At 40.6% G+C, this 72089-nt stretch overlaps 1 protein-coding gene and 3 pseudogenes across 1 annotated transcript; 1 reads left to right on the plus strand and 3 right to left on the minus strand.

Moving 5' to 3' along the window:
* Positions 1 to 10154: 10154 nt before the first annotated feature.
* Positions 10155 to 21599, minus strand: LOC118261475 (ubiquitin carboxyl-terminal hydrolase 42-like; annotated as a pseudogene).
* Positions 21600 to 43668: 22069 nt separating this feature from the next.
* On the minus strand, positions 43669 to 47397 carry LOC126913120 (ubiquitin carboxyl-terminal hydrolase 42-like; annotated as a pseudogene).
* Positions 47398 to 47412: 15 nt separating this feature from the next.
* Positions 47413 to 56002, minus strand: LOC118261474 (ubiquitin carboxyl-terminal hydrolase 42-like). Its single transcript, XM_050716821.1, is given in 12 exon segments — positions 47413 to 48309; positions 48775 to 48875; positions 49069 to 49209; positions 49570 to 49681; positions 50922 to 51004; positions 51537 to 51607; positions 52451 to 52518; positions 52723 to 52825; positions 52987 to 53097; positions 54222 to 54324; positions 54327 to 54424; positions 55933 to 56002. Coding segments are annotated over 12 exon segments (1212 nt in total). The 3' UTR covers positions 47413 to 48158.
* A 10592-nt stretch (positions 56003 to 66594) lies between these two features.
* Positions 66595 to 72089, plus strand: part of LOC126913724 (ubiquitin carboxyl-terminal hydrolase 42-like) — an 11701-nt pseudogene continuing 6206 nt past the window's right edge.

A 72089-nucleotide genomic window follows, 5' to 3' on the forward strand; every position in this document is an offset into this window, starting at 1 on the left:
TCACATGATCCTATTCGTAATTAAACCATATTATCCACTGAGAGACCAAGATTATGACAAGAACAGCACAGAGTTCAGCATGAGGCCAATCAGGAGCTCAAGTCTGTATTTATTTTTCTGTAAGGAGATGTACCAAGCTGGCTTTTTCATATTAAAAATTGTTTCATCAGCACATTTCTCTAGATTCTTAAGCCTATACTAGCAGGGGAAAAAAAACAACAAAAACAAGTAGAACAATAGCAGGGCTCCTCAGTTTACAGCATGAGGTCGCTTTTTCCAGGTGAAAAGCGGAGCCATAAGTGGCGGTACACTAAAGCCCTGGCACGTTGAGGTCCAAGAGGAGAGATGTTTGGCCCTCCTTTTCACTCCTGGGAACCACATACCTCAAAACCCACACACTATGGGAAATATCTCAGAGAAATCTTGGGAAAGGAGAGCATGAAGAGCATGTTTGTAAATTTATTTCTCCCTGGGCTTCTTCTGCTTCTCCAAGAAATACTTGCTTGAATATATCTTTGGCAGCAGTACTTATGCTGTTTTGCACCTACCACATTTAAAACTCCTACAAAGAACTGAAAAGTTAGACTGAAAAGCATCTCTTTCCGTTCTACTTTGCAAAGTTGCATGTTTTCCTCACTGCAAAACAACAGGGGAATGGAAGCTAGAAAAGGAAATGCTGAATGTAAAACAAAACAAAACAAACAACCTCAGCCCTGCAGGACAAAAGCCGATAACTGAGACTAAGTCCTTTCTAACATGCTGATTAGGTTTCAAGATGATACCGCTTTAAATAAGCGTAATTGTGTGTCCATAGGCAGAAGCTGAATAAGGACAGGATGAACTTCTATACTTAATTGTTTGTTACTGTCTTACTGGAGCACACAGGGACCTGTTACGTTTAGGGAAACCGCTAACCTAATGGAGGCTTTAAACCATAAGCTAGTTTGTTATACCTAAACTGACTGAGAGAACAAAGCATGAAGTGTTTTCAGATTTCTAGTACACCTTGATTGCTATCCATTAAACTTAAGACAGGTTAAACAAAGCACAGGAAATAAGAAAATTCCTAGTCCCACAACTGGCAAATTGCGTGCAGAGGTTGCAATTAGAACTTTTTCCCTTTACATTTTTAATTTTAAATTGATTTAAAATCCAGTCTATACACACTTTCCGTTCCTGAGAAAACAATACACAAACCTGAAAAATGCATTTAACCGAGAAATGAAGACATCCTTGTCCGATTGGAAGACTATGGTGACAGCTCTTGGGCTCAGCGATTTTCAGATAAGCTCCAGTCTTCAACTTCCAGACACCAGTAACAGCTCCTTTCTTCGGATTGAAAGGGAAAATGTTTCAACAACACATTGAAAACATACTTAAGGGACAAGAAACAAAATCAAGACTGCAGTGAGAAGGAAAACAGAAAAACAATACTGGGAAAAAAAAAAAAAAGAGAAAAGACCTTGATATTTATATTGACCAACAAGATAAGCCTTACACATTTTTAAGTTTGACAATTGATTGATGCGTTACCAGATATTAAGTACTATTCAAGAGCAAATATTAACACTAGTAAGAAGAAATCCGATCCACCACCCCTTACTCAAAATACACCAATTTCTAATTTGGAGGTAACGTCTCTCTGACAAGGAAGTAGAAAAGCTGTAAATACCGATATACTTTCCTCTCCCGATGTTCCATATACATACCGATGCTGTTCCTACACCTACACTCTGAGCATAAAGTTATGTTGACATGAGTATCGGGTGTTATTTCTCTCTCTCTTTGCCTTGAGAGACTCTCCTCCTGTCCACTGAAAAGTAAACTCAAGATTCCAGATCAGTTAAGACAGTTGCTATCCCCCCATTCAGAGCTCTGCAGCAGCACAGTTCAGATTTTTTCAGCAGTCTCTTTACAAAACGTTATCACTTATGACCTGCTTCTCAGTAGGTACACATTTGGCCTCGGTTAAGCAGAGAGTCAATCACAGCTTAAGATTTTATACAAGATCCCATTTTCGAGTTTGGGATTATTTCAGAAAATCTGTTTTCCCTAGTGTTCTGGTTTAGCCCAGCTGGCAGCTAAACACCACAGAGCCGTTCGCTCACCCTCCCCCCTCCCTCTCTGGGATGGGGGAGAGAAACGGGAAAGTGAAGCCTGTGAGTTGAGATAACGACAGTTTATTAAGACAGAAAAATAATAACAATAATAATAATAATAATAATAGTATTAATAATAATAATGTGTACGAAATAAGGGATGCACAATGCAATTGCTCACCACCCGTTGACCGATGCCCAGCCTATCCCCGAGCAGCCGGCCCCCCCACCCCGGCTAGCCACCCCTATATATTGTTCAGCATGACGTCAAATGGTATGGAATACCCCTTTGGCCAGTTTGGGTCAGCTGTCCTGGGTCTGTCCCCTCCCAGCTCCTGCTGCATCCCTAGCCTGCTCGCTAGCAGGACAGAGCGAGAAGCTGAAAAGTCCTTGGCTTGGTGTAAGCACTGCTCTACAACAATTAAAACATCAGCATGTTATCAGCGCTCTTCTCATCCTAATCCAAAACATAGCACCCTGCCAGCTACTAGGAAGAAAATTAACTCTGTCCTAACTGAAACCAGGATGGTTCACAAGTATTTCCTGCTGTTTCCTGAAGTGACAACATTCCCAGGTTTGCTTTCATCCTTCAGAGGTTCATACCCTTCCCCCATTGCATCTAGTTTGAAGCCCTTCTGATAAGCCCAGCCAGCTTGCTCCCCAGAACACTCTTGCCCCACCTGGTCAGGTGTACCCCATCTGCTGTCAACATCCCAGAGAGAGCACTCGGGTGTCCAGTGAGACCCCCCTCCTGCATGCTGGGGCTGCTCCGTCAACTCCAGTGAGGTTATGAGAAATTGGCGGTGAGGCAAAGAGCTATCTGCTGGATCCTTTATTGACCTTTATTACACAGGGGCCCTAGCTTCTCATGTAAAGGAAGTCTCTGGCTTAGAACAAAAAAAGATAGATTGTGAAGAAGGAGGAACACTAATAACATTTTGTTATGAATATTAATACAAAGAAAGATGAAACAAGAAAGCAAAGAAACAAACAAACAAAAAATGAATATGGACAAAGATAGCCTTGGGAGTCATATGAGGCAGTAGGACACCTTATTGATGCTGAAATACTGTACATCTCATGAGCCTCCTCAGGGCATCCCTGATCTCCTTGTTCCTCATGCTGTAGATGAGGGGGTTCACTGCTGGAGGCACCACCGAGTACAGAACTGCCTGCACCAGGTCTAGGGATGGGGAGGAGATGGAGGGGGGCTTCAGACAGGCAAACATGGCAGTGCCGATAAAGACAGAGGTGATGGCCAGGTGAGGAAGGCATGTCGAAAAGGCTTTGTGCCGTCCCTGCTGCGAAGGGATCCTCAGCACAGTCCTGAAAATCTGCACGTAGGACAGAGAAATGAAGACAAAACAAACACAAAAGAGAACAGCACTAAGCACAAGAAGTCCAAATTCCCTTTGGTAGGAGATGGAGCGTGAGAGCTTGAGGATCTGTGGAACTTCACAGAAGAACTGGTCTATAGTATTGCCTTGGCAGAGTGGCAGTGAAAGCGTATCGGCAGTGTGCAGCACAGAATAAAGAAAGCCACTGCCCCAGGCAGCTGCTGCCATGGTGGCACAGGCTCTGCTGCCCAGGAGGGTCCCGTAGTGCAGCGGCTTGCAGGTGGCGATGTAGCGGTCATAGGCCATGACAGTGAGAAGAGAAATCTCTGATGCAAGGAAGAAGACTAGCAGAAAGATCTGTGCAGCACATCCTGTGTAGGAAATAGCCCTGGTGTCCCAGAGGAAATTGGTCAAGGCTTTGGGGAGAGTAGTAGAAAGGGAGCCCAGGTCAAGGAGGGTGAGGTTGAGGAGGAAGAAGTACATGGGTGTGTGGAGGCGGTGGTCGCAGGCTACGGCTGTGATGATGAGGCCGTTGCCCAGGAGGGATCTTTCTGTGTTTCCTTTCTATTTCACTTTCACTACCTTCTGCACGAGTATATTGTCCTTTTCTGTTTCCTTCTTTTGCCTTTTTCTGGCGACAGTTCTCCAAATGAGCTGACACAGGTGGAAGTGCATGTCTCTCACACGAATGTTTTCCAGAATGTTGCTGAGGTACTGAGCAATGATGTGTCTGCTCACATCAAGTTGTCTGCTCACATCAAGCTGTCAAGTCACATGACGTGTTGCATGTTAAATAACTCAAGTAAAACTCAAGTAAAAACCCTGCTTTTAACTTTGCTGTATTTATATTCTATATGCATTTTACATGCTATATATTTTACAGTGCGGCAAGTGCTTTTTAGCTTTAAAAAACAAAGATCAAACATTAGACATCTCTGAACAACACGGTTTGTATAAACCAGACAGATTACTCAGACCAACTGTATTTAATACAGGTTCCCCACTCATCTCCTGATGCAGGACCAGTAAGTCAGAAGTGCGTCACAGTTTGATAGCATTTAATAATAAAAATAAAAATCACAGTATGAATTTGTTTGTAACTAGAAACTTTAGAGGGACAAAACAGACAACCGAGACTTAAGACAAGTGGCGCTGTATAAAACAATGTAATAAAAACGTATGGAAGTGTATACAAATAGTCTGAGCGATACATTCAGAACTGCATATTCTGATCATTATTCCACAGCATTGAAAACCAGAACGTTCTTCCGATCTTGAGCAGAATTAAAATGTGAGGTAAATTAGTTCCTAGTGTCGGGCGTCACAAAAAAGATGAAGCTCTTGCAAAACTCCTGTTACGTGGGAGCTTGTGAAGTCTTAAATAAGTCTTGAAATTTGGGTATACAGACTGTCATTTGCAACTTTTATAATTGTGTGGTTTCCTGGTTCTTGCACCAGAAGTCTAACTGGGATTAACATTACATGAATAACACACAGTCAACCTGAGTCTGTAATTAAGCAGCATTCGAGATGTTCTATTCCAGGACATTGTTTTCTGTGAGATATTTACTCGGTAATGTACAATGTTCAGCAGTTGTAGAAAGTTGCCACCCTTTTGGATTAGAAGCACATTTTAAAAAAAAGTTCTTTCATGGTAAAAGTCTGTACAGACATTTGAAGCACCACTGATGATTGGGTTTTGTTTTGATGGTAATTTTACGGTATTGATAAATTTTAAGTTTTGATAGTTCTGATAATGTTGCGTCGTCGGTTGTGATAAAGGTAAAAGGTGGTCAGTTTTGACTGTAAAAGTTGGTTTTGACAGTAAGAAGACATTGGGTTTGATGGTAAGAAGTGGTAAGAAGTTGTTGGGTTTGAAGTTGTTGGGTTTGACAGTAAGAAGTTGTTGCGTTTCGATGGTAAAAAGGTCGTCGGTTTTGACGGTAGGTTTAGTCTGAGTATTGAAGGCTTCCACCAGTAAGCTCTGCATCTGAAAGACAAAGGGAAGAAATGTCATTCCCTGTTGTGATACTCAACATGGAACTGTCTGGCTCGGTGGTTTTCTTTCTAAAGAGAGAAGTCACAACCCTGCACACGGCTTGATCTGCTCTCTGACTACTGGGCTGAACGGTCTGGAGAAGGCGGCTTCCAAAGCCCTCCCATTAAACTGACTGCATTTCAGTTCTATGCTAAAACTGGTCAACTGTACAGAATATTAGGACAAAGCTACCTGCTTCTGATAGCAAATGGTAGACCTTAGGTAAGTTACATTCATTTGAAGGTTTGACTGGACGGCATCCTTGTTTTACTAGTGATCTTGTGGTCAAGCTGACCAAATCCTGGCCACAGAACAGAAGCGTTCAGAAACTTGCTAGAGAGAGCACTTAGGAATGCAGGAATTTAACTGCTTTAATGCTGCTCTTTCTCTCACGTAGCTGGAATTGCCTTAAATCACAAATTATCACTAGCTATCCTTGCTAATTTATTCAAAGTAACATGAGTCCAGGTGAAAAGGCACACTCTAACAAGTCCTCAGTTGTTCCTAGTCTGTTCCTAGCTTACTTGAGAGGTTCAATACAGTTAAAAATAAATACATAAATAAATAAATAACCTGCTGAAGTGGCCTTTTTTCAGATTAGATTCCACCATTCACAAAATCCTTCTTAAGGGACACTTCTTCTTTTCTTTGAAAGACTGACCTTCCCCAAAATGAAACTAATTGGTATCTTTAGGCTTGATGAAATACTTGAATTCCTCAATGTAACAAAATCGCTTTGCACAGCCCTCCTATCCTGCTTATGTTGCAAGCAGCGTATCTAAGTGGGGTACTGTTGGGGTACATCTCTTTCACTTATATAGCCCAGTGATCCCAATGCCCCGGACTTGTGTAATGTATGCAAGACATTTACTTTCTTCCTATACTTTTGACTGGTTTAGAAAAAACGAGTTCACCATCTGCTGGCCAGAGAATTCACTGAAGCCCAAAGAGCATTAGAGCAGATGCATTTTCTTCTGTGCTGTGCTGATTTATCAGCTAGAAGAGACACAGTTTAGTACAATCAGGATTCTTTTGACATTAGTAGCATAAAAAGTCTATTTTTGCAACACTGGTATTTGAAAGACTTCCGTTCAGTCCCTAAGTTTGTTCTTGATAATGGGACAGATTGTATTAATGTTTGCAAGAATGTGTGAACAACCAGCCTCCCCTCCATGTCGCATTTTAAGATTGAAACTTGTGGTCGTCCCTGTCTCAAAACACAAACATGCTTTGCAACAATCGCACTCCCTCTTTAGCTTGAAGGAACTTGTCAGTGCCACAACCTACTGACTATGGCAATTTACTTCATCATCCAAACCGCGCAGAATTTTTGAAAACCTCTTCCAAGATTTCACTTCTCCAAACATTATGTAAAAGGCATTCAGCTGTAAAGCAAGAAGATGAAGTCCTTTGTTTCCTGTGCCAGAATGACATTTTCAACACTGAACAGGATTGTCACGGACTGTTAACTGGTTGTTAAGTTGGGGCTACGTATAAAATGTAGAAAATGTTTAAAAATAAAACTTGCCTTTGGATAGGGAACTGTCTTCTTTGAGGATTACTTCAGTTATCTGTAAGAGGAAAACAGATGATTGGGGGGGTTGTTTGTTTTTAAGAACGGGTGCGGTCTTGCCAGTAATTTAGCTGGTATTTTTCAAAGGGACCTCTTAGAAACTTTACAGCTCTGTTGAATCACCATGTCTCTAACCCTACAATTAAATAATGCTAAAAGATGCAGCAATTTATCGCACTGCAAGTGCTTATTAAAATATCTGAGTAACTGGGACACAGTAACTTCATCACAGATATATATATATTTAATACTACACACTTCTGCTCAGAAAGAAAATCACGGAAAATGTAAAATTTCATTTTAGATGTTGAATTTGTTGCAGTGTGAGATCTTCTTCATCACATGATTCTATTCGTAATTAAACCATATTATCTACTGAGAGACCAAGATTATGACAAGAACAGCACAGAGTTCAGCATGAGGCCAATCAGGAGCTCAAGTCTGTATTTATTTTTCTGTAAGGAGATGTACCAAGCTGGCTTTTTCATATTAAAAATTGTTTCATCAGCACATTTCTCTAGATTCTTAAGCCTATACTAGCAGGGGAAAAAAAACAACAGAAACAAGTAGAACAATAGCAGGGCTCCTCAGTTTACAGCATGAGGTCGCTTTTTCCAGGTGAAAAGAGGAGCCATAAGTGGCGGTACACTAAAGCCCTGGCACGTTGAGGATCCAAGAGGAGAGATGTTTGGCCCTCCTTTTCACTCCTGGGAACCACATACCTCAAAACCCACACACTATGGGAAATATCTCAGAGAAATCTTGGGAAAGGAGAGCATGAAGAGCATGTTTGTAAATTTATTTCTCCCTGGGCTTCTTCTGCTTCTCCAAGAAATACTTGCTTGAATATATCTTTGGCAGCAGTACTTATGCTGTTTTGCACCTACCACATTTAAAACTCCTACAAAGAACTGAAAAGTTAGACTGAAAAGCATCTCTTTCCGTTCTACTTTGTAAAGTTGCATGTTTTCCTCATGCAAAACAACAGGGGAATGGAAGCTAGAAAAGGAAATGCTGAATGTAAAACAAAACAAAACAAACCTCAGCCCTGCAGGACAAAAGCCGATAACTGAGACTAAGTCCTTTCTAACATGCTGATTAGGTTTCAAGATGATACCGCTTTAAATAAGCGTAATTGTGTGTCCATAGGCAGAAGCTGAATAAGGACAGGATGAACTTCTATACTTAATTGTTTGTTACTGTCTTACTGGAGCACACAGGGACTTGTTACGTTTAGGGAAACCGCTAACCTAATGGAGGCTTTAAACCATAAGCTAGTTTGTTATACCTAAACGACTGAGAGAACAAAGCATAAAGTGTTTCAGATTTCTAGTACACCTTGATTGCTATCCATTAAACTTAAGACAGGTTAAACAAAGCACAGGAAATAAGAAAATTCCTAGTCCCACAACTGGCAAATTGTGTGCACACTTTCCGTTCCTGAGAAAACAATACACAAACCTGAAAAATGCATTTAACCGAGAAATGAAGACATCCTTGTCCGATTGGAAGACTATGGTGACAGCTCTTGGGCTCAGCGATTTTCAGATAAGCTCCAGTCTTCAACTTCCAGACACCAGTAACAGCTCCTTTCTTCGGATTGAAAGGGAAAATGTTTCAACAACACATTGAAAACATACTTAAGGGACAAGAAACAAAATCAAGACTGCAGTGAGAAGGAAAACAGAAAAACAATACTGGGAAAAAAAAAAAAGAGAAAAGACCTTGATATTTATATTGACCTATGGGATAAGCCTATACATTTTTAAGCTTATTTATGACTGAGCCGGGCACTCTGTGCTTTTCTGAGTGGATGTTTGACTAACAACTTGGTTTGCCAAACCATCTTATAGCAAATGTTCAATTGTTTCTCACAAACGTAGAAACTTCTTACATATTGATCAGCACAGAGAGCGCCTGAACTCAATAGGCTTTCCTGTGCACGGGTTAGGCTTAAGGGAGCTCATTTCAGACACGAGTCCACATCGACAGCTTTCACAGTTCAAGAGCTGTGCAAGACGCTGTTTAGGGAGCCAGCACAGGCTGCTAACATTAATTACCACAGAGCCAGCTCACATTCCCTGAGACTCAATCTAACTTTGTTTCACAGTGAACGCTAGGACCTTCAGGGAACCTGCTGCTGCCTTCCACTCCAAATCATTCTCCATAGCTCCTTGCTTCAGCTCACCACTACTTACTGGGCATGTCTTTTCACTTCTGCCAATATGAATATTTCAGCATGCAGCTACACACCTAGGAAGCTTGGTAAGCCATGGTGCAGACAATGCTACGAGAAAAGTCCAATATCAGCTAATAGCCACTCTTCTCAGATTTCCAAAACAGATGTAACATTTTCAAGTTTGGGATTCTTTCAGTGCACCAGTTGTTTAAACAAAATGAAGCAACAACAACAACAACAACAACCAAGCTGCGTCTCCTTATTTCTAAAGGAAGTTAAAGGATAACTTATGCTCTAAGTCATGCAATACATAAAACTAATAGCTAGGATTAAGACATAATTAGTAATAATCTTACTCGCTACATTTATAGCAATTCTCTCCATCCAGCTCTTCAGGTTTCACAAATAGTTCTAGAGCTCTGGTAACAGATGAAACCGCCTAGAGGAGCGAGAAAGAAGAGCGTAAAGTCACTGTAAATTCAAAATTCCAGAGACGCACTGGTACTTTATAAGAGAATCTGACTAATACATACTTAAGCGATCTACTATGAGCGCTGTGAAGAAGGAGGCAGAAAGAGCATGCTCAGCATTTACCTCACCTGGAAGTCATTTTACGTTGAAGCCAATCATTTTCCAGTAACGTAGACAGGCATCTATAGTGTGCTTTGTCATCAATACTGGGAACAAATCCCGCAGTCTAACAATTAGATGTATATTGAGGTAGAACAACCAAGAAGTATGACAGTATCATAATTTGTGCAGACGTAAAATTCTTTCAGCTTAAACCCAATGCAGATTTGGAGACTCTTTACATGGCTTCCATCAGCGCATTTCTCTATATTCTTAAACCTATAACAGTAGGGAAAAAAAGAAAAAGGCAAAAAAAAATCCACAAACTGTAGAAAAATAGCAGGATTTTTACATATTCTATATTTTTACATCTTACATATTTTACATATCCCTCCACATGCTGTTCTGAATAATAGCCAAAATATTCATAACCACTGTATCTGTTCTCCCCACATAGCTGAAAAAACAACATTTGAAACATATTCTTCAAAACATACTTTAATATCCAGCAGACCTTTCAGTCATCAAGCATTTAAAGACTGTTTTAAATAATCTCTGCATTAACCTAAAAGGAATCCCAGAAACATGCTGCAGCCGCTTACCTTTAATATACTCGCTGGATGCGATGGAGCTGCATTTCTTGCTTTCACCTGCACTGGAAGGCTTCCCTTCTTTGTAAGGCTGTTTACTGCCCTCACTTCTGCATTGCTCTCATAAAGAGCCATCTGGAGGATGGGATTCTTCCTTCTTCTCCCGGGTTTTCTTCTGGAAACGAGGATCTAAGTATTCCAAGAAGCCTTTCACTTTCCTGATGTTTCTCCTTTTTCTTCTTTTTGTTACGCTTGCGATTGGCATTGTCAAAGTGGAGCGCAGAGAAATACAAATCATAAAGTCTGAAAGAAACGTGCGAGTTAAAAAGAGAAAAAAAGATGTGGCACTTGCTGCACATATGAAACTTATTTATTTTACCACAGGGGATGATTTGCCGCATGTCAGCTATTTTGTGAGCTTTGTCTTTTCTGTTCAGCCTTGAGAAAAGAAGACTGAGAGGGGATCTTATCAATGTTTATAAACACCTTAAGTGTGGGAGAGAAAGGTATTGTTTGCAGCATGTCAGCTATTTTGTGGTACTTTGTGCACATGTAACTTCCTTCAGATGCAGCAAACTTAAGCCCTCAGATTGAAGGACCATAGGTCCTGCTTGGTACACAGATCATTAACAATGGCTAGCTCGGGAATATGTGCAAGTAACAAAAAAAATGTTTTAACCTAATCCAGAATGGTGTGCAGATGTGATTCAAACTACGTGGTCCAAAGCTAGTGCTCTGACACAATTCAGCAATATCTTTCCTATCTTCACTGATCGACCTAATGATCCCCAGTCGTGATCCCCAGCCAGATTATGCTATCTAAATAACTTAGAAACTATGAAAAAAAAAAAAAAAACAAAACATGAGAAGCACCCAGAAAAGAATTAGGAAAAAAAATGCTGATTATGCTGGAATCCCTGCTTACTTGGAATCCTTCTCTCCGTGTTTATCTTTAGACTTCTTTTTCTTCTAGAACTTCTTATACTTTTTCATGTTTTCACCACCTAAAAGCTCCTTTTCTATCTTTCTGTGTTTCCTTTCTATTTCACTTCCACTACCTTCTGCACGAGTATATTGTCTTTTTCTGTTTCCTTCTTTTGCCTTTTTCTGGCGACAGTTCTCCAAATGAGCTGACACAGGTGGAAGTGCATGTCTCTCACACGAATGTTTTCCAGAAGTGTTGCTGAGGTACTGAGCAACGATGTGAGTCTGCTCTGGGTGTGCTAAAGTCATGTACATCTTCCTCTCTCAAGAGGGAACCGTGAGGCCATCTGCTTTTGTGATGATAACGCTTATGTGACCTGCTGGAGGAAGTTTGAGTCAATTTGTCAAAGCCTTTATCACCATCACAGAACTTTCTCTCTCTACTGTCTCCTGCTGCATGAGGTGAATAGTAATCCTTGTAATATCGACGTTTTTCCCATCTCCGTGGTTCATCTTGATAGTATCTTTCTCTGCTCCAACTTCCTTCCCCTTTGCAATGGTCATATCTATTGCTATCTTGTTCTGATCTTCCTCTGCTTCGAGATCTGTACTTTGAATATTTTACTGGTCTTCTGCCATTATCAGGGCTGTTTCTTTCACTGTGGAAAGATCTGTACCTGCTTCCCTCACAATACTCCTGCTTGTGACGCTTTTGCTTAACAACTTCCACACTCCGAGAGCACCTTCTCTTGCTGGAATGGACATCTGTTCGCTTCTGTTTGACTGTCCTTCTCTTCAGTAGGAGAATGTTCCCTCTTTCTTTGGCAATGCTCTTTGTCAGTTTTTTTGGTTTCATCCTTTGTATCTTGGCATCTATCTGTAATAGCTAAGGAGGAAAGGTTTTTAGAACTACATTCAGTGTCAGACTTTAGAGAGGAAGTTTGCCGCAATTTCTCACCAGTCTCAGAAGACTCTTTGATGTAGAAAACATTTTCTTTTGAAATCAGTTCATGTTCTTTTGATCTTCTTGGTTTCTCCTTGTCTCCACGGTCATCACATTGGTACTGTTCAAGGTATTCATCATTCTCAGTAGATTTCGGAGGTCCCGGGACACTGCACAAAATGAAAACACGTTCCTGTCTCCCTCCACCTGCTGCTCTGAGAACAAAGGGGTGGGGGCGACGGGGGAACAGCCAATGTTTCTCCAGACAATGGAGAAAAATGGAAAAACATCCTATGAAGAAACAGAAGTTCTCCGTCAGGCACCAACCTGCATCAGAGTGATATGCACAGTGCTGATCATTAGTTCTGTTCGTAACACTGGACATACAGGACGGAATTCTACTGATTTAAATCCTTCCATTAAATAGTATTAGTAGACAGATAAAACCGCAATGAACTTCCATAAAATCTTGTCTTAATCAGACTGTGCTCATTTTACCTTATTTCCTCTGACAAGCTGTTCAACTGGCTGGCTGTGAGGGATTCCATGATGACTTCTCCAGGGACTGGAGGCATAGCTCCAGGTATCTGCAATTAAAACGCACAAGTCAGCAGACAGAAAAAATACTATTTGTAGTAGTACTGAGGACTAGTCTTGTCAGAATTTCTACATTAAATGCTAAGCAAGACTGCTTTCGGTTGTATGTTTTAAGCAATCCATTTGCTTTAGAAAAGAACATCTCAGAAGGTTTAACAGGTTCAACTCGGCAAGTGGAATCATCAAGTTTCAGTCCGTTTTCTTTAGATTCATTAACTAAATTAATAGCACCATTCAGGGAATCAGTTTTTGGCAGCTCATGCTGGGATCTTCCTTCATCAGCATTCTGACAGGAAGGATGGGAATTCTGCAATGTACGGACTACCTTTCCAACCAAAATTCCATTAGAGGACATTGCATTGCAATTCCTTTTAAATAAGCCCTTTGACTCCTCCTCAGATTTTCCTGAAGATTCTGCACCGTAAGGGACTGTGTTATCAGAGCTGAGTTTAGGATTTCCATTCCCTGTTGGCTCCACAAAAATTTCAGCAGAAACTCTTTTTTTTTTTTTTTTTTGTATTTGCTTCATTTGCTTTACCGAATTTGTAATTGTGGATGAAGGAAGAGCCTTGTAGAGATCTACATCCTCCACAGCACTGATAAGAAAGTCAGGCTGTGACACAGTCTGACGAGCAGGCAATTTATTGTGAATCCTGATGGTGATCTTCTGTTTTTTTGACGTATCAGTAATTGAAGGCCTGGTAATCGTCTGTTTTTGAACACAGGCCATTGGTGGTGCTGAAGATGGCCTTTTTAGGGTGACACCAGTGGTATTTGCATCCTCTTTTATGGATCCATTTCCATTTAAACGACTTGAATTCTGGATTTAAAAAGAAGAAATTGCAAGATGGATTAATGCAAACACTGCATTTAACATTTTTAAACATGAAATTCTCCTACTAAGTATTTCTACAAATGCTCTTAACACCTAAAAAGAAAAAAACACTGCCCTTTAAAGAGAAATGCAAGTCCAATAAGTGTATTTAATTCCTGCTTTTGGTTTACTGCAGATTGGTATCAAATTAACATCATTTTTGAAAACCATCCAAACAACATTACCTAAAGCTATTCCCAAATATATTTAGTTTCCCCTTGAAACATATCCCGAAAAGCCTGCAATAATTGTTCTGGTGCTCAGGAATAAGACAATTTGGTTTCCTTGTCTCAGCCAAAGTGACGTCGATAGGAAAAACAAGTCCTCTTTTAAACGATTCGAGGATTAGTCCACTCTACTTAAATTGTCAAAGAGCGTAGCTCTCTGTGCTTTACAAAGCTGTCTAGGAGGTCTAAAGTGATGGAGTCGCATGGCTGCGCAATTTAGCAGTAACCACTGTTTGAATGACTCTGGCTGTAGCATGAGGGCTGTGAAGAAAGCTGCAGCGTGGGAAGGAAAACAAAACTAAGATGCCGAAAACCAAACAAAAAACCCCACACCAAACCCCAAACCCACTATCCGTTTGGTGCCATTATCTGCCCTCCCGCTTCCCTAAATTACCTTAATCATATGAGGAGGAAGTCGGGGTCCCATAAATCCAGCCTGCTTACTCTTAGCCCCCCGCTGACCAGGGGGGAATGAACAGGGATAAGATGGTGCTGGTAAGTAAAAAGCACGTTCTCCGAGTGTCAAATCATAGCGCCTTCAGAAAAGAGCAGTGATCTTAGTTTAGTTTTTCTTTCAGCCTACTCCTGGATTAAATCCCATCCTGTAATTTTATAGGAACAGTTCATACGCTATGGAAGCCTTCTCTACAGAAGACTTAGCCAAGACTACAAACTGAAAAGTAGGTAACAGTCTTCCTACTATGACTATCACTTTCAGAGCAATAATTCATTCTTACGCCACAGATGACCTTCATTTCTCTCCTTGTCTAAATTAGCCAGCTACAGATAACACATATAGAGCAATTTACACAATTTTGCTGCAGTTTAAGGCCAAGCAACAAAAGATAACAAATGACACAGAGAATTTCAGGTTAGACAGAACTGAATTAGATAAATAATAATCTTTTCCTGGGACAGAAAGGAAAAACACTTGCAAAAAAGAAAAATATCAATAACAGGAGAGTAAATCTCTTCTGAACACATTTTAATAGTTGTTATTACCTGATATAAAAAAGTAAGTAAGCTTGCTGACCAAGAACTCTTTTAATGTCAGTACGGACTACTTTTGCATCATTCATTTGGTACCAAAGTCCATTACCAGCCTGCAAATGAAGACAACGATATCTTTAGATGAATTGCATGTTTTCCAGTCAAATCACAGATAGGAACAAAATACACACGTGTCAAATAAACATATAAGGAAATCTTTTTCCCTAGAAACAGTACTACTAGTAACACTTTAACTGGTTTGCCAGCACAACCTTTACCCTGTTAGAAATGATGTTGACTTCTACCTTTATGGAGCATACATAGTGTCCTGAGCGACAGTTGACACCATGATGCACCAGCACCGCATATAAGGTGTAGAGGAGTGGTTCTCCACTTGATTGAGACATGTAGGCTCGAAGGTCCAAATACTCAGGATATTTAACCTCCTAAAGAGAGACCAAGAAGATAGAAAAATTATCCCAGAGTACTTCCTGGACTAGCCAGAGAAAAACACTTCCAAAAAACACAGACTGGAATTATGTGAATGTATTTCTTGATTCACTAAACAGAAGTCTTCCCATAAACAACGTTTAATACTAGAAGTTGCAGAGAACTGTTTTCTGATGAATTAGCCTTGTCAGAGGAAAGTGTATGCTTCTTGTCAAGCAGGAACTTTACCGATATTAAGAGAAAGAATAAGCCATAGTCGTTAGTCTACAATTATTGTCTGAAAATATTAACAACTTTCAGCTTTGGGGGATGTCCCATTACATGATGATAAAGTTGCATTACAGCGGTAAATATACCTTGTTGATCTTTCCACCTGTGAAATCTGCAAATCTTTTCAGTGATATTGTGAGAACGTTGGAAGAACGGTGTATGGTAAATCTCTTGGATGCAGGAACCATCTTTTTACACCTTAAAAACAAACAGAGACAAGTGTTTGAAAGCATCTTCTTTGTCGCCCCCAAAACAAACTCGTTTTAATGTCTCACGCATGCTTATGCTATTTGAATGATATTTACTTGCATAATATGTTTGTTTTTTTCTTTTCATAAACCCATGCACTGCATGTCACGTTTGTTAATACAGAGGAGAAGGTAAGTTTTCCCAACAACTCAGAGCATAGCGGGAACAGGAATCTCTCACGAAAGCGTTATTACCAGGTTGTAAGGCAAGGTACCATTTCTTGGTATACAAAAGTGGCTATTTGAACTCAAATCCTGGATACATTCTTTCAGCTTTCAAGGGAAATACAAATACGGAAAGTGGAACAAGAGAGCCTTGGTCCCCAGGTCTAGAAACTGCAAATAATCTCCAAAACAGATCGTCTATCAACATCAAAAAGACAACAGAAGCACACAGTCATTCTACAGGAGGGAGACATTTAACAGTAGTAAGTCTTCATGTACTGAGGTTGTCTGGAAAGATGCTGAAACCATCTGCCATCCTTTGAAACAAAAGAGTTAAAATTAAGTTTGATATATTGCCCGCTCAAAGGTAGGACCTACAGTGTAAGCAGTAAAATTTAACCACTAGCCCAGAGAACAACTGGAACTGGTCGGTTTACATCAAGAAAAGTACTGCTGAGAGCTAATAAATAGAAAGAATGAAAGTATCTCTTTTTCAATTCTGATGTCAAAATACAAGCCAGGGAATTCCAAACCCCTAGGGAATGCCTATGAACAAGAAAGACTTCCCCCTCAAAAGAAACAAAAATCCAAGTGTTTTATAAAATTCCACAAAACTTGTAAGTAGATCCAGAGTTTAGAGGCAGTCCTCTTTATTGGAAGAATTTGTGGTAGAAAAATAAAAGAAAATGTCAATTCCATAAAACTTAAAGAAATAAGAGTTATAAAATATATAAAAAAATATTAAAAATGAGTTATATATAAGACTAATAAAAGTTTATCAGCAATGGAAAAAGTACTGTACATGTGCAAGGCCTTTCCTTTTAAACTCACAAAAAGACGGAAAAGTCTGGCTTTATGTGTGACTGAACCGATCACACCTCAAAGAGCACATTAACGAAGGACCATGCAATTCAGATGTGAGGGGTGCTATTACAGTTCTTTCTCTTCCTCACACATCAGTTATGAGAATCCTCAATACACTGCATGTTGCTTTCTAGGATCCGCAGGCTAAGACGAACCTGGGATTAAATTGCTTTAATAACCTATTGGACGCTCTTGATTCAACACCCTAATTTCCGTAGTTTCCAACAACAAGAAGTGGATACTGCATTTTTCATTTAGAGGGGTCAGGCAGGAATCCTACAGAACTGAGCCGGGCACTCTGTGCTTTTCTGAGTGGATGTTTGACTAACAACTTGGTTTGCCAAACCATCTTATACAAATGTTCAATTGTTTCTCACATACGTAGAAACATCTTACATATTGATCAGCACAGAGAGCGCCTGAACTCAATAGGCTTTCCCTGTGCACGGGTTAGGCTTAAGGGAGCTCATTTCAGACACGAGTCCACATCGACAGCTTTCACAGTTCAAGAGCTGTGCAAGACGCTGTTTAGGGAGCCAGCACAGGCTGCTAACATTAATTACCACAGAGCCAGCTCAGGAATGTCCCTGAGACTCAATCTAACTTTGTTTCACAGTGAACGCTAGGACCTTCAGGAACCTGCTGCTGCCTTCCACTCCAAATCATTCTCCATAGCTCCTTGCTTCAGCTCACCACTACTACAAAATGAAGCAACAACAACAACAACAAGCAACCAAGCTGCGTCTCCTTATTTCTAAAGGAAGTTAAAGGATAACTTATGCTCTAAGTCATGCAATACATAAAACTAATAGCTAGGATTAAGACATAATTAGTAATAATCTTACTCGCTACATTTATAGCAATTCTCTCCATCCAGCTCTTCAGGTTTCACAAATAGTTCTAGAGCTCTGGTAACAGATGAAACCGCCTAGAGGAGCGAGAAAGAAGAGCGTAAAGTCACTGTAAATTCAAAATTCCAGAGACGCGCTGGTACTTTATAAGAGAATCTGACTAATACATACTTAAGCGATCTACTATGAGCGCTGTGAAGAAGGAGGCAGAAAGAGCATGCTCAGCATTTACCTCACCTGGAAGTCATTTTACGTTGAAGCCAATCATTTTCCAGTAACGTAGACAGCATCTATAGTGTGCTTTGTCATCAATACTGGGAACAAATCCCGCAGTCTAACAATTAGATGTATATTGAGGTAGAACAACCAAGAAGTATGACAGTATCATAATTTGTGCAGACGTAAAATTCTTTCAGCTTAAACCCAATGCAAATGTGGAGACTATTTACATGGGGTTCCACAGAAGGGACAAAGTCCAATCCACTTTCTAACCACCACCAAGCTCTTATATTTTAACATTGTATGTGGTTTGGTTTTTAAGTTAAACAAGTTTAATTTAGAAAGTTATACATGTACTTAAACATCATGAATTATATTTACAAAACATCTTACCTTTATATCCAAAGTGATATCAAGAAATGCCTCATACGTATCCGAAACTGCTTTGCAATTCAAGCACTTCACTGGAAGCAAAATAGAAATGCTTCACAATATGTGAAGGAGACTAACTGTCCAAATTCAAGTCGTTGATAGATACTACTTTAGACAAACTACAGACTGCTTTACTACCGACAAAAGACACAGATCAGTTCTAAGGACAGCAATATTTTTAAAAGTACCTCTTGATCTTAGAAATCCTCCAAATATTTGATGAATGATGGTGGTAGCTTGAGAAGATCTGTCCAATCTGGAAATAAATTATAATCAGACCTCAGAAGATTTAAGGCACACAGTTAACTCTTCCAAGAGTTTTATGAAAACCAAGGATGACGTAGACTTTCATTTTTGAGAGTAAATAAAGGACTAAAAGGTGCTAGAGATCATTTTTGATAGTAAATAAAGGACTAGAAGGTGCTAGAGAACGTACCAAAGTGAATTTGTTTATGCTTACTTGGTGCTTCCGTTCAAGCACGCTTCCTGCATAGCATCAACAGTATAGCGCAAGAACTCGTGTGCGTCTTCTTGACTGCCCAAACGGAAATGTTGTCCTATTCCTAAATAAGAAGATGACAGTATTTACCTCATTTAAAAATGAAATAATTCTCGTCTTTCTAAAATCGCTCTTCTTTAGAGTGTTAAAACCATTTATACACATCAAATAATTATTTGAAGATCACAAGATAGCGAAAAAGAAACACATCCGAAGCCACTTACGACTGAGATTACTGATAACACGCGTAGGCTCGATGGCATCAACAGTGCAACGCAGGAGCCTGGTTAATGTGAGTCTCCATCGTGCACATCATGCAAAAATCTTGTTCACGACCTGAAGAGTGAAAGAAGAAAGCATCCCAGTCTAGCGAAATACACATAACTACAAACAAACATATAAGTAACATTTAAACTACAGATACAATGTCCACTCTCCTTGCTACATTCTATTCTCCCAGGATGCCAATGTCCCAACAGTCTCCTAACATTTCATTTCGCACAACATTCTAGAATAAAAATAGCCATTAAGCCTGTATTCAAGTGCATTTTGTGATGAGAAATCTAACAGACTACTGCAAAGTCACGTTTGTAAAGGCTGACAGGAATGTCAACTCCACAGGCTGCAAAATATATGAGGACAGAATATTTGACATTGATGATACAGCATTAAGAGAATGTGGGTTATTTTCAGCACAGTGCTGTCAGGTGAGCTTCATCATACAGAGCTACGAGTCCTTTGGGAGAAAGGAAAAATTAAAGTAATGTATGTAATAGTACTTCTGCCCTCCTTTTTTCAACAGGATTCTTAACTGAAACAATTTCTATATACAGGAAGAAAACAGTTAAATTTCTAGGTATCAATACAAAGATACCAGCCTAAAAAGCATACCCGTTTAGTACAACATGTAGTTTATAGTACAACATTTTATTTAGGACAAAATCAGTCTAGATTTTAATACAGTCCCACAAAAAAATCTAGTCATGTTCATAACAGCTCATTTTGCTTTCTAGGTTTTGGTTGTTTTTTTTTTAATTGGTTCAACAACGAACAGACCATTTATTGTAGTGCATTATGGAACCTAGGCTGTGAAGACTAAAGAGCTATGATGCCAACATCCTAAATTTTATTGCCTTTCTAGCAGCAGGAAGCCCAAATAGCCCAAATGCCAAATGTTCATTAAATGCATTACTGTCCAATGCACTTCATTATTCCCATGAAGCAAGAAAAGATCCTTTTAAAAACAAAAACAAACAAACAAACAAAAACACACATGGTGCATTAAACGCACTCCATATGCTATTCTGAGCCCACTGCTGATACAATGCTCAAAGCCAGCTTCTACAGATAAAATCAGGCAAGTAAGATTGTCTCACAGAATCACTGCTGTTCTTTCACCTTCAGAGCTATCCAACAGATTTAAAAGTACTGTTAGAAAGTACTCACATGACCGGCTGTGCTCAAGAGAAAGCATGTAATTGGCAAGTGGGGGGGTGTAGGTCAAACACTGTAGAGTAGCATTAAGAAAACATGTGTTGCCAAGGTTGTACAGGCCGACTCCAACACTTTGTGTTTCTTGCCAATCCAGACGTATCTTCTCAGGTGGAAAAAGAATCCTTTGTGGCGGAGCAATTCCATCATCAATGACTGCAAGAAAGTTATATTTAAAAAGAGATTTTGTTTGTTTGTTTCTAAGAAAGGTATTAGGTATATATAGGTATAGTAAATATATAAAGTATATATAGGTATAGTAAAAATACTATTCTGCAGGAGCACCCAGAGGAACTAGCTACAATCCAAAACAGAAAAACTTACTGCAGACAGCTTCAATACCGCCAAATTCAAATTGGCTGGTCAACACAATGTTTTGGGAAGAAAAAGTTTAGTCAACCATTTTAATTTTCTAAGGCAAGGCTAACTGCCATTCTGTTTTTAGTATCTAACGCCAAGTTCCTCTCCATCTATAATCTTTAACCTGATTACCTCAACTACTGCTTTTTTCCTTATTATAACTTAAACCACAAACTTAGACTTGAAATTATATGGTAATAAATGCAAGGACAATGTAAAAACAAATAACTAGGAATGACGGGACCCCTACAAATATCAGATCTTTTCCTGAGCAATGTTAGCATTCAAAAACCTGTGAATAACGGAAGCTGTGAATAGGCAACAATCAAACACTTTTCTTTGCAAAATGGAAAAGACGTGGATGAATCTGTGCATTACAAAAAGCTCCCCATATTTCTCTGTCGACTGCAAATATATCAAAATTAATTTCTGTAACATCGGTCACTTCAGTTGCCTTAGGGGAATCGCTTTGGAAGTCTTTATTCACAGTAGTCCCATTCTCTATCAGTGCAACAAGTAAGAACTGCATTTTCTACTTTTGTTTTGAAGAAAATGGAGGCAGGATAAAGCGCACACTTACTTAGATCTCTTTGGGCAAAAGGCTTAGATTTTTCAGATGATCTACAATAAAGAGCACCTCCACATCCTTGGGCCACAGAGACTTGGCTTGAATCTTCTGCAGCTGGTATCCGGCCCCAGTTTGCGGTGCGTGACATCAGTTTTTTAGCACTCGGTTTCTTGGATTTGCCAGACCGCCTTGAAGATGGCTTTTCAGAATTTGAAGATTTGGGCTTGTTAACTATGGTCATTGTTCTCATCTGCGACAGAGACAAATGCTCTGGTTGATGTAAGAATATCAAGAAGCATTCCAAGAAGAAAAGAGTAGTAGAAGTCCTGTCACTTAATCTCAAAGAAACAGCCTTGAAGAACTAAATTGCTGGTAGGAAGGATTTAAAAGGAATCCCCAAACTAAACACACAAAGTAAAAATTTCCATCAAAACTCTATCAGTATTACTTTTAGCTTCTGCAGAACTAGTGGCTGATGCCATTTCTTTCACTTTCGCAGGATTTTAATCCATTACAACTCTGGAGTCTTTTTAATATAAAAACGTAAATGACGTTCTCTGAGGGGAATCAGTTATTTATTGCATTTTTGGAGCTTTGCAATTATCTATTAATTATTACCTATTATCTAATAGATAATTGTTGCAATTTATATATAATTGTTGCTCGCGTTAGTAATGGAACACTATTACTTTACTGCCTGCGCTTTTCTGTTTCATGTGCACAAAGGTACCTACATTTCGCTGCTACTTTTCTTCTGTCTTTCCAGGGCTCGCCCTCTACCTCACTGTCTACTGCACCAGTCATGATGGGTCTGCTGTGATTCTATAATGAGCCTAGCTTTTGAATACACCTTTTCTGGGCGTCACTTTGTGATAGCAAGTTAATTTGTGAGGGCACCTCAGTCTACATCACGAGGTCGCTTTTTCCAGGCCAACAGGAGCCATAAGTGGTGGTACACTAAAGCCCTGGCATGTTGAGATCCAAGAGGAGAGATGTTTGGCCCTCCTTTTCACTCCTGGGAACCACATACCTCAAAACCCACACACTATGGGAAATATCTCAGAGAAATCTTGGGAAAGGAGAGCATGAAGAGCATGTTTGTAAATTTATTTCTCCCTGGGCTTCTTCTGCTTCTCCAAGAAATACTTGCTTGAATATATCTTTGGCAGCAGTACTTATGCTGTTTTGCACCTACCACATTTAAAACTCCTACAAAGAACTGAAAAGTTAGACTGAAAAGCATCTCTTTCCGTTCTACTTTGTAAAGTTGCATGTTTTCCTCACGCAAAACAACAGGGGAATGGAAGCTAGAAAAGGAAATGCTGAATGTAAAACAAAACAAAACAAACCTCAGCCCTCCAGGACAAAAGCCGATAACTGAGACTAAGTCCTTTCTTACATGCTGATTAGGTTTCAAGATGATAACCGCTTTAAATAAGCGTAATTGTGTGTCCATAGGCAGAAGCTGAATAAGGACAGGATGAACTTCTATACTTAATTGTTTGTTACTGTCTTACTGGAGCACACAGGGACCTTGTTACGTTTAGGGAAACCGCTAACCTAATAGGAGGCTTTAAACCATAAGCTAGTTTGTTATACCAAAATGACTGAGAGAACAAAGCATGAAGTGTTTTCAGATTTCTAGTACACCTTGATTGCTATCCATTAAACTTAAGACAGGTTAAACAAAGCACAGGAAATAAGAAAATTCCTAGTCCCACAACTGGCAAATTGCGTGCAGAGGTTGCAATTAGAACTTTTTCCCTTTACATTTTTAATTTTAAATTGATTTAAAATCCAGTCTATACACACTTTCCGTTCCTGAGAAAACAATACACAAACCTGAAAAATGCATTTAACCGAGAAATGAAGACATCCTTGTCCGATTGGAAGACTATGGTGACAGCTCTTGGGCTCAGCGATTTTCAGATAAGCTCCAGTCTTCAACTTCCAGACACCAGTAACAGCTCCTTTCTTCGGATTGAAAGGGAAAATGTTTCAACAACACATTGAAAACATACTTAAGGGACAAGAAACAAAATCAAGACTGCAGTGAGAAGGAAAACAGAAAAACAATACTGGGAAAAAAAAAAAAAAGAGAAAAGACCTTGATCTTTATATTGACCAATGAGATAAGCCTTACACATTTTTAAGTTTATTTTGGACAATTGATTGATGCGTTACCAGATATTAAGTACTATTCAAGAGCAAATATTAACACTAGTAAGAAGAAATCCGATCCACCACCCCTTACTCAAAATACACCAATTTCTAATTTGGAGGATAACGTCTCTCTGACAAGGAAGTAGAAAAGCTGTAAATACCGATATACTTTCCTCTCCCGATGTTCCATATACATACCGATGCTGTTCCTACACCTACACTCTGAGCATAAAGTTATGTTGACATGAGTATCGGGTGTTATTTCTCTCTCTCTTTGCCTTGAGAGACTCTCCTCCTGTCCACTGAAAAGTAAACTCAAGATTCCAGATCAGTTAAGACAGTTGCTATCCCCCCATTCAGAGCTCTGCAGCAGCACTGTTCAGATTTTTTTAGCAGTCTCTTTACAAAACGTTATCACTTATGACCTGCTTCTCAGTAGGTACACGTTTGGCCTCTGTTAAGCAGAGAGTCAAGCAGAGCTTAAGATTTTGTCCAAGGTGCCATTCAGGAAACTGAGTTTAACCTTGACGTAACTGAGTTTAACCTTTAAACTTGAAGCTTCGTCAAAGAATAAAGCAGCACCCAAGCCAGGAAATAGAAGTTAATCGTCACTTTACCCTGAAACGCTCGTAGAGCCAGGGAGCTATTCTGTGCTGGCAGGATTGCTGCCGGGCTGGCCGACGGGGCGGCGGGCAGCTCCCCGGGGCCACAGGTCCTGTCACAGGGGGCTGCCGGGGGTCTCCAGGGGCCGGGAACAGCGGCAACAGCGGGGACAGAGGGGACAGCAGCGACAGCAGCCGCCACCTCAGCCGGGGCCGTCTCCACAACTGCCACAACGGCCTCGGAACGCCGCCGAAGTCGGAGCTCCAGCGTGACGCCTTTTTAACCTGGCCGCGGTGCTCACGGCTAAAGCCAGAGCGTTTCCTCCGGCGAGTCTTTACTGTCGGTGCCGGATCGGCCCTCACCCCGAGCTCTCCCTGCCGGGAGGGCTTTGGCCTTGGGGTTTCCCTCCCGCCGCCGCCGCGCGCAGGCCCCGCGCGCAAGGTGTCCGCGCTGGGGAGCAGCATGGCGCCCGCGGCGAGAGCCCGAGGGCGCGACACGAAAAAGCCCCGACACGAAAAAGCCCCGACGTGCGGGCGAGGCGGCGGGGAGACGGCTCTGAGGGAGCCGCCGCTTCGCCCCGCCGTCCTCCTCCCCTCCCGGGCCGCCCCGCCGAGCCCCGTGCGCCTCAGCCGCTGCCCTGACAGGGTGCTCGGCCACTGCCACAGCTGCCCAGGGCAGTGGTCGTGGCACCGAGCCTGACGGAGGGCAAGAAGTGTTTGAACAATGCTCTCAGACATAGGGTCTGCTTTTGGGGTGGTCCTGTGTGGAGCCAGGAGTTGGACTCGGTGATTATTGTGAGTCCTTGCCACCTTGGGATGTTCTCTGACTCTAGGTCAGCAATCCATTAGCTGATGAGAGGTGTGGAGTCATTCAAAGGGAAGAGAGAACAAAACACTTCCAGCTTTCAGAAGCGGGTATTTGGTCACCAAACCGACGATTCCTTTTCTTCTAGAGCAAGTAGCAGCAGGGATCCGCTTTACAACATGCCTGCAACAAGGAAACGAAGAATTGCAAACGAGACATAGGACTTGATCAGCAGCTTGTATACATGCATCAACTTATAAATGAGCACGCAGTTGAGCGATAATGCAAAAATTGGACAAACTAAGTGAAGACATTAACTGTAAATTTTATAGGTATAGGCTTTACTATGACGTAAGAACTTGGCAAGACCTTTCAGGGAAAAGACTTGTTGGCATGTAATTGGAAGTAAGCTTCACATCCCAGAGGATGATTTTGTTGGAACTTTATTCAGCTGAAAACGTGGAAGCCTTGTTTCTGCTTGTGTTAGTTACAGCTCCAGTTTACTTTGGTTGGGAGGGAAGGAATTCCAGGCTAATGTGCTGTAGCTGTTCCTTCAGCTCATTGTCCAGAAACGGAGGAGCAAATGAAATTATTTGAATCTCCATTAAATGCAGCACTACAAAGTGGAGTAGAGGGCGATCTAGCACTTCATTTTTCTGTAAGCAGAAAACCCAACAGAATCTCAACAACAGTTTTCAAATCTTGTCCTGCAGTAAATGACCAGCTGAGTGAAGCTTGCATTTAGAGTATGTGCTCCTACGTTAGACGGAAATAGCTTTTCCTCTTCAGAAGTGCAACTTCCAGAGTGGTGGACTGGCAGCTACGTAGGTAACTAGTTGTGCCAAAGGCTTTGTGTTGAATGCACAGAAAAATATGCAGGTCCCAACAGCAAAGGATTGTCTGTAGGCATCACACTGAGTACAGATGTTGTCCGCAGGTTCGCGCCCAGTGCAGCGCGCCAATAAGCACCCAGAGTCGGAATGCACACGAAGGTCTTTTAATTACATAATTAATTATAGAACTCTGCAGAGTCAGGTACTCGGCTATCTTTCGCAAAGCAAGCACACCTCTGACTCGAATCACCGTCATTTATACACAGGAAACTTGTGAAAACTCTCTCTTTGGCTCCTTTTGATTGGTTATTACAGCTCACCTAACTTATCTCTACTGAGCTTGCGCATTACAGAGGAACACCGGGGGGGAGGGGGGACAGGAGGAGGGGGACACACACCGAATCCCACAGTAGCATAGATTAGCATTTTGACAGGTGTGATTTTTAATGTGTTAAGGACCCTTAATGAGCAAAAGGTTACTATAGGTCAGTCTGGAGCTGGTTTTCTCCTTCTTGTTTTTGCCCTTTTACCCCTTCTCTTCCTTGCTTCTGCTAGCTCAAGGCTACCTGTCTCTCTCCTTCCTTATTTTCTCAGCTAAAAGACTACACAAGTTACAGGCCTCCCTATTTTCTTCAAGGTTTCCTTGTTTTTCTCCCAGCTTTGGGACTACACAGGTGTGGTTTGATATTTGCCAGTATAGCTAAAACTCATGCCAGGTCTGCTCACGCACAGTAAGCAGTAAGATTTAAGGACTGGTTTCATCTGCTTTTTACATAGTAACATCCTTCTTATGTTTTAGATATGCTGTAGTTAAAGCTTAAAGTAGTTCAAGTAGTTAAGTTAAAGTAGTAACGTTACTACTTGGGGAGTAATTGCCTTAAGTGACTAGGCATTATAAGCACACCTCCATCCCAAAAGCTACCCGCCGCCTCCAAGGTGCAACCACCCCTCACTGAGCACATCCTCTGAATTTCTCGGAGCCTGTACCTTTAAACGCAAGCGACAGAATTTCTACCAATCACAACCAAGATAGGCATGACTGGAGTCACTCAAGCTCCACCTAAAAGATAGAAAAGAATATAAATTGGCTTAAGAGAAAGGGAATGTTGGGGAAGATACTATCGCGAAGGATACCTTCTGACATCAGTCGACAGCCTGAGCCTCTCACCCCCCCACACCCCCCCCCCCCATTGGGATGCTGTGAGGTAAGATCCGAACGCTTGGTTATACCAGGTGTCTCCACGGAAACTTAGAAATCGCTAGTGTCTTTATGCTTTTTAACGTCTTAATACCTAGGCTGTGGACCTGTGCATTTCATGCATGCTACCTTGCTTTTGCAGACAGTGAATTTATCACTGGCAATCCAAAGAACCTGTGTATCTGTTGCCGTAATAAACTGCACTTAATTGCATTGTTCCTGGCCGTGATAGTTCTCCTTGAACGCGACTAGAGCGAGGGCGTGCTGCGTTGTTGGTGAATCCGTGGCCGTGACAGTTCAGTACCCTGAAGCCGACCGGACCCGGAACGCTCAATCGGCTACACCCCTTAATGCGACACTACTAAAGGAAGAAGATGACAGGGCTTGCATGCGTCGCATTAGGCTTTGCATGTGAAAACACCCCCAAATAATTTCACATGCATTTAACGTTTTTAAAGGGAAAAAAACAGGAAGGTGTAGTCTTTCTGGAAGCTACAGCCCTAGATAGTTAAGGCATCAGCATTCATTCCTTTGCTTGATAACAAACTATGAACATACAGAAGAGTTAAATATTTTCATTGCATTCTTAAAGGCGATTTTTCAGACTTGTGCTTCAGTTGTTGGACTTGAAGAAATCAGTAGACATCCTTACTTTTACGTTAAGACCAAAATCTTTATCTAAGATTGTGTTATCTAACACAACTAAACTCCCACCCCCACATGCTTTTTTGGAACTTCCGAAAGATCCTTCTGCAGTCCCACTCTGATGGTCTTTCAGTAACATACAAACTGCCGTGGCAGATTCTGTTACAGTGCTTTTCTATTGACAGTGTGCATAACACTCAAGGTAAAGCCCCTCATTTTGCAGTGGGGACATAAAGTGTTTCTTTGGACGCTGCTGCTTCTCTTGGAACTCATTTTTTCACCAACTTGCTGAACCTGAGCTGTGCCTACTGTGCCAACGAAGGCTTTCATGACACAGTATTTTGTCAAAGCAGTTTTGCTTCTTGCAGCTACAGAAGCAGCTCTGGCTACATGATAGGGAATTGTGCTGCATTGGCAAAAACAGACTGACTTACAGACTTACAACACTTGCTAACTTGATCTATTTCAAATCTCATTTTAACTTTAAAGAACAATCACTTTTGTGGTTCCTGTCTTACTAATTTGCCTTGTTTTGCATGGAAGGTCAGCCTGTGAATGTTTTGCTTTATTGCATGCTTCAAAAAAAGGCTGAGAGGAAGAGACTGGAGGAACCTTTTCTATTCTATAGACTTTCCCCCACGAATGTGGAATTGCAGGCTACTTGGATGAATGTTCGAATGTGAGTAAGGGAGCAAGCCTCAGCCAAAGGAGGTAGAATCCTTGCTTAAGAGTAAGTATCAGTGTGGGGACGTCTTTGCTTAATGGGAGCCATTTAAACTCTTCATAGAAACTCAATAAGCTGTACATCTTCTGTTTGGAAAGCAGTATGGTTACACAGCTGCTAACCTAATGACTTGAGTCTTCTGCTCTGCAACTTCCAGTTTTGTTTTCAAGCAGTGCATACATCAGTTTAAGCTTTGGACAAGGAGATTTGTAATGCAAATAGCGATAAACCAGAATCAGTGCTACTGACGAGTGTAATGGTGAAATGCAGCAAATCAAGTATTCCTGGAGAACCGTGAGATTACAAAACCAATAAGCCATGAAGCACTTTTTTTTTTTTTAATCAGTTTTTATATGCGACGGTGTCTACCTGTAAGCACGAAGGAAAAGCCTTGAGAGTTCGTTTGCTGTATTTGAAGTTCTTATATCCTGCAGAAATAATTATTTAGAGTAACATGTAACTGAGGAGATTGTAGCAGAAATTATATTATTTCTAGCATTAAATTGCTGCCCCGTTGCCAGTGCAGTCTACGGAGAGAACTGTATATAATAGTTAAACTCCCCTGGACTGACTTAAATTTTAAAATATTCTGACAAAGTAAGCTCTAAATCACTTAACATTTTGAACAGTTTTAAACGGGTACAAAACTGAACCTTTATAAACCAAGCAGCATTTATAATGCTTCATATATAAAAACAATGCCTATTTTTTAAGATTGGTTACGTATCTATGTAGATATGCTTGCTGGAAAAGCCAGGTCTGTTGTAGACCAAATGCTGCAGATTAACACTTGTGGCTTACCACTTTCATTTCTGTATTTTCTTGGAAAATGTTTCGAGTTAGACTTTAAATATAAAATGTAAATACTGTACAGATACATATTGAAATAAGTATTACTTGGTGTACACAGGTGATTTGCATGACAAATACTCTGTATCGATCATTGTTAAAAATGTAATGTTCTGTGTAAATCCACTGCGTATTAATCTTTTCATTTATCATCAAGAGCTGTTACTTAAGCCTGGACAGTCTCAAAAATAAAGTGTGAAACTATATACCATTGTGTAGCTCCTCCTTTATCAAGAGTACATGCAAGATAATTGCTCCTTTTTTTTTTTTTTTTTTCTTTCTAGAGGATGATCCAATTTTATAGCATGGATTATAACTACTCTTGCAAGTGCCATTCTTTCAGGTACAACAGTTTAAATGATCAGGTTACAGAGAAAACCCTTTCACTGCAAAATAGATTCAATAAAGACTTGTGGCTTACCAGTTTCATTTCAAAACCCAAGTTGTTGGGTTTGATGGAAAAATGGTTGGTTTGGATGGTAAAAAGGTCGTCGGTTTTGACGGTAGGTTTAGTCTGAGTATTGAAGGCTTCCACCAGTAAGCTCTGCATCTGAAAGACAAAGGGAAGAAATGTCATTCCCTGTTGTGATACTCAACATGGAACTGTCTGGCTCGGTGGTTTTCTTTCTAAAGAGAGAAGTCACAACCCTGCACACGGCTTGATCTGCTCTCTGACTACAGGGCTGAACAGACTGGAGAAGGCAGCTTCCAAAGCCCTCCCATTTAACTGACTGCATTTCAGTTCTATGCTAAAATTGGTCAACTGTACAGAATATTAGGACAAAGCTACCTGCTTTGATAGCAAATGGTAGACCTTAGGTAAGTTACATTCATTTGAAGGTTTGACTGGACGGCATCCTTGTTTTACTAGTGATCTTGTGGTCAAGCTGACCAAATCCTGGCCACAGAACAGAAGCGTTCAGAAACTTGCTAGAGAGAGCACTTAGGAATGCAGGAATTTAACTGCTTTAATGCTGCTCTTTCTCTCACGTAGCTGGAATTGCCTTAAATCACAAATTATCACTAGCTATCCTTGTTAATTTATTCAAAGTAACATGAGTCCAGGTGAAAAGGCTCATTTGAGAGGTTCAATACTGTAAAAAAGTAAAACAAACAAACAAAAACTGCTGAAGTGGACTTTCAGATTGACTGAAACTTTTGACTGGTTTAGAAAAAACGAGTTTGCCATCTGCTGGCCAGAGAATTCACTGAAGCCCAAAGAGCATTAGAGCAGATGCATTTTCTTCTGTGCTGTTCCTGATTTATCAGCTAGAAGAGACACTTACAGTTTAGTACAATCAGGATTCTTTTGGCATTAGTAGCATAAAAAGTCTATTTTTGCAACACTGGTATTTGAAAGACTTCCGTTCAGTCCCTAAGTTTGTTCTTGATAATGGGACAGATTGTATTAATGTTTGCAAGAATGTGTGAACAACCAGCCTCCCCTCCATGTCGCATTTTAAGATTAAAACTTGTGGTCGTCCCTGTCTCAAAACACAAACATGCTTTGCAACAATCGCACTCCCTCTTTAGCTTGAAGGAACTTGTCAGTGCCAGAACCTACTGACTATGGCAATTTACTTCATCATCCAAACCGCGCAGAATTTTTGAAAACCTCTTCCAAGATTTCACTTCTCCAAACATTATGTAAAAGGCATTCAGCTGTAAAGCAAGAAGATGAAGTCCTTTGTTTCCTAGTGCCAGAATGACATTTTCAACACTGAACAGGATTGTCACGGACTGTTAACTGGTTGTTAAGCTGGGGCTACGTATAAAATGTAGAAAATGTTTAAAAATAAAACTTGCCTTTGGATAGGGAACTGTCTTCTTCGGGGATTACTTCAGTTATCTGTAAGAGGAAAACAGATGATTGGGGGGGTTGTTTGTTTTTAAGAACGGGTGCGGTCTTGCCAGTAATTTAGCTGGTATTTTTCAAAGTGACCTCTTAGAAACTTTACAGCTCTGTTGAATCACCATGTCTCTAACCCTACAATTAAATAATGCTAAAAGATGCAGCAATTTATCGCACTGCAAGTGCTTATTAAAATATCTGAGTAACTGGGACACAGTAACTTCATCACAGATATATATATATTTAATACTACACACTTCTGCTCAGAAAGAAAATCACGGAAAATGTAAAATTTCATTTTAGATGTTGAATTTGTTGCAGTGTGAGATCTTCTTCATCACATGATTCCTATTCGTAATTAAACCATATTATCTACTGAGAGACCAAGATTATGACAAGAACAGCACAGAGTTCAGCATGAGGCCAATCAGGAGCTCAAGTCTGTATTTATTTTTCTGTAAGGAGATGTACCAAGCTGGCTTTTTCATATTAAAAATTGTTTCATCAGCACATTTCTCTAGATTCTTAAGCCTATACTAGCAGGGGAAAAAAAAACAACAAAAACAAGTAGAACAATAGCAGGGCTCCTCAGTTTACAGCATGAGGTCGCTTTTTCCAGGTGAAAAGCGGAGCCATAAGTGGCGGTACACTAAAGCCCTGGCACGTTGAGATCCAAGAGGAGAGATGTTTGGCCCTCCTTTTCACTCCTGGGAACCACATACCTCAAAACCCACACACTATGGGAAATATCTCAGAGAAATCTTGGGAAAGGAGAGCATGAAGAGCATGTTTGTAAATTTATTTCTCCCTGGGCTTCTTCTGCTTCTCCAAGAAATACTTGCTTGAATATATCTTTGGCAGCAGTACTTATGCTGTTTTGCACCTACCACATTTAAAACTCCTACAAAGAACTGAAAAGTTAGACTGAAAAGCATCTCTTTCCGTTCTACTTTGTAAAGTTGCATGTTTTCCTCATGCAAAACAACAGGGGAATGGAAGCTAGAAAAGGAAATGCTGAATGTAAAACAAAACAAAACAAACCTCAGCCCTGCAGGACAAAAGCCGATAACTGAGACTAAGTCCTTTCTAACATGCTGATTAGGTTTCAAGATGATACCGCTTTAAATAAGCGTAATTGTGTGTCCATAGGCAGAAGCTGAATAAGGACAGGATGAACTTCTATACTTAATTGTTTGTTACTGTCTTACTGGAGCACACAGGGACTTGTTACGTTTAGGGAAACCGCTAACCTAATGGAGGCTTTAAACCATAAGCTAGTTTGTTATACCAAAATGACTGAGAGAACAAAGCATAAAGTGTTTTCAGATTTCTAGTACACCTTGATTGCTATCCATTAAACTTAAGACAGGTTAAACAAAGCACAGGAAATAAGAAAACTCCTAGTCCCACAACTGGCAAATTGTGTGCACACTTTCCATTCCTGAGAAACAATACACAAACCTGAAAAATGCATTTAACCGAGAAATGAAGACATCCTTGTCCGATTGGAAGACTATGGTGACAGCTCTTGGGCTCAGCGATTTTCAGATAAGCTCCAGTCTTCAACTTGCAGACACCAGTAACAGCTCCTTTCTTCGGATTGAAAGGGAAAATGTTTCAACAACACATTGAAAACATACTTAAGGGACAAGAAACAAAATCAAGACTGCAGTGAGAAGGAAAACAGAAAAACAATACTGGGAAAAAAAAAAAAGAGAAAAGACCTTGATCTTTATATTGACCAACTGAGATAAGCCTTACACATTTTTAAGTTTATTTTGGACAATTGATTGATGCGTTACCAGATATTAAGTACTATTCAAGAGCAAATATTAACACTAGTAAGAAGAAATCGATCCACCACCCCTTACTCAAAATACACCAATTTCTAATTTGGAGATAACGTCTCTCTGACAAGGAAGTAGAAAAGCTGTAAATACCGATATACTTTCCTCTCCCGATGTTCCATATACATACCGATGCTGTTCCTACACCTACACTCTGAGCATAAAGTTATGTTGACATGAGTATCGGGTGTTACTTCTCTCTCTCTTTGCCTTGAGAGACTCTCCTCCTGTCCACTGAAAAGTAAACTCAAGATTCCAGATCAGTTAAGACAGTTGCTATCCCCCCATTCAGAGCTCTGCAGCAGCACTGTTCAGATTTTTCAGCAGTCTCTTTACAAAATGACCACTTATACGTGTACAAAAACACTTATCACCTAGCTTCTCAGTAGGTACACGTTTGGCCTCGGTTAAGCAGAGAGTCAATCACAGCTTAAGATTTTATACAAGATCCCATTTCAAGTTTGGGATTATTTCAGAAAATCTGTTTTCCTAGAAACAGTACTACTAGTAACACTTAATTGGTTTGCCAGCACAACCTTTACCCTGTTAGAAATGATGTTGACTTCTACCTTCATGGAGCATACATAGTGTCCTGAGCGACAGTTGACACCATGATGCACCAGCACCGCATATAAGGTGTAGAGGAGTGGTTCTCCACTTGATTGAGACATGTAGGCTCGAAGGTCCAAATACTCAGGATATTTTACCTCCTAAAGAGAGACCAAGAAGATAGAAAAATTATCCCAGAGTACTTCCTGGACTAGCCAGAGAAAAACACTTCCAAAAAACACAGACTGGAATTATATGAATATATTTCTTGATTCACTAAAAAGAAGTCTTCCCATAAACAACGTTTAATACTAGAAGTTGCAGAGAACTGTTTTCTGATGAATTAGCCTTCTCAGAGGAAAGTGTATGCTTCTTGTCAAGCAGGAACTTTACTGATATTAAGAGAAAGAATAAGCCATAGTCGTTAGTCTACAATTATTGTCTGAAAATATTAACAACTTTCAGCTTTGGGGGATGTCCCATTACATGACGATAAAGTTGCATTACAGCGGTAAATATACCTTGTTGATCTTTCCACCTGTGAAATCTGCAAATCTTTTCAGTGATATTGTGAGAACGTTGGAAGAACGGTGTATGGTAAATCTCTTGGATGCAGGAACCATCTTTTTACACCTTAAAAACAAGCAGAGACAAGTGTTTGAAAGCATCTTCTTTGTCGCCCCCAAAACAAACTCATTTTAATGTCTCACGCATGCTTATGCTATTTGAATGATATTTACTTGCCTAATATGTTTGTTTTTTTCTTTTCATAAACCCGTACATAGCATGTCAGCTTTGTTAATACAGAGGTAAGGTAAGTTTTTGCAACAACTCAGAGCATAGCGGGAACAGGAATCTCTCACGAAAGCGTATTACCAGGGAGTTATAAAATATAAAAAAATATATTAAAAACGAGTTATATAAAAGACTAATAATTTAGTTTTCCTACTTGGTTGGACTGAATTTCATAAGGCATCTTGCAACTCTTCCTCTTCTTTGCCACTGAATCATCAAGTCAAATTACAATCTGCCTTTAACCTCTGTATTTCAAGCTTTCTTTCCTAGTGCTCATTCAAAAATGGAAAAAAAAAAGTCTATCAACCTTCTTTTTTAATATCCAGCAGACCGTTCAGTCATCAAGCATTTAAAGACTGTTTTAAATAATCTCTGTATTAATCTAAAAGGAAACCCATAAACATGCTGCAGCCACTTACCTTTAATATAATCGCTGGATGCGATGGATACTCCTGCTTGTGACGCTTTTGCTTAACAACTTCCACACTCCGAGAGCACCTTCTTGCTGGAATGGCCATCTCTTTTGCTTCTGTTTTGACTCTCCTCCTCTTCAGTAGGAGAATGTTCCCTCTTTCTTCCGTAATGCTCTTTGGCAGGTTTTTTAGTGTCATGTATTTATTTTTTTTTTATCTTTTTTCATGTGCATGGTGTCGTCTTCCCGTTTTTTTATCACCAAATTCTTCATTTGGTCTAGAGGATTGCCTTTCCACAAACTTTACCCAGCTTTGTAATAGACGAGTCATTAACAGGTACGTAGTTATTAGATACGTCCTTCGTACCTTGGCATTTATGTGTAATGGCTAAGGATGACCGGAGTGACTCGCCGAGACGATCGGCTCTGGGGCGGACCCGTTCTGCAGCGGAGCGGGGGATCGAGGCGGGCACGGCTTTTGTCCCGGCATCGAGGCCACTCGAGGCAGCCGAGGGAGCCGGCAGGCCCCGGCAGCCCTCGCGAGGGAGGCTGCCGAGCTGTGGGGGGAGCCGGCAGCGGCAGCGGCGGGCCGTTTACGTCGGGCGTCGCGGCCATTTTGCGGCCACTCGCCGAGGCGATGGGCTCGGGGCGGGCGCGTTGTGCGGCGGAGCCGGGGATAGAGGCGGGAAGGGCTTTTTTTTGTTTGTTTGTTTGTTTGTTTGTTTCTCGTCTCCCGTAAAATCGCGTTTTCTGTAAAATCGATGAAAGATTTTTAGAACTCCAGTGTCAGGCTGTGAGAAACACTCTGTAGCCAATAATAGGCTGAGGCGACGATCTGAGTCAGCGAAGTAGCATTTGTATTCGCGATTGCAATGGCGGGCGTCCCACAAGCAGGAGCGCACCTACTAGTCACATAGTACAGCTTAGCTACTTTATTTCTCGACGACCGGGACCCTCCCCTGGTTTCCCCATTGACTGGGTAATGCAGGTTCACAACCGGTCTGATGCTTCACAGGCAATACATGGCTTTCAGTTGCCAGCCTGTTACTCTTCAAATTTCTTTCGACTTTTTTACTCTTTGAGGTGGTAATGTTTCTTCCCTTACCTGACTTGACACTGTGATTTTCGCCTAATTGCACTGAGGAATCTGGTTGTCTGCATTTTACAAGGTTCTCTGTTAAGCTTTCTTATCACTGCAGGCGTATCTCGATACCACGTTCCTTCCCTCTAAACAATGTAACTCTGTGCAAAAACAACATATTTTTTTTCCCACTAAACTGATGTAAAAAATATTTTCTTCTGAAATGAGTTCAGGTTCTTTTGATCTTCTTGGTTTGTCTTTGTCTGCACAGTACTGTCTGATCTTTGATCGGTACTGTTCAAGGAATTAAACTTCAGTATCAAAGCATCTTTCCCTAATCTTGTGCTGACCATTGATATTAGGATGTGCATTATCAGCTTATGTTATAATACTTCCATCTTTTTCTTTGGTAGAAATGGTTTCAGAATCTGATTGAATAAAAAGATTCTCAGCCTCACAGCTAAATTCAGAAGGAACATTCCTGGAGTCTTCATAGACCAACGGTGCTTCCATCACTACAGTTTCGATAAGAGCATAATTCTGAGTAGATTTCTGAGGTCCCAGGACACTGCACAAAATAAAAACACATTTCTCACTTTTGCTGAAGGAGGTGAATATTAAGAGTAAAACCTTCTTAAGTAAAAAAAGAAAAAAGAAAAGAAAAAAACAGTACTACAGGAAAACTCTAAAAGATAGGCCATTTAGAAACCCAGGTTGCTATATATCATAGATGAAAATGGTGACTAATTAGAAGGTATTGGAAAGAGTGTAACCTGAGCATGACATAAATGGTATGGAATAAGGGGTGGATATCTGTCCCGGTTTCAGGTAGGACAGAGTTAATTTTCCTCCTAGTAGCTGGCAGGGTGCTATGTTTTGGATTAGGATGAGAAGAGCGCTGATAACATGCCGATGTTTTAATTGTTGTAGAGCAGTGCTTACACCAAGCCAAGGACTTTTCAGCTTCTCGCTCTGTCCTGCTAGCGAGCAGGCTGGGGGTGCAGCAGGAGCTGGGAGGGGACAGACCCAGGACAGCTGACCCAAACTGGCCAAAGGGGTATTCCATACCATCTGACGTCATGCTGAACAATATATAGGGGTGGCTAGCCGGGGTGGGGGGGGCCGGCTGCTCGGGGATAGGCTGGGCATCGGTCAACGGGTGGTGAGCAATTGCATTGTGCATCACTTATTTTGTACACATTATTACTATTATTATTATTATTATTATTATTATTGTTATTGTTATTATTTTCCCTGTCTTAATAAACTGTCCTTATCTCAACTCACAGGCTTCACTTTCCCGTTTCTCTCCCCCATCCCGGAGAGGGAGGGGGGAGGGTGAGCGAACGGCTGTGTGGTGTTTGGCTGCCAGCCGGGCTAAACCACAACAGGGAGAAAAAGTGATCTCCTCTCCTCAAGGAGACGAATGAGACCTCCCCCCGGCAGAAGCAGCCAACAGCGCTGCGGTTGCCCCATCTTCTTCGGAGGGCTAAGCTGAAGCTGTCCCTCACTGCACTCCCCAACTCCTGTATGGCGGCTAGTTCCAGCAGTAGTTGTTGCCGCAGCACTTAATAGACAAAGCACTAAAAAAGTACAGCAGTCAACATTTAAACTCCTTTTATACATTTAAGCCCAGAGTTATTGATCAGACAAAACACAAGACGCCAAATCTTGGAGCCAAAGGACAAAAGAGGAAAAAAAAGCCAGCTACAGGACAGGTGGGTGTTTTCTTTGTCACGTTACTTTAGGTAACTTAACACAACTGTTGCCATAGAAACATTATGCAGGGTACACTTATGGTTTGGCTTTATGGTGTTTTCCATGTACCAAAATATTACTTGAAGCATTTAGTAAAACATTAACCTTGCTCCTTTTTTAGTGTCACACAGCGTGGAAAGCTCCTGCTGAACTTCCAACCTGTTGCCTGCTTTTGGAAGCTTTTAACTTCAAAGGAGAAAGACTTCTGCATTCTTGTCTAGGCAGCCGAAGTCCCAAGTTACTTGTCTTCTCTGGGTCACACCAACAGCATCTTCTCACCTACCACTTCAAGGAAGATCTGATTTCTTGATTATCCAACACTCTGAAAGCTGTCAAGTCACATGACGTGTTGCATGTTAAATAACTCAAGTAAAACTCAAGTAAAAACCCATTTTAACTTTGCTGTATTTATATTCTATATACATTTTACATGCTATATATTTACAGTGCGGCAAGTGCTTTTTAGCTTTAAAAAACAAAGATCAAACATTAGACATCTCTGAACAACACGGTTTGTATAAACCAGACAGATTACTCAGACCAACTGTATTTAATACAGGTTCCCCACTCATCTCCTGATGCAGGACCAGTAAGTCAGAAGTGCGTCGCAGTTTGATAGCATTTAATAATAAAAATAAAAATCACAGTATGAATTTGTTTGTAACTAGAAACTTTAGAGGGACAAAACAGACAACCGAGACTTTAAGACAAGTGGCGCTGTATAAAACAATGTAATAAAAACGTATGGAAGTGTATACAAATAGTCTGAGCGATACATTCAGAACTGCATATTCTGATCATTATTCCACAGCATTGAAAACCAGAACGTTCTTCCGATCTTGAACAGAATTAAAATGTGAGGTAAATTAGTTCCTAGTGTCAGGCGTCACAAAAAAGATGAAGCTCTTGCAAAACTCCTGTTACGTGAGAGCTTGTGAAGTCTTAAATAAGTCTTGAAATTCGGTATACAGACTGTCATTTGCAACTTTTATAATTGTGTGGTTTCCTGGTTCTTGCACCAGACGTCTAACTGGGATTAACATTACATGAATAACACACAGTCAACCTGAGTCTGTAATTAAGCAGCATTCGAGATGTTCTATTCCAGGGCATTGTTTTCTGTGAGATATTTACTCGGTAATGTACAATGTTCAGCAGTTGTAGAAAGTTGCCACCCTTTTGGATTAGAAGTACATTTTTAAAAAAAAGTTCTTTCATGGTAAAAGTCTGTACAGACATTTGAAGCACCACTGATGATTGGGTTTTGTTTTGATGGTAATTTTACGGTATTGATAAATTTTAAGTTTTGATAGTTCTGATAATGTTGCGTCGTCGGTTGTGAAAGTAAAAGGTGGTCAGTTTTGACTGTAAAAGGTTGGTTTTGACAGTAAGAAGACATTGGGTTTGATGGTAAGAAGTGGTAAGAAGTTGTTGGGTTTGAAGTTGTTGGGTTTGACAGTAAGAAGTTGTTGCGTTTCGATGGTAAAAAGGTCGTCGGTTTTGATGGTAGGTTTAGTCTGAGTATTGAAGGCTTCCACCAGTAAGCTCTGCATCTGAAAGACAAAGGGAAGAAATGTCATTCCCTGTTGTGATACTCAACATGGAACTGTCTGGCTCGGTGGTTTTCTTTCTAAAGAGAGAAGTCACAACCCTGCACACGGCTTGATCTGCTCTCTGACTACTGGGCTGAACGGTCTGGAGAAGGCGGCTTCCAAAGCCCTCCCATTAAACTGACTGCATTTCAGTTCTATGCTAAAACTGGTCAACTGTACAGAATATTAGGACAAAGCTACCTGCTTCTGATAGCAAATGGTAGACCTTAGGTAAGTTACATTCATTTGAAGGTTTGACTGGACGGCATCCTTGTTTTACTAGTGATCTTGTGGTCAAGCTGACCAAATCCTGGCCACAGAACAGAAGCGTTCAGAAACTTGCTAGAGAGAGCACTTAGGAATGCAGGAATTTAACTGCTTTAATGCTGCTCTTTCTCTCACGTAGCTGGAATTGCCTTAAATCACAAATTATCACTAGCTATCCTTGCTAATTTATTCAAAGTAACATGAGTCCAGGTGAAAAGGCACACTCTAACAAGTCCTCAGTTGTTCCTAGTCTGTTCCTAGCTTACTTGAGAGGTTCAATACAGTTAAAAATAAATACATAAATAAATAAATAACCTGCTGAAGTGGCCTTTTTCCAGATTAGATTCCACCATTCAGAAAATCCTTCTTAAGGGACACTTCTTCTTTTCTTTGAAAGACTGACCTTCCCCAAAATGAAACTAATTGGTATCTTTAGGCTTGATGAAATACTTGAATTCCTCAATTTACCAAAATTGCTTTGCACAGCCCTCCTATCCTGCTTCTGTTGCAAGCAGCGTATCTAAGTGGGGTACTGTTGGGGTACATCTCTTTCACTTATATAGCCCAAGTGATCCCAATGCCCCGGACTTGTGTAATGTATGCAAGACATTTACTTTCTTCCTATACTTTTGACTGGTTTAGAAAAAACGAGTTCACCATCTGCTGGCCAGAGAATTCACTGAAGCCCAAAGAGCATTAGAGCAGATGCATTTTCTTCTGTGCTGTGCTGATTTATCAGCTAGAAGAGACACAGTTTAGTACAATCAGGATTCTTTTGGCATTAGTAGCATAAAAAGTCTATTTTTGCAACACTGGTATTTGAAAGACTTCCGTTCAGTCCCTAAGTTTGTTCCTTGATAATGGGACAGATTGTATTAATGTTTGCAAGAATGTGTGAACAACCAGCCTCCCCTCCATGTCGCATTTTAAGATTGAAACTTGTGGTCGTCCCTGTCTCAAAACACAAACATGCTTTGCAACAATCGCACTCCCTCTTTAGCTTGAAGGAACTTGTCAGTGCCACAACCTACTGACTATGGCAATTTACTTCATCATCCAAACCGCGCAGAATTTTTGAAAACCTCTTCCAAGATTTCACTTCTCCAAACATTATGTAAAAGGCATTCAGCTGTAAAGCAAGAAGATGAAGTCCTTTGTTTCCTATGCCAGAATGACATTTTCAACACTGAACAGGATTGTCACGGACTGTTAACTGGTTGTTAAGTTGGGGCTACGTATAAAATGTAGAAAATGTTTAAAAATAAAACTTGCCTTTGGATAGGGAACTGTCTTCTTCGGGGATTACTTCAGTTATCTGTAAGAGGAAAACAGATGATTGGGGGGGTTGTTTGTTTTTAAGAACGGGTGCGGTCTTGCCAGTAATTTAGCTGGTATTTTTCAAAGTGACCTCTTAGAAACTTTACAGCTCTGTTGAATCACCATGTCTCTAACCCTACAATTAAATAATGCTAAAAGATGCAGCAATTTATCGCACTGCAAGTGCTTATTAAAATATCTGAGTAACTGGGACACAGTAACTTCATCACAGATATATATATATTTAATACTACACACTTCTGCTCAGAAAGAAAATCACGGAAAATGTAAAATTTCATTTTAGATGTTGAATTTGTTGCAGTGTGAGATCTTCTTCATCACATGATCCTATTCGTAATTAAACCATATTATCTACTGAGAGACCAAGATTATGACAAGAACAGCACAGAGTTCAGCATGAGGCCAATCAGGAGCTCAAGTCTGTATTTATTTTTCTGTAAGGAGATGTACCAAGCTGGCTTTTTCATATTAAAAATTGTTTCATCAGCACATTTCTCTAGATTCTTAAGCCTATACTAGCAGGGGAAAAAAAACAACAAAAACAAGTAGAACAATAGCAGGGCTCCTCAGTTTACAGCATGAGGTCGCTTTTTCCAGGTGAAAAGCGGAGCCATAAGTGGCGGTACACTAAAGCCCTGGCACGTTGAGGATCCAAGAGGAGAGATGTTTGGCCCTCCTTTTCACTCCTGGGAACCACATACCTCAAAACCCACACACTATGGGAAATATCTCAGAGAAATCTTGGGAAAGGAGAGCATGAAGAGCATGTTTGTAAATTTATTTCTCCCTGGGCTTCTTCTGCTTCTCCAAGAAATACTTGCTTGAATATATCTTTGGCAGCAGTACTTATGCTGTTTTGCACCTACCACATTTAAAACTCCTACAAAGAACTGAAAAGTTAGACTGAAAAGCATCTCTTTCCGTTCTACTTTGCAAAGTTGCATGTTTTCCTCATGCAAAACAACAGGGGAATGGAAGCTAGAAAAGGAAATGCTGAATGTAAAACAAAACAAAACAAACCTCAGCCCTGCAGGACAAAAGCCGATAACTGAGACTAAGTCCTTTCTAACATGCTGATTAGGTTTCAAGATGATACCGCTTTAAATAAGCGTAATTGTGTGTCCATAGGCAGAAGCTGAATAAGGACAGGATGAACTTCTATACTTAATTGTTTGTTACTGTCTTACTGGAGCACACAGGGACCTGTTACGTTTAGGGAAACCGCTAACCTAATGGAGGCTTTAAACCATAAGCTAGTTTGTTATACCAAAACTGACTGAGAGAACAAAGCATGAAGTGTTTTCAGATTTCTAGTACACCTTGATTGCTATCCATTAAACTTAAGACAGGTTAAACAAAGCACAGGAAATAAGAAAATTCCTAGTCCCACAACTGGCAAATTGCGTGCAGAGGTTGCAATTAGAACTTTTTCCCTTTACATTTTTAATTTTAAATTGATTTAAAATCCAGTCTATACACACTTTCCGTTCCTGAGAAAACAATACACAAACCTGAAAAATGCATTTAACCGAGAAATGAAGACATCCTTGTCCGATTGGAAGACTATGGTGACAGCTCTTGGGCTCAGCGATTTTCAGATAAGCTCCAGTCTTCAACTTCCAGACACCAGTAACAGCTCCTTTCTTCGGATTGAAAGGGAAAATGTTTCAACAACACATTGAAAACATACTTAAGGGACAAGAAACAAAATCAAGACTGCAGTGAGAAGGAAAACAGAAAAACAATACTGGGAAAAAAAAAAAAAGAGAAAAGACCTTGATATTTATATTGACCACAAGGATAAGCCTTACACATTTTTAAGCTTATTTATGACTGAGCCGGGCACTCTGTGCTTTTCTGAGTGGATGTTTGACTAACAACTTGGTTTGCCAAACCATCTTATACAAATGTTCAATTGTTTCTCACATACGTAGAAACATCTTACATATTGATCAGCACAGAGAGCGCCTGAACTCAATAGGCTTTCCCTGTGCACGGGTTAGGCTTAAGGGAGCTCATTTCAGACACGAGTCCACATCGACAGCTTTCACAGTTCAAGAGCTGTGCAAGACGCTGTTTAGGGAGCCAGCACAGGCTGCTAACATTAATTACCACAGAGCCAGCTCACATTCCCTGAGACTCAATCTAACTTTGTTTCACAATGAACGCTAGGACCTTCAGGAACCTGCTGCTGCCTTCCACTCCAAATCATTCTCCATAGCTCCTTGCTTCAGCTCACCACTACTTACTGGGCATGTCTTTTCACTTCTGCCAATATGAATATTTCAGCATGCAGCTACACACCTAGGAAGCTTGGTAAGCCATGGTGCAGACAATGCTACGAGAAAAGTCCAATATCAGCTAATAGCCACTCTTCTCAGATTTCCAAAACAGATGTAACATTTTCAAGTTTGGGATTCTTTCAGTGCACCAGTTGTTTAAACAAAATGAAGCAACAACAACAACAACAACAACCAAGCTGCGTCTCCTTATTTCTAAAGGAAGTTAAAGGATAACTTATGCTCTAAGTCATGCAATACATAAAACTAATAGCTAGGATTAAGACATAATTAGTAATAATCTTACTCGCTACATTTATAGCAATTCTCTCCATCCAGCTCTTCAGGTTTCACAAATAGTTCTAGAGCTCTGGTAACAGATGAAACCGCCTAGAGGAGCGAGAAAGAAGAGCGTAAAGTCACTGTAAATTCAAAATTCCAGAGACGCGCTGGTACTTTATAAGAGAATCTGACTAATACATACTTAAGCGATCTACTATGAGCGCTGTGAAGAAGGAGGCAGAAAGAGCATGCTCAGCATTTACCTCACCTGGAAGTCATTTTACGTTGAAGCCAATCATTTTCCAGTAACGTAGACAGGCATCTATAGTGTGCTTTGTCATCAATACTGGGAACAAATCCCGCAGTCTAACAATTAGATGTATATTGAGGTAGAACAACCAAGAAGTATGACAGTATCATAATTTGTGCAGACGTAAAATTCTTTCAGCTTAAACCCAATGCAAATTTGGAGACTCTTTACATGGCTTCCATCAGCGCATTTCTCTATATTCTTAAACCTATAACAGTAGGGAAAAAAAGAAAAAGGCAAAAAAAAAACCACAAACTGTAGAAAAATAGCAGGATTTTTACATATTCTATATTTTTACATCTTACATATTTTACATATCCCTCCACATGCTGTTCTGAATAATAGCCAAAATATTCATAACCACTGTATCTGTTCTCCCCACATAGCTGAAAAAACAACATTTGAAACATATTCTTCAGAACATACTTTAATATCCAGCAGACTGTTCAGTCATCAAGCATTTAAAGACTGTTTTAAATAAACTCTGTATTAATCTAAAAGGAAACCCATAAACATGCTGCAGCCGCTTACCTTTAATATACTCGCTGGATGCGATGGAGCTGCATTTCTTGCTTTCACCTGCACTGGAAGGCTTCCCTTCTTTGTAAGGCTGTTTACTGCCCTCACTTCTGCATTGCTCTCATAAAGAGCCATCTGGAGGATGGGATTCTTCCTTCTTCTCCCGGGTTTTCTTCTGGAAACGAGGATCTAAGTATTCCAAGAAGCCTTTCACTTTCCTGATGTTTCTCCTTTTTCTTCTTTTTGTTACGCTTGCGATTGGCATTGTCAAAGTGGAGCGCAGAGAAATACAAATCATAAAGTCTGAAAGAAACATGCAAGTTAAAAAGAGAAAAAAAGATGTGGCACTTGTTGCACATATGAAACTTTATTTATTTTACCACAGGGGATGATTAGCCATATGTCAGTTATTTTGTGGTACTATGTGCACATGTAACTTCCTTCAGATGCAGCAAACTTAAGCCCTCAGATTGAAGGACCATAGGTCCTGCTTGGTACACAGATCATTAAAAATGGTTAGCTCTGGAATATGTGCAAGTAACAAAAAAAGTGTTTTAACCTAATCCAGAATGGTGTGCAGATGTGATTCAAACTACGTGGTCCAAAGCTAGTGCTCTGACACAATTCAGCAATATCTTTCCTATCTTCACTGATCAACCTAATGATCCCCAGTCATGATCCCCAGCCAGATTATGCTATCTAAATAACTTAGAAACTATGAAAAAAAAAAAAAAAAAACAAAACATGAGAAGCACCCAGAAAAGAATTAGGAAAAAAAAATGCTGATTATGCTGGAATCCCTGCTTACTTGGAATCCTTCTCTCCGTGTTTATCTTCAGACTTCTTTTTCTTCTAGAACTTCTTATACTTTTTCATGTTTTCACCACCTAAAAGCTCCTTTTCTATCTTTCTGTGTTTCCTTTCTATTTCACTTCCACTACCTTCTGCACGAGTATATTGTCTTTTTCTGTTTCCTTCTTTTGCCTTTTTCTGGCGACAGTTCTCCAAATGAGCTGACACAGGTGGAAGTGCATGTCTCTCACACGAATGTTTTCCAGAGTGTTGCTGAGGTACTGAGCAACGATGTGAGTCTGCTCTGGGTGTGCTAAAGTCATGTACATCTTCCTCTCTCAAGAGGGAACCGTGAGGCCATCTGCTTTTGTGATGATAACGCTTATGTGACCTGCTGGAGGAAGTTTGAGTCAATTTGTCAAAGCCTTTATCACCATCACAGAACTTTCTCTCTCTACTGTCTCCTGCTGCATGAGGTGAATAGTAATCCTTGTAATATCGACGTTTTTCCCATCTCCGTGGTTCATCTTGATAGTATCTTTCTCTGCTCCAACTTCCTTCCCCTTTGCAATGGTCATATCTATTGCTATCTTGTTCTGATCTTCCTCTGCTTCGAGATCTGTACTTTGAATATTTTACTGGTCTTCTGCCATTATCAGGGCTGTTTCTTCCACTGTGGAAAGATCTGTACCTGCTTCCCTCACAATACTCCTGCTTGTGACGCTTTTGCTTAACAACTTCCAGACTCCGAGAGCACTTTCTCTTGCTGGAATGGCCATCTGTTTCGCTTCTGTTTTGACTGTCCTTCTCTTCAGTAGGAGAATGTTCCCTCTTTCTTTGGCAATGCTCTTTGTCAGTTTTTTTGGTTTCATCCTTTGTATCTTGGCATCTATCTGTAATAGCTAAGGAGGAAAGGTTTTTAGAACTACATTCAGTGTCAGACTTTAGAGAGGAAGTTTGCCGCAATTTCTCACCAGTCTCAGAAGACTCTTTGATGTAGAAAACATTTTCTTTTGAAATCAGTTCATGTTCTTTTGATCTTCTTGGTTTCTCCTTGTCTCCACGGTCATCACATTGGTACTGTTCAAGGTATTCATCATTCTCAGTAGATTTCGGAGGTCCCGGGACACTGCACAAAATGAAAACACATTTCTGTCTCCCTCCACCTGCTGCTCTGAGAACAAAGGGGTGGGGGCGACGGGGGAACAGCCAATGTTTCTCCAGACAATGGAGAAAAATGGAAAAACATCCTATGAAGAAACAGAAGTTCTCCGTCAGGCACCAACCTGCATCAGAGTGATATGCACAGTGCTGATCATTAGTTCTGTTCGTAACACTGGACATACAGGACGGAATTCTACTGATTTAAATCCTTCCATTAAATAGTATTAGTAGACAGATAAAACCGCAATGAACTTCCATAAAATCTTGTCTTAATCAGACTGTGCTCATTTTACCTTATTTCCTCTGACAAGCTGTTCAACTGGCTGGCTGTGAGGGATTCCATGATGACTTCTCCAGGGACTGGAGGCATAGCTCCAGGTATCTGCAATTAAAACGCACAAGTCAGCAGACAGAAAAAATACTATTTGTACTAGTACTGAGGACTAGTCTTGTCAGAATTTCTACATTAAATGCTAAGCAAGACTGCTTTCGGTTGAATGCATCATCTACACTTCAAAGATAACCCCAACTCACCTCCCAAAATCTACTTTATGAAACTTAAGAATTTTTATCTCAGCAGAGCTTAAGCTGACATGTTGTAATGTCAGCTCAGCTCTGCAAATTCTAATGGCATAATATCACAAAGTGTTACGATCAAATTTGTGCTGTGTTTTCTCAGCATTTCACCTGAATTAGGAACATGATAAACACTCCCCAATACATCATAGGTGAGAAATTCTCGATGGAGCAAACTACTATGTTTTAAGCAATCCATTTGCTTTAGAAAAGAACATCTCAGAAGGTTTAACAGGTTCAGCTCAGCAAGTGGAATCATCAAGTTTCAGTCCGTTTTCTTTAGATTCATTAACTAAACTAATAGCACCATTCAGGGAATCAGTTTTTGGCAGCTCATGCTGGGATCTTCCTTCATCAGCATTCTGACAGGAAGGATGGGAATTCTGCAATGTACGGACTACCTTTCCAACCAAAATTCCATTAGAGGACATTGCATTGCAATTCCTTTTAAATAAGCCCTTTGACTCCTCCTCAGATTTTCCTGAAGATTCTGCACCGTAAGGGACTGTGTTATCAGAGCTGAGTTTAGGATTTCCATTCCCTGTTGGCTCCACAAAAATTTCAGCAGAAACTCTTTTTTTTTTTTTTTTTTTGTATTTGCTTCATTTGCTTTACCGAATTTGTAATTGTGGATGAAGGAAGAGCCTTGTAGAGATCTACATCCTCCACAGCACTGATAAGAAAGTCAGGCTGTGACACAGTCTGACGAGCAGGCAATTTATTGTGAATCCTGATGGTGATCTTCTGTTTTTTTGACGTATCAGTAATTGAAGGCCTGGTAATCGTCTGTTTTTGAACACAGGCCATTGGTGGTGCTGAAGATGGCCTTTTTAGGGTGACACCAGTGGTATTTGCATCCTCTTTTATGGATCCATTTCCATTTAAACGACTTGAATTCTGGATTTAAAAAGAAGAAATTGCAAGATGGATTAATGCAAACACTGCATTTAACATTTTTAAACATGAAATTCTCCTACTAAGTATTTCTACAAATGCTCTTAACACCTAAAAAGAAAAAAACACTGCCCTTTAAAGATAAATGCAAGTCCAATAAGTGTATTTAATTCCTGCTTTTGGTTTACTGCAGATTGGTATCAAATTAACATCATTTTTGAAAACCATCCAAACAACTTAACATTACCTAAAGCTATTCCCAAATATATTTAGTTTCCCCTTGAAACATATCCCGAAAAGCCTGCAATAATTGTTCTGGTGCTCAGGAATAAGACAATTTGGTTTCCTTGTCTCAGCCAAAGTGACGTCGATAGGAAAAACAAGTCCTCTTTTAAATGATTCGAGGATTAGTCCACTCTACTTAAATTGTCAAAGAGCGTAGCTCTCTGTGCTTTACAAAGCTGTCTAGGAGGTCTAAAGTGATGGAGTCGCATGGCTGCGCAATTTAGCAGTAACCACTGTTTGAATGACTCTGGCTGTAGCATGAGGGCTGTGAAGAAAGCTGCAGCGTGGGAAGGAAAACAAAACTAAGATGCCGAAAACCAAACAAAAAACCCCACACCAAACCCCAAACCCACTATCCGTTTGGTGCCATTATCTGCCCTCCCGCTTCCCTAAATTACCTTAATCATATGAGGAGGAAGTCGGGGTCCCATAAATCCAGCCTGCTTACTCTTAGCCCCCCGCTGACCAGGGGGGAATGAACAGGGATAAGATGGTGCTGGTAAGTAAAAAGCACGTTCTCCGAGTGTCAAATCATAGCGCCTTCAGAAAAGAGCAGTGATCTTAGTTTAGTTTTTCTTTCAGCCTACTCCTGGATTAAATCCCATCCTGTAATTTTATAGGAACAGTTCATACGCTATGGAAGCCTTCTCTACAGAAGACTTAGCCAAGACTACAAACTGAAAAGTAGGTAACAGTCTTCCTACTATGACTATCACTTTCAGAGCAATAATTCATTCTTACGCCACAGATGACCTTCATTTCTCTCCTTGTCTAAATTAGCCAGCTACAGATAACACATATAGAGCAATTTACACAATTTTGCTGCAGTTTAAGGCCAAGCAACAAAAGATAACAAATGACACAGAGAATTTCAGGTTAGACAGAACTGAATTAGATAAATAATAATCTTTTCCTGGGACAGAAAGAAAAACACTTGCAAAAAAGAAAAATATCAATAACAGGAGAGTAAATCTCTTCTGAACACATTTTAATAGTTGTTATTACCTGATATAAAAAAGTAAGTAAGCTTGCTGACCAAGAACTCTTTTAATGTCAGTACGGACTACTTTTGCATCATTCATTTGGTACCAAAGTCCATTACCAGCCTGCAAATGAAGACAACGATATCTTTAGATGAATTGCATGTTTTCCAAGTCAAATCACAGATAGGAACAAAATACACACGTGTCAAATAAACATATAAGGAAATCTTTTTCCCTAGAAACAGTACTACTAGTAACACTTTAACTGGTTTGCCAGCACAACCTTTACCCTGTTAGAAATGATGTTGACTTCTACCTTTATGGAGCATACATAGTGTCCTGAGCGACAGTTGACACCATGATGCACCAGCACCGCATATAAGGTGTAGAGGAGTGGTTCTCCACTTGATTGAGACATGTAGGCTCGAAGGTCCAAATACTCAGGATATTTTACCTCCTAAAGAGAGACCAAGAAGATAGAAAAATTATCCCAGAGTACTTCCTGGACTAGCCAGAGAAAAACACTTCCAAAAAACACAGACTGGAATTATGTGAATATATTTCTTGATTCACTAAACAGAAGTCTTCCCATAAACAACGTTTAATACTAGAAGTTGCAGAGAACTGTTTTCTGATGAATTAGCCTTCTCAGAGGAAAGTGTATGCTTCTTGTCAAGCAGGAACTTTACCGATATTAAGAGAAAGAATAAGCCATAGTCGTTAGTCTACAATTATTGTCTGAAAATATTAACAACTTTCAGCTTTGGGGGATGTCCCATTACATGATGATAAAGTTGCATTACAGCGGTAAATATACCTTGTTGATCTTTCCACCTGTGAAATCTGCAAATCTTTTCAGTGATATTGTGAGAACGTTGGAAGAACGGTGTATGGTAAATCTCTTGGATGCAGGAACCATCTTTTTACACCTTAAAAACAAACAGAGACAAGTGTTTGAAAGCATCTTCTTTGTCGCCCCCAAAACAAACTCGTTTTAATGTCTCACACATGCTTATGCTATTTGAATGATATTTACTTGCCTAATATGTTTGGTTTTTTCTTTTCATAAACCCATGCACTGCATGTCACGTTTGTTAATACAGAGGAGAAGGTAAGTTTTCCCAACAACTCAGAGCATAGCGGGAACAGGAATCTCTCACGAAAGCGTATTACCAGGGAGTTATAAAATATAAAAAAATATATTAAAAATGAGTTATATAAAAGACTAATAACAGGTATCAGCAATGGAAATAGTACTGTACATGTGCAAGGCCTTTCCTTTTAAACTCACAAAAAGACGGAAAAGTCTGGCTTTATGTGTGACTGAACCCATCACACCTCAAAGAGCACATTAATGAAGGACCATGCAATTCAGATGTGAGGGGTGCTATTACAGTTCTTTCTCTTCCTCACACATCAGTTATGAGAATCCTCAATACACTGCATGTTGCTTTCTAGGATCCGCAGGCTAAGACGAACCTGGGATTAAATTGCTTTAATAACCTATTGGGCGCTCTTGATTCAACACCCTAATTTCCGTAGTTTCCAACAACAAGAAGTGGATACTGCATTTTTCATTTAGAGGGGTCAGGCAGGAATCCTACAGAACTGAGCCGGGCACTCTGTGCTTTTCTGAGTGGATGTTTGACTAACAACTTGGTTTGCCAAACCATCTTATACAAATGTTCAATTGTTTCTCACATACGTAGAAACATCTTACATATTGATCAGCACAGAGAGCGCCTGAACTCAATAGGCTTTCCCTGTGCACGGGTTAGGCTTAAGGGAGCTCATTTCAGACACGAGTCCACATCGACAGCTTTCACAGTTCAAGAGCTGTGCAAGACGCTGTTTAGTGAGCCAGCACAGGCTGCTAACATTAATTACCACAGAGCCAGCTCAGGGAATGTCCCTGAGACTCAATCTAACTTTCTTTCACAGTGAACGCTAGGACCTTCAGGAACCTGCTGCTGCCTTCCACTCCAAATCATTCTCCATAGCTCCTTGCTTCAGCTCACCACTACTACAAAATGAAGCAACAACAACAACAACAACAACCAAGCTGCGTCTCCTTATTTCTAAAGGAAGTTAAAGGATAACTTATGCTCTAAGTCATGCAATACATAAAACTAATATCTAGGATTAAGACATAATTAGTAATAATCTTACTCGCTACATTTATAGCAATTCTCTCCATCCAGCTCTTCAGGTTTCACAAATAGTTCTAGAGCTCTGGTAACAGATGAAACCGCCTAGAGGAGCGAGAAAGAAGAGCGTAAAGTCACTGTAAATTCAAAATTCCAGAGACGCGCTGGTACTTTATAAGAGAATCTGACTAATACATACTTAAGCGATCTACTATGAGCGCTGTGAAGGAGGCAGAAAGAGCATGCTCAGCATTTACCTCACCTGGAAGTCATTTTACGTTGAAGCCAATCATTTTCCAGTAACGTAGACAGCATCTATAGTGTGCTTTGTCATCAATACTGGGAACAAATCCCGCAGTCTAACAATTAGATGTATATTGAGGTAGAACAACCAAGAAGTATGACAGTATCATAATTTGTGCAGACGTAAAATTCTTTCAGCTTAAACCCAATGCAAATGTGGAGACTATTTACTGGGGTTCCACAGAAGGACAAAGTCCAATCCACCTTTCTAACCACCACCAAGCTCTTATATTTTAACATTGTATGTGGTTTGGTTTTTTAAGTTAAACAAGTTTAATTTAGAAAGTTATACGTGTACTTACACATCATGAATTATATTTACAAAACATCTTACCTTTATATCCAAAGTGATATCAAGAAATGCCTCATACGTATCCGAAACTGCTTTGCAATTCAAGCACTTCACTGGAAGCAAAATAGAAATGCTTCACAATATGTGAAGGAGACTAACTGTCCAAATTCAAGTCGTTGATAGATACTGCTTTAGACAAACTACAGACTGCTTTACTACCGACAAAAGACACAGATCAGTTCTAAGGACAGGAATATTTTTAAAAGTACCTCTTGATCTTAGAAATCCTCCAAATATTTGATGAATGATGGTGGTAGCTTGAGAAGATCTGTCCAATCTGGAAATAAATTATAATCAGACCTCAGAAGATTTAAGGCACACAGTTAACTCTTCCAAGAGTTTTATGAAAACCAAGGATGACGTAGACTTTCATTTTTGAGAGTAAATAAAGGACTAAAAGGTGCTAGAGATCATTTTTGATAGTAAATAAAGGACTAGAAGGTGCTAGAGAACGTATCAAAGTGAATTTGTTTATGCTTACTTGGTGCTTCCGTTCAAGCACGCTTCCTGCATAGCATCAACAGTATAGCGCAAGAACTCGTGTGCATCTTCTTGACTGCCCAAACGGAAATGTTGTCCTATTCCTAAATAAGAAGATGACAGTATTTACCTCATTTAAAAATGAAATAATTCTCGTCTTTCTAAAATCGCTCTTCTTTAGAGTGTTAAAACCATTTATACACATCAAATAATTATTTGAAGATTACAAGATAGCGAAAACGAAACGCATCCGAAGCCACTTACGACTGAGATTACTGATAACACGCGTAGGCTCGATGGCATCAACAGTGCAACGCAGGGCCTGGTTAATGTGAGTCTCCATCGTGCACATCATGCAAAAATCTTGTTCACGACCTGAAGAGTGAAAGAAGACAGCAATATTTTTAAAAAAGTACCTCTTGATCTTAGAAATCCTCCAAATATTTGATGAATGATGGTGGTAGCTTGAGAAGATCTGTCCAATCTGGAAATAAATTATAATCAGACCTCAGAAGATTTAAGGCACACAGTTAACTCTTCCAAGAGTTTTATGAAAACCAAGGATGACGTAGACTTTCATTTTTGAGAGTAAATAAAGGACTAAAAGGTGCTAGAGATCATTTTTGATAGTAAATAAAGGACTAGAAGGTGCTAGAGAACGTACCAAAGTGAATTTGTTTATGCTTACTTGGTGCTTCCGTTCAAGCACGCTTCCTGCATAGCATCAACAGTATAGCGCAAGAACTCGTGTGCGTCTTCTTGACTGCCCAAACGGAAATGTTGTCCTATTCCTAAATAAGAAGATGACAGTATTTACCTCATTTAAAAATGAAATAATTCTCGTCTTTCTAAAATCGCTCTTCTTTAGAGTGTTAAAACCATTTATACACATCAAATAATTATTTTGAAGATCACAAGATAGCGAAAAAGAAACACATCCGAAGCCACTTACGACTGAGATTACTGATAACACGCGTAGGCTCGATGGCATCAACAGTGCAACGCAGGGCCTGGTTAATGTGAGTCTCCATCGTGCACATCATGCAAAAATCTTGTTCACGACCTGAAGAGTGAAAGAAGAAAGCATCCCAGTCTAGCGAAATACACATAACTACAAACAAACATATAAGTAACATTTAAACTACAGATACAATGTCCACTCTCCTTGCTACATTCTATTCTCCCAGGATGCCAATGTCCCAACAGTCTCCTAACATTTCATTTCGCACAACTTTCTAGAGAATAAAAATAGCCATTAAGCCTGTATTCAAGTGCATTTTGTGATGAGAAATCTAACAGACTACTGCAAAGTCACGTTTGTAAAGGCTGACAGGAATGTCAACTCCACAGGCTGCAAAATATATGAGGACAGAAATATTTGACATTGATGATACAGCATTAAGAGAATGTGGGTTATTTTCAGCACAGTGCTGTCAGGTGAGCTTCATCATACAGAGCTACGAGTCCTTTGGGAGAAAGAAAAAAAATTAAAGTAATGTATGTAATAGTACTTCTGCCCTCCTTTTTTCAACAGGATTCTTAACTGAAACAATTTCTATATACAGGAAGAAAACAGTTAAATTTCTAGGTATCAATACAAAGATACCAGCCTAAAAAGCATACCCGTTTAGTACAACATGTAGTTTATAGTACAACATTTTATTTAGGACAAAATCAGTCTAGATTTTAATACAGTCCCACAAAAAAATCTAGTCATGTTCATAACAGCTCATTTTGCTTTCTAGGTTTTGGTTTTTTTTTTTTTTTTTTTTTAATTGGTTCAACAACGAACAGACCATTTATTGTAGTGCATTATGGAACCTAGGCTGTGAAGACTAAAGAGCTATGATGCCAACATCCTAAATTTTATTGCCTTTCTAGCAGCAGGAAGCCCAAATAGCCCAAATGCCAAATGTTCATTAAATGCATTACTGTCCAATGCACTTCATTATTCCCATGAAGCAAGAAAAGATCCTTTTAAAAAACAAAAACAAACAAACAAACAAAAAACACACATGGTGCATTAAACGCACTCCATATGCTATTCTGAGCCCACTGCTGATACAATGCTCAAAGCCAGCTTCTACAGATAAAATCAGGCAAGTAAGTTTGTCTCACAGAATCACTGCTGTTCTTTCACCTTCAGAGCTATCCAACAGATTTAAAGTACTGTTAGAAAGTACTCACATGACCGGCTGTGCTCAAGAGAAAGCATGTAATTGGCAAGTGGGGGGGTGTAGGTCAAACACTGTAGAGTAGCATTAAGAAAACATGTGTTGCCAAGGTTGTACACAGGCCGACTCCAACACTTTGTGTTTCTTGCCAATCCAGACGTATCTTCTCAGGTGGAAAAAGAATCCTTTGTGGCGGAGCAATTCCATCATCAATGACTGCAAGAAAGTTATATTTAAAAAGAGATTTTGTTTGTTTGTTTCTAAGAAAGGTATTAGGTATATATAGGTATAGTAAATATATAAAGTATATATAGGTATAGTAAAAAATACTATTCTGCAGGAGCACCCAGAGGAACTAGCTACAATCCAAAACAGAAAAACTTACTGCAGACAGCTTCAATACCGCCAAATTCAAATTGGCTGGTCAACACAATGTTTTGGGAAGAAAAAGTTTAGTCAACCATTTTAATTTTCTAAGGCAAGGCTAACTGCCATTCTGTTTTTAGTATCTAACGCCAAGTTCCTCTCCATCTATAATCTTTAACCTGATTACCTCAACTACTGCTTTTTTTCCTTATTATAACTTAAACCACAAACTTAGACTTGAAATTATATGGTAATAAATGCAAGGACAATGTAAAAACAAATAACTAGGAATGACGGGACCCCTACAAATATCAGATCTTTTCCTGAGCAATGTTAGCATTCAAAAACCTGTGAATAACGGAAGCTGTGAATGGCAACAATCAAACACTTTTCTTTGCAAAATGGAAAAGACGTGGATGAATCTGTGCATTACAAAAAGCTCCCCATATTTCTCTGTCGACTGCAAATATATCAAAATTAATTTCTGTAACATCGGTCACTTCAGTTGCCTTAGGGGAATCGCTTTGGAAGTCTTTATTCACAGTAGTCCCATTCTCTATCAGTGCAACAAGTAAGAACTGCATTTTCTACTTTTGTTTTGAAGAAAATGGAGGCAGGATAAAGCGCACACTTACTTAGATCTCTTTGGGCAAAAGGCTTAGATTTTTCAGATGATCTACAATAAAGAGCACCTCCACATCCTTGGGCCACAGAGACTTGGCTTGAATCTTCTGCAGCTGGTATCCGGCCCCAGTTTGCGGTGCGTGACATCAGTTTTTTTAGTACTCGGTTTCTTGGATTTGCCAGACCGCCTTGAAGATGGCTTTTCAGAATTTGAAGATTTGGGCTTGTTAACTATGGTCATTGTTCTCATCTGCGACAGAGACAAATGTTCTGGTTGATGTAAGAATATCAAGAAGCATTCCAAGAAGAAAAGAGTAGTAGAAGTCCTGTCACTTAATCTCAAAGAAACAGCCTTGAAGAACTAAATTGCTGGTAGGAAGGATTTAAAAGGAATCCCCAAACTAAACACACAAAGTAAAAATTTCCATCAAAACTCTATCAGTATTACTTTTAGCTTCTGCAGAACTAGTGGCTGATGCCATTTCTTTCACTTTCGCAGGATTTTAATCCATTACAACTCTGGAGTCTTTTTAATATAAAAACGTAAATGACGTTCTCTGAGGGGAATCAGTTATTTATTGCATTTTTGGAGCTTTGCAATTATCTATTAATTATTACCTATTATCTAATAGATAATTGTTGCAATTTATATATAATTGTTGCTCGCGTTAGTAATGGAACACTATTACTTTACTGCCTGCGCTTTTCTGTTTCATGTGCACAAAGGTACCTACATTTCGCTGCTACTTTTCTTCTGTCTTTCCAGGGCTCGCCCTCTACCTCACTGTCTACTGCACCAGTCATGATGGGTCTGCTGTGATTCTATAATGAGCCTAGCTTTTGAATACACCTTTTCTGGGCGTCACTTTGTGATAGCAAGTTAATTTGTGAGGGCACCCTCAGTCTACATCACGAGGTCGCTTTTTCCAGGCCAACAGGAGCCATAAGTGGTGGTACACTAAAGCCCTGGCATGTTGAGATCCAAGAGGAGAGATGTTTGGCCCTCCTTTTCACTCCTGGGAACCACATACCTCAAAACCCACACACTATGGGAAATATCTCAGAGAAATCTTGGGAAAGGAGAGCATGAAGAGCATGTTTGTAAATTTATTTCTCCCTGGGCTTCTTCTGCTTCTCCAAGAAATACTTGCTTGAATATATCTTTGGCAGCAGTACTTATGCTGTTTTGCACCTACCACATTTAAAACTCCTACAAAGAACTGAAAAGTTAGACTGAAAAGCATCTCTTTCCGTTCTACTTTGTAAAGTTGCATGTTTTCCTCACGCAAAACAACAGGGGAATGGAAGCTAGAAAAGGAAATGCTGAATGTAAAACAAAACAAAACAAACCTCAGCCCTCCAGGACAAAAGCCGATAACTGAGACTAAGTCCTTTCTAACATGCTGATTAGGTTTCAAGATGATACCGCTTTAAATAAGCGTAATTGTGTGTCCATAGGCAGAAGCTGAATAAGGACAGGATGAACTTCTATACTTAATTGTTTGTTACTGTCTTACTGGAGCACACAGGGACTTGTTACGTTTAGGGAAACCGCTAACCTAATGGAGGCTTTAAACCATAAGCTAGTTTGTTATACCAAAATGACTGAGAGAACAAAGCATAAAGTGTTTTCAGATTTCTAGTACACCTTGATTGCTATCCATTAAACTTAAGACAGGTTAAACAAAGCACAGGAAATAAGAAAATTCCTAGTCCCACAACTGGCAAATTGCGTGCAGAGGTTGCAATTAGAACTTTTTCCCTTTACATTTTTAATTTTAAATTGATTTAAAATCCAGTCTATACACACACTTTCCGTTCCTGAGAAAACAATACACAAACCTGAAAAATGCATTTAACCGAGAAATGAAGACATCCTTGTCCGATTGGAAGACTATGGTGACAGCTCTTGGGCTCAGCGATTTTCAGATAAGCTCCAGTCTTCAACTTCCAGACACCAGTAACAGCTCCTTTCTTCGGATTGAAAGGGAAAATGTTTCAACAACACATTGAAAACATACTTAAGGGACAAGAAACAAAATCAAGACTGCAGTGAGAAGGAAAACAGAAAAACAATACTGGGAAAAAAAAAAAAAAGAGAAAAGACCTTGATCTTTATATTGACCAATGAGATAAGCCTTACACATTTTTAAGTTTATTTTGACAATTGATTGATGCGTTACCAGATATTAAGTACTATTCAAGAGCAAATATTAACACTAGTAAGAAGAAATCCGATCCACCACCCCTTACTCAAAATACACCAATTTCTAATTTGGAGATAACGTCTCTCTGACAAGGAAGTAGAAAAGCTGTAAATACCGATATACTTTCTTTTCTCCCGATGTTCCATATACATACCGATGCTGTTCCTACACCTACACTCTGAGCATAAAGTTATGTTGACATGAGTATCGGGTGTTATTTCTCTCTCTCTTTGCCTTGAGAGACTCTCCTCCTGTCCACTGAAAAGTAAACTCAAGATTCCAGATCAGTTAAGACAGTTGCTATCCCCCCATTCAGAGCTCTGCAGCAGCACTGTTCAGATTTTTTTAGCAGTCTCTTTACAAAACGTTATCACTTATGACCTGCTTCTCAGTAGGTACACACGTTTGGCCTCTGTTAAGCAGAGAGTCAAGCAGAGCTTAAGATTTTGTCCAAGGTGCCATTCAGGAAACTGAGTTTAACCTTGACGTAACTGAGTTTAACCTTTAAACTTGAAGCTTCGTCAAAGAATAAAGCAGCACCCAAGCCAGGAAATAGAAGTTAATCGTCACTTTACCCTGAAACGCTCGTAGAGCCAGGGAGCTATTCTGTGCTGGCAGGATTGCTGCCGGGCTGGCCGACGGGGCGGCGGGCAGCTCCCCGGGGCCACAGGTCCTGTCACAGGGGGCTGCCGGGGGTCTCCAGGGGCCGGGAACAGCGGCAACAGCGGGGACAGAGGGGACAGCAGCGACAGCAGCCGCCACCTCAGCCGGGGCCGTCTCCACAACTGCCACAACGGCCTCGGAACGCCGCCGAAGTCGGAGCTCCAGCGTGACGCCTTTTTAACCTGGCCGCGGTGCTCACGGCTAAAGCCAGAGCGTTTCCTCCGGCGAGTCTTTACTGTCGGTGCCGGATCGGCCCTCACCCCGAGCTCTCCCCTGCCGGGAGGGCTTTGGGCCTTGGGGTTTCCCTCCCGCCGCCGCCGCCGCGCCAGGCCCCCCGCGCGCAAGGTGTCCGCGCTGGGGAGCAGCATGGCGCCCGCGGCGAGAGCCCGAGGGCGCGACACGAAAAAGCCCCGACACGAAAAAGCCCCGACGTGCGGGCGAGGCGGCGGGGAGACGGCTCTGAGGGAGCCGCCGCTTCGCCCCGCCGTCCTCCTCCCCTCCCGGGCCGCCCCGCCGAGCCCCGTGCGCCTCAGCCGCTGCCCTGACAGGGTGCTCGGCCACTGCCACAGCTGCCCAGGGCAGTGGTCGTGGCACCGAGCCTGACGGAGGGCAAGAAGTGTTTGAACAATGCTCTCAGACATAGGGTCTGCTTTTGGGGTGGTCCTGTGTGGAGCCAGGAGTTGGACTCGGTGATTATTGTGAGTCCTTGCCACCTTGGGATGTTCTCTGACTCTAGGTCAGCAATCCATTAGCTGATGAGAGGTGTGGAGTCATTCAAAGGGAAGAGAGAACAAAACACTTCCAGCTTTCAGAAGCGGGTATTTGGTCACCAAACCGACGATTCCTTTTCTTCTAGAGCAAGTAGCAGCAGGGATCCGCTTTACAACATGCCTGCAACAAGGAAACGAAGAATTGCAAACGAGACATAGGACTTGATCAGCAGCTTGTATACATGCATCAACTTATAAATGAGCACGCAGTTGAGCGATAATGCAAAAATTGGACAAACTAAGTGAAGACATTAACTGTAAATTTTATAGGTATAGGCTTTACTATGACGTAAGAACTTGGCAAGACCTTTCAGGGAAAAGACTTGTTGGCATGTAATTGGAAGTAAGCTTCACATCCCAGAGGATGATTTTGTTGGAACTTTATTCAGCTGAAAACGTGGAAGCCTTGTTTCTGCTGCTTGTGTTAGTTACAGCTCCAGTTTACTTTGGTTGGGAGGGAAGGAATTCCAGGCTAATGTGCTGTAGCTGTTCCTTCAGCTCATTGTCCAGAAACGGAGGAGCAAATGAAATTATTTGAATCTCCATTAAATGCAGCACTACAAAGTGGAGTAGAGGGCGATCTAGCACTTCATTTTTCTGTAAGCAGAAAACCCAACAGAATCTCAACAACAGTTTTCAAATCTTGTCCTGCAGTAAAGACCAGCTGAGTGAAGCTTGCATTTAGAGTATGTGCTCCTACGTTAGACGGAAATAGCTTTTCCTCTTCAGAAGTGCAACTTCCAGAGTGGTGGACTGGCAGCTACGTAGGTAACTAGTTGTGCCAAAGGCTTTGTGTTGAATGCACAGAAAAATATGCAGGTCCCAACAGCAAAGGATTGTCTGTAGGCATCACACTGAGTACAGATGTTGTCCGCAGGTTCGCGCCCAGTGCAGCGCGCCAATAAGCACCCAGAGTCGGAATGCACACGAAGGTCTTTTAATTACATAATTAATTATAGAACTCTGCAGAGTCAGGTACTCGGCTATCTTTCGCAAAGCAAGCACACCTCTGACTCGAATCACCGTCATTTATACACAGGAAACTTGTGAAAACTCTCTCTTTGGCTCCTTTTGATTGGTTATTACAGCTCACCTAACTTATCTCTACTGAGCTTGCGCATTACAGAGGAACACCGGGGGGGAGGGGGGACAGGAGGAGGGGGACACACACCGAATCCCACAGTAGCATAGATTCGCATTTTGACAGGTGTGATTTTTAATGTGTTAAGGACCCTTAATGTGCAAAAGGTTACTATAGGTCAGTCTGGAGCTGGTTTTCTCCTTCTTGTTTTTGCCCTTTTACCCCTTCTCTTCCTTGCTTCTGCTAGCTCAAGGCTACCTGTCTCTCTCCCTTCCTTATTTTCTCAGCTAAAAGACTACACAAGCTACAGGCCTCCCTATTTTCTTCAAGGTTTCCTTGTTTTTCTCCCAGCTTTGGGACTACACAGGTGTGGTTTGATATTTGCCAGTATAGCTAAAACTCATGCCAGTCTGCTCACGCACAATAAGCAGTAAGATTTAAGGACTGGTTTCATCTGCTTTTTACATAGTAACATCCTTCTTATGTTTTAGATATGCTGTAGTTAAAGCTTAAAGTAGTTCAAGTAGTTAAGTTAAAGTAGTAACGTTACTACTTGGGGAGTAATTGCCTTAAGTGACTAGGCATTTATAAGCACACCTCCATCCCAAAAGCTACCCGCCGCCTCCAAGGTGCAACCACCCCTCACTGAGCACATCCTCTGAATTTCTCGGAGCCTGTACCTTAAAACGCAAGCGACAGAATTTCTACCAATCACAACCAAGATATGCATGACTGGAGTCACTCAAGCTCCACCTAAAAGATAGAAAAGAATATAAATTGGCTTAAGAGAAAGGGAATGTTGGGGAAGATACTATCGCGAAGGATACCTTCTGACATCAGTCGACAGCCTGAGCCTCTCACCCCCCCACACCCCCCCCCCCATTGGGATGCTGTGAGGTAAGATCCGAACGCTTGGTTATACCAGGTGTCTCCACGGAAACTTAGAAATCGCTAGTGTCTTTATGCTTTTTAACGTCTTAATACCTAGGCTGTGGACCTGTGCATTTCATGCCTTCAGGGTACTGAACTGTCACGGCCACGGATTCACCAACAACGCAGCACGCCCTCGCTCTAGTCGCGTTCAAGGAGAACTATCACGGCCAGGAACAATGCAATTAAGTGCAGTTTATTACGGCAACAGATACACAGGTTCTTTGGATTGCCAGTGATAAATTCACTGTCTGCAAAAGCAAGGTAGCATGCATGAAATGCACAGGTCCACAGCCTAGGTATTAAGACGTTAAAAAGCATAAAGACACTAGCGATTTCTAAGTTTCCGTGGAGACACCTGGTATAACCAAGCGTTCGGATCTTACCTCACAGCATCCCAATGGGGGGGGGGGGTGTGGGGGGGGGGTGAGAGGCTCAGGCTGTCGACTGATGTCAGAAGGTATCCTTCGCGATAGTATCTTCCCCAACATTCCCTTTCTCTTAAGCCAATTTATATTCTTTTCTATCTTTTAGGTGGAGCTTGAGTGACTCCAGTCATGCCTATCTTGGTTGTGATTGGTAGAAATTCTGTCGCTTGCGTTTAAAGGTACAGGCTCCGAGAAATTCAGAGGATGTGCTCAGTGAGGGGTGGTTGCACCTTGGAGGCGGCGGGTAGCTTTTGGGATGGAGGTGTGCTTATAATGCCTAGTCACTTAAGGCAATTACTCCCCAAGTAGTAACGTTACTACTTTAACTTAACTACTTGAACTACTTTAAGCTTTAACTACAGCATATCTAAAACATAAGAAGGATGTTACTATGTAAAAAGCAGATGAAACCAGTCCTTAAATCTTACTGCTTACTGTGCGTGAGCAGACTGGCATGAGTTTTAGCTATACTGGCAAATATCAAACCACACCTGTGTAGTCCCAAAGCTGGGAGAAAAACAAACTGAGGAAAAAACAAGGAAACCTTGAAGAAAATAGGGAGGCCTGTAACTTGTGTAGTCTTTTAGCTGAGAAAATAAGGAAGGAGAGAGACAGGTAGCCTTGAGCTAGCAGAAGCAAGGAAGAGAAGGGGTAAAAGGGCAAAAACAAGAAGGAGAAAACCAGCTCCAGACTGACCTATAGTAACCTTTTGCTCATTAAGGGTCCTTAACACATTAAAAATCACACCTGTCAAAATGCGAATCTATGCTACTGTGGGATTCGGTGTGTGTCCCCCTCCTCCTGTCCCCCCTCCCCCCCGGTGTTCCTCTGTAATGCGCAAGCTCAGTAGAGATAAGTTAGGTGAGCTGTAATAACCAATCAAAAGGAGCCAAAGAGAGAGTTTTCACAAGTTTCCTGTGTATAAATGACGGTGATTCGAGTCAGAGGTGTGCTTGCTTTGCGAAAGATAGCCGAGTACCTGACTCTGCAGAGTTCTATAATTAATTATGTAATTAAAAGACCTTCGTGTGCATTCCGACTCTGGGTGCTTATTGGCGCGCTGCACTGGGCGCGAACCTGCGGACAACATCTGTACTCAGTGTGATGCCTACAGACAATCCTTTGCTGTTGGGACCTGCATATTTTTCTGTGCATTCAACACAAAGCCTTTGGCACAACTAGTTACCTACGTAGCTGCCAGTCCACCACTCTGGAAGTTGCACTTCTGAAGAGGAAAAGCTATTTCCGTCTAACGTAGGAGCACATACTCTAAATGCAAGCTTCACTCAGCTGGTCATTTACTGCAGGACAAGATTTGAAAACTGTTGTTGAGATTCTGTTGGGTTTTCTGCTTACAGAAAAATGAAGTGCTAGATCGCCCCTCTACTCCACTTTGTAGTGCTGCATTTAATGGAGATTCAAATAATTTCATTTGCTCCTCCGTTTCTGGACAATGAGCTGAAGGAACAGCTACAGCACATTAGCCTGGAATTCCTTCCCTCCCAACCAAAGTAAACTGGAGCTGTAACTAACACAAGCAGAAACAAGGCTTCCACGTTTTCAGCTGAATAAAGTTCCAACAAAATCATCCTCTGGGATGTGAAGCTTACTTCCAATTACATGCCAACAAGTCTTTTCCCTGAAAGGTCTTGCCAAGTTCTTACGTCATAGTAAAGCCTATACCTATAAAATTTACAGTTAATGTCTTCACTTAGTTTGTCCAATTTTTGCATTATCGCTCAACTGCGTGCTCATTTATAAGTTGATGCATGTATACAAGCTGCTGATCAAGTCCTATGTCTCGTTTGCAATTCTTCGTTTCCTTGTTGCAGGCATGTTGTAAAGCGGATCCCTGCTGCTACTTGCTCTAGAAGAAAAGGAATCGTCGGTTTGGTGACCAAATACCCGCTTCTGAAAGCTGGAAGTGTTTTGTTCTCTCTTCCCTTTGAATGACTCCACACCTCTCATCAGCTAATGGATTGCTGACCTAGAGTCAGAGAACATCCCAAGGTGGCAAGGACTCACAATAATCACCGAGTCCAACTCCTGGCTCCACACAGGACCACCCCAAAAGCAGACCCTATGTCTGAGAGCATTGTTCAAACACTTCTTGCCCTCCGTCAGGCTCGGTGCCACGACCACTGCCCTGGGCAGCTGTGGCAGTGGCCGAGCACCCTGTCAGGGCAGCGGCTGAGGCGCACGGGGCTCGGCGGGGCGGCCCGGGAGGGGAGGAGGACGGCGGGGCGAAGCGGCGGCTCCCTCAGAGCCGTCTCCCCGCCGCCTCGCCCGCACGTCGGGGCTTTTTCGTGTCGGGGCTTTTTCGTGTCCGCCCTCGGGCTCTCGCCGCGGGCGCCATGCTGCTCCCCAGCGCGGACACCTTGCGCGCGGGGCCTGCGCGCGCGGCGGCGGCGGGAGGGAAACCCCAAGGCCAAAGCCCTCCCGGCAGGGAGAGCTCGGGGTGAGGGCCGATCCGGCACCGACAGTAAAGACTCGCCGGAGGAAACTCTGGCTTTAGCCGTGAGCACCGCGGCCAGGTTAAAAAGGCGTCACGCTGGAGCTCCGACTTCGGCGGCGTTCCGAGGCCGTTGTGGCAGTTGTGGAGACGGCCCCGGCTGAGGTGGCGGCTGCTGTCGCTGCTGTCCCCTCTGTCCCCGCTGTTGCCGCTGTTCCCGGCCCCTGGAGACCCCCGGCAGCCCCCTGTGACAGGACCTGTGGCCCCGGGGAGCTGCCCGCCGCCCCGTCGGCCAGCCCGGCAGCAATCCTGCCAGCACAGAATAGCTCCCTGGCTCTACGAGCGTTTCAGGGTAAAGTGACGATTAACTTCTATTTCCTGGCTTGGGTGCTGCTTTATTCTTTGACGAAGCTTCAAGTTTAAAGGTTAAACTCAGTTACGTCAAGGTTAAACTCAGTTTCCTGAATGGCACCTTGGACAAAATCTTAAGCTCTGCTTGACTCTCTGCTTAACAGAGGCCAAACGTGTACCTACTGAGAAGCAGGTCATAAGTGATAACGTTTTGTAAAGAGACTGCTAAAAAAATCTGAACAGTGCTGCTGCAGAGCTCTGAATGGGGGGATAGCAACTGTCTTAACTGATCTGGAATCTTGAGTTTACTTTTCAGTGGACAGGAGGAGAGTCTCTCAAGGCAAAGAGAGAGAGAAATAACACCCGATACTCATGTCAACATAACTTTATGCTCAGAGTGTAGGTGTAGGAACAGCATCGGTATGTATATGGAACATCGGGAGAGGAAAGTATATCGGTATTTACAGCTTTTCTACTTCCTTGTCAGAGAGACGTTATCTCCAAATTAGAAATTGGTGTATTTTGAGTAAGGGGTGGTGGATCGGATTTCTTCTTACTAGTGTTAATATTTGCTCTTGAATAGTACTTAATATCTGGTAACGCATCAATCAATTGTCAAAAATAAACTTAAAAATGTGTAAGGCTTATCTCATTGGTCAATATAAAGATCAAGGTCTTTTCTTTTTTTTTTTTTTTTTTCCCAGTATTGTTTTTCTGTTTTCCTTCTCACTGCAGTCTTGATTTTGTTTCTTGTCCCTTAAGTATGTTTTCAATGTGTTGTTGAAACATTTTCCCTTTCAATCCGAAGAAAGGAGGAGCTGTTACTGGTGTCTGGAAGTTGAAGACTGGAGCTTATCTGAAAATCGCTGAGCCCAAGAGCTGTCACCATAGTCTTCCAATCGGACAAGGATGTCTTTCATTTCTCGGTTAAATGCATTTTGTATTGTTTTCTCAGGTTTGTGGATTTTAAATCAATTTAAAATTAAAAATGTAAAGGGAAAAAGTTCTAATTGCAACCTCTGCACGCAATTTGCCAGTTGTGGGACTAGGAATTTTCTTATTTCCTGTGCTTTGTTTAACCTGTCTTAAGTTTAATGGATAGCAATCAAGGTGTACTAGAAATCTGAAAACACTTTATGCTTTGTTCTCTCAGTCATTTTGGTATAACAAACTAGCTTATGGTTTAAAGCCTCCATTAGGTTAGCGGTTTCCCTAAACGTAACAAGTCCCTGTGTGCTCCAGTAAGACAGTAACAAACAATTAAGTATAGAAGTTCATCCTGTCCTTATTCAGCTTCTGCCTATGGACACACAATTACGCTTATTTAAAGCGGTATCATCTTGAAACCTAATCAGCATGTTAGAAAGGACTTAGTCTCAGTTATCGGCTTTTGTCCTGGAGGGCTGAGGTTTGTTTTTTTTGTTTTACATTCAGCATTTCCTTTTCTAGCTTCCATTCCCCTGTTGTTTTGCGTGAGGAAAACATGCAACTTTACAAAGTAGAACGGAAAGAGATGCTTTTCAGTCTAACTTTTCAGTTCTTTGTAGGAGTTTTAAAATGTGGTAGGTGCAAAACAGCATAAGTACTGCTGCCAAAGATATATTCAAGCAAGTATTTCTTGGAGAAGCAGAAGAAGCCCAGGGAGAAATAAATTTACAAACATGCTCTTCATGCTCTCCTTTCCCAAGATTTCTCTGAGATATTTCCCATAGTGTGTGGGTTTTGAGGTATGTGGTTCCCAGGAGTGAAAAGGAGGGCCAAACATCTCTCCTCTTGGATCTCAACGTGCCAGGGCTTTAGTGTACCACCACTTATGGCTCCTGTTGGCCTGGAAAAAGCGACCTCGTGATGTAGACTGAGGTGCCCTCACAAATTAACTTGCTATCACAAAGTGACGCCCAGAAAAGGTGTATTCAAAAGCTAGGCTCATTATAGAATCACAGCAGACCCATCATGACTGGTGCAGTAGACAGTGAGGTAGAGGGCGAGCCCTGGAAAGACAGAAGAAAAGTAGCAGCGAAATGTAGGTACCTTTGTGCACATGAAACAGAAAAGCGCAGGCAGTAAAGTAATAGTGTTCCATTACTAACGCGAGCAACAATTATATATAAATTGCAACAATTATCTATTAGATAATAGGTAATAATTAATAGATAATTGCAAAGCTCCAAAAATGCAATAAATAACTGATTCCCCTCAGAGAACGTCATTTACGTTTTTATATTAAAAAGACTCCAGAGTTGTAATGGATTAAAATCCTGCGAAAGTGAAAGAAATGGCATCAGCCACTAGTTCTGCAGAAGCTAAAAGTAATACTGATAGAGTTTTGATGGAAATTTTTACTTTGTGTGTTTAGTTTGGGGATTCCTTTTAAATCTCCTACCAGCAATTTAGTTCTTCAAGGCTGTTTCTTTGAGATTAAGTGACAGGACTTCTACTACTCTTTTCTTCTTGGAATGCTTCTTGATATTCTTACATCAACCAGAGCATTTGTCTCTGTCGCAGATGAGAACAATGACCATAGTTAACAAGCCCAAATCTTCAAATTCTGAAAAGCCATCTTCAAGGCGGTCTGGCAAATCCAAGAAACCGAGTGCTAAAAAACTGATGTCACGCACCGCAAACTGGGGCCGGATACCAGCTGCAGAAGATTCAAGCCAAGTCTCTGTGGCCCAAGGATGTGGAGGTGCTCTTTATTGTAGATCATCTGAAAAATCTAAGCCTTTTGCCCAAAGAGATCTAAGTAAGTGTGCGCTTTATCCTGCCTCCATTTTCTTCAAAACAAAAGTAGAAAATGCAGTTCTTACTTGTTGCACTGATAGAGAATGGGACTACTGTGAATAAAGACTTCCAAAGGATTCCCCTAAGGCAACTGAAGTGACCGATGTTACAGAAATTAATTTTGATATATTTGCAGTCGACAGAGAAATATGGGGAGCTTTTTGTAATGCACAGATTCATCCACGTCTTTTCCATTTTGCAAAGAAAAGTGTTTGATTGTTGCCATTCACAGCTTCCGTTATTCACAGGTTTTTGAATGCTAACATTGCTCAGGAAAAGATCTGATATTTGTAGGGGTCCCGTCATTCCTAGTTATTTGTTTTTACATTGTCCTTGCATTTATTACCATATAATTTCAAGTCTAAGTTTGTGGTTTAAGTTATAATAAGGAAAAAAGCAGTAGTTGAGGTAATCAGGTTAAAGATTATAGATGGAGAGGAACTTGGCGTTAGATACTAAAAACAGAATGGCAGTTAGCCTTGCCTTAGAAAATTAAAATGGTTGACTAAACTTTTTCTTCCCAAAACATTGTGTTGACCAGCCAATTTGAATTTGGCGGTATTGAAGCTGTCTGCAGTAAGTTTTTCTGTTTTGGATTGTAGCTAGTTCCTCTGGGTGCTCCTGCAGAATAGTATTTTTACTATACCTATATATACTTTATATATTTACTATACCTATATATACCTAATACCTTTCTTAGAAACAAACAAACAAAATCTCTTTTTAAATATAACTTTCTTGCAGTCATTGATGATGGAATTGCTCCGCCACAAAGGATTCTTTTTCCACCTGAGAAGATACGTCTGGATTGGCAAGAAACACAAAGTGTTGGAGTCGGCCTGTACAACCTTGGCAACACATGTTTTCTTAATGCTACTCTACAGTGTTTGACCTACACCCCCCCACTTGCCAATTACATGCTTTCTCTTGAGCACAGCCGGTCATGTGAGTACTTTCTAACAGTACTTTAAATCTGTTGGATAGCTCTGAAGGAAAAGAACAGCAGTGATTCTGTGAGACAAACTTACTTGCCTGATTTTTATCTGTAGAAGCTGGCTTTGAGCATTGTATCAGCAGTGGGCTCAGAATAGCATATGGAGTGCGTTTAATGCACCATGTGTGTTTTTGTTTGTTTTTTTTTTTTTTTTAAAAGGATCTTTTCTTGCTTCATGGGAATAATGAAGTGCATTGGACAGTAATGCATTTAATGAACATTTGGCATTTGGGCTATTTGGGCTTCCTGCTGCTAGAAAGGCAATAAAATTTAGGATGTTGGCATCATAGCTCTTTAGTCTTCACAGCCTAGGTTCCATAATGCACTACAATAAATGGTCTGTTCGTTGTTGAACCAATTAAAAAAAAAAAAACCAAAACCTAGAAAGCAAAATGAGCTGTTATGAACATGACTAGATTTTTTTGTGGGACTGTATTAAAATCTAGACTGATTTTGTCCTAAATAAAATGTTGTACTATAAACTACATGTTGTACTAAACGGGTATGCTTTTTAGGCTGGTATCTTTGTATTGATACCTAGAAATTTAACTGTTTTCTTCCTGTATATAGAAATTGTTTCAGTTAAGAATCCTGTTGAAAAAAGGAGGGCAGAAGTACTATTACATACATTACTTTAATTTTTCCTTTCTCCCAAAGGACTCGTAGCTCTGTATGATGAAGCTCACCTGACAGCACTGTGCTGAAAATAACCCACATTCTCTTAATGCTGTATCATCAATGTCAAATATTCTGTCCTCATATATTTTGCAGCCTGTGGAGTTGACATTCCTGTCAGCCTTTACAAACGTGACTTTGCAGTAGTCTGTTAGATTTCTCATCACAAAATGCACTTGAATACAGGCTTAATGGCTATTTTTATTCTAGAAAGTTGTGCGAAATGAAATGTTAGGAGACTGTTGGGACATTGGCATCCTGGGAGAATAGAATGTAGCAAGGAGAGTGGACATTGTATCTGTAGTTTAAATGTTACTTATATGTTTGTTTGTAGTTATGTGTATTTTCGCTAGACTGGGATGCTTTCTTCTTTCACTCTTCAGGTCGTGAACAAGATTTTTGCATGATGTGCACGATGGAGACTCACATTAACCAGGCCCTGCGTTGCACTGTTGATGCCATCGAGCCTACGCGTGTTATCAGTAATCTCAGTCGTAAGTGGCTTCGGATGCGTTTCTTTTTCGCTATCTTGTGATCTTCAAATAATTATTTGATGTGTATAAATGGTTTTAACAACACTCTAAAGAAGAGCGATTTTAGAAAGACGAGAATTATTTCATTTTTAAATGAGGTAAATACTGTCATCTTCTTATTTAGGAATAGGACAACATTTCCGTTTGGGCAGTCAAGAAGACGCACACGAGTTCTTGCGCTATACTGTTGATGCTATGCAGGAAGCGTGCTTGAACGGAAGCACCAAGTAAGCATAAACAAATTCACTTTGGTACGTTCTCTAGCACCTTCTAGTCCTTTATTTACTATCAAAAAAAATGATCTCTAGCACCTTTTAGTCCTTTATTTACTCTCAAAAATGAAAGTCTACGTCATCCTTGGTTTTCATAAAACTCTTGGAAGAGTTAACTGTGTGCCTTAAATCTTCTGAGGTCTGATTATAATTTATTTCCAGATTGGACAGATCTTCTCAAGCTACCACCATCATTCATCAAATATTTGGAGGATTTCTAAGATCAAGAGGTACTTTTAAAAATATTGCTGTCCTTAGAACTGATCTGTGTCTTTTGTCGGTAGTAAAGCAGTCTGTAGTTTGTCTAAAGTAGTATCTATCAACGACTTGAATTTGGACAGTTAGTCTCCTTCACATATTGTGAAGCATTTCTATTTTGCTTCCAGTGAAGTGCTTGAATTGCAAAGCAGTTTCGGATACGTATGAGGCATTTCTTGATATCACTTTGGATATAAAGGTAAGATGTTTTGTAAATATAATTCATGATGTTGTACATGTATAACTTTCTAAATTAAACTTGTTTAACTTAAAAAACCAAACCACATACAATGTTAAAATATAAGAGCTTGGTGGTGGTTAGAAAGTGGATTGGACTTTGTCCTTCTGTGGAACCCCTGTAAATAGTCTCCACATTTGCATTGGGTTTAAGCTGAAAGAATTTTACGTCTGCACAAATTATGATACTGTCATACTTTGGTTTGTTCTACCTCAATATACATCTAATTGTTAGACTGCGGGATTTGTTCCCAGTATTGATGACAAAGCACACTATAGATGCTGTCTACGTTACTGGAAAATGATTGGCTTCAACGTAAAATGACTTCCAGGTGAGGTAAATGCTGAGCATGCTCTTTCTGCCTCCTTCTTCACAGCGCTCATAGTAGATCGCTTAAGTATGTATTAGTCAGATTCTCTTATAAAGTACCAGCGCGTCTCTGGAATTTTGAATTTACAGTGACTTTACGCTCTTCTTTCTCGCCCTCTAGGCGGTTTCATCATCTGTTACCAGAGCTCTAGAACTATTTGTGAAACCTGAAGAGCTGGATGGAGAGAATTGCTATAAATGTAGCGAGTAAGATTATTACTAATTATGTCTTAATCCTAGCTATTAGTTTTATGTATTGCATGACTTAGAGCATAAGTTATCCTTTAACTTCCTTTAGAAATAAGGAGACGCAGCTTGGTTGTTGTTGTTGTTGTTGTTGCTTCATTTTGTAGTAGTGGTGAGCTGAAGCAAGGAGCTATGGAGAATGATTTGGAGTGGAAGGCAGCAGCAGGTTCCTGAAGGTCCTAGCGTTCACTGTGAAACAAAGTTAGATTGAGTCTCAGGGAATGTGAGCTGGCTCTGTGGTAATTAATGTTAGCAGCCTGTGCTGGCTCCCTAAACAGCGTCTTGCACAGCTCTTGAACTGTGAAAGCTGTCGATGTGGACTCGTGTCTGAAATGAGCTCCCTTAAGCCTAACCCGTGCCACAGGGAAAGCCTATTGAGTTCAGGCGCTCTCTGTGCTGATCAATATGTAAGATGTTTCTACGTATGTGAGAAAAACAATTGAACATTTGTATAAGATGGTTTGGCAAACCAAGTTGTTAGTCAAACATCCACTCAGAAAAGCACAGAGTGCCCGGCTCAGTTCTGTAGGATTCCTGCCTGACCCTCTAAATGAAAAATGCAGTATCCACTTCTTGTTGTTGGAAACTACGGAAATTAGGGTGTTGAATCAAGAGCGTCCAATAGGTTATTAAAGCAATTTAATCCCAGGTTCGTCTTAGCCTGCGGATCCTAGAAAGCAACATGCAGTGTATTGAGGATTCTCATAACTGATGTGTGAGGAAGAGAAAGAACTGTAATAGCACCCCTCACATCTGAATTGCATGGTCCTTCGTTAATGTGCTCTTTGAGGTGTGATCGGGTCAGTCACACATAAAGCCAGACTTTTCCGTCTTTTTGTGAGTTTAAAAGGAAAGGCCTTGCACATGTACAGTACTTTTTCCATTGCTGATAAACTTTTATTAGTCTTATATATAACTCATTTTTAATATTTTTTTTATTTTATAAAACTCTTATTTCTTTAAGTTTTTTGGAATTGACATTTTCTTTTATTTTTCTACCACAAATTCTTCCAATAAAGAGGACTGCCTCTAAACTCTGGATCTACTTACAAGTTTTGTGGAATTTTATAAAACACTTGGATTTTTGTTTCTTTTGAGGGGGAAGTCTTTCTTGTTCATAGGCATTCCCTAGGGGTTTGGAATTCCCTGGCTTGTATTTTGACATCAGAATTGAAAAAGAGATACTTTCATTCTTTCTATTTATTAGCTCTCAGCAGTACTTTTCTTGATGTAAACCGACCAGTTCCAGTTGTTCTCTGGGCTAGTGGTTAAATTTTACTGCTTACACTGTAGGTCCTACCTTTGAGCGGGCAATATATCAAACTTAATTTTAACTCTTTTGTTTCAAAGGATGGCAGATGGTTTCAGCATCTTTCCAGACAACCTCAGTACATGAAGACTTACTACTGTTAAATGTCTCCCTCCTGTAGAATGACTGTGTGCTTCTGTTGTATTTTTGATGTTGATAGACGATCTGTTTTGGAGATTATTTGCAGTTTCTAGACCTGGGGACCAAGGCTCTCTTGTTCCACTTTCCGTATTTGTATTTCCCTTGAAAGCTGAAAGAATGTATCCAGGATTTGAGTTCAAATAGCCACTTTTGTATACCAGAAATGGTACCTTGCCTTACAACCTGGTAATAA

The sequence above is a fragment of the Cygnus atratus genome, unplaced genomic scaffold, assembly GCF_013377495.2.
Source record: "Cygnus atratus isolate AKBS03 ecotype Queensland, Australia unplaced genomic scaffold, CAtr_DNAZoo_HiC_assembly HiC_scaffold_42, whole genome shotgun sequence".
NCBI lineage: Eukaryota > Metazoa > Chordata > Aves > Anseriformes > Anatidae > Cygnus > Cygnus atratus.